This window comes from Pagrus pagrus (assembly GCF_965226575.1).
Source record: "Pagrus pagrus genome assembly, chromosome: 19".
Taxonomy (NCBI): Eukaryota; Metazoa; Chordata; class Actinopteri; order Spariformes; family Sparidae; genus Pagrus; species Pagrus pagrus.
In genome coordinates this window covers 3378066-3441742 of record NC_140203.1, presented here as the reverse complement: position 1 = coordinate 3441742, position 63677 = coordinate 3378066, and the positions used below count along the sequence as shown (strand labels likewise).

The following is a 63677-nucleotide window of genomic DNA, read 5'->3' as shown; positions in this document are numbered from 1 at the left end:
CAACAGTAAAATACATGCTTCCATGCTCACATTGATGTTGCTAATGCTGATGTTTACCATGTTCACCATCTTAGTTTAGCGAGTTAGCCTGCTAAGATTTGCTAATTAGCGCTAAACAAGTACATCAAAGTGATTTTACAGGTTTTGGAGAGCTCTTCTGCATGTGTGAATAAAGTGTGTTGTGGCTCCAGAGGAAGCTGCATGTAATCTGATGTCATCCAGTGATGTAGTAGAAGTCCCCGAGGCCTGTAAACACACTTTAATGTGGAAAATTGGTGGATTCGCCCTTTAAATAAAGGTTTTGAGCACTTCTTCCACCACTGGTGAAAACACACAGTTGTGTGTCTGAACTGTTTAGACACCACAGACATGAACCTCTGAGGCCTGATGGATGTAACACTGCAGTCGACCTCACACTGGTTCCTTCCATCATTCAGCGATGTGTGTGCGTCCGCATCTGTGTGTGTGTGTGTGTCTGGTGTGTGTGTGTGTGTGTGTGCACGTGTGTGTGTCGACCTCAAGCATTCGCAGGCTGGTTTTGGAAAGCATGACCATCGGCCTCCCCCGGCAACAGAGTCACGTCAAGTTGAGTTTGTGACTCTGTGTTCGTGTGGGGTAGAAATAGGGAGACGCGTGTGTGCGTGTGTGTGTGTGTGTGTGTGTGTGTGTGTGTGTGTGTGTGTGTGTGTCCTCGCACCTGTTGGACGGGATTAGTCCCTTGTTTTGACAATGTGTAGCGCAAGGTTCAGTCTGCAGCAGCCAGGTCACAGGCCAGCTAAATATAGAGGGCGGGACGGGGGAAATGGAGACACATATATGAGGGATTGATAAAGCGCAGGAGGGAAGAAGAGGATAGGAAAACATGAGGAGCTTCACCCCCCGTGCATCTCTTTTACTGGCTGAAGACTGGAGGGGGAAGTGGAACGTCACCGGTCGGGAATGATGTCTATTTGAGGCTCGCAGACGACAGCTGCTCACATTCAGTCAAACAAAGTCTGTTTACTGGACCGTTTTACCTGTTTAGACTATTTAACGTCGTGTGAGCGCAGACGGGATGTGTGAGGACCAAATATTGTCATGTCGTGTTGGTACGAGGGCATTTTATTGGTTCAAGAAACAATCCGTCCATCTCATGCAGTAACAAGGAAGTCATCGTACTGTTCTGATATTCATAGTGACGGGATGTGTTTGTGTTTGATTATGTGTTCATAACAACATGATATCAAAACAGAAATGATCTGAGTGGACGTTCAAAACACGTGCGAACAGTGGAGACTCATGACACGTGATTATTATTGTGTAACAAGCTGATTATTCCACGTTATATCATCAATAAAATATTTATTGTGTTACATATGTGGGTGAAAAGTGTGAATTTGTGTCGATAAATCAGATTCCAGACCGACAAAGTAAAAGCCGGCTGGTTTATAGATAGTTTGTGATTTAATAACCTGCACCACGGACGAGTTAAACATCAGAGCTCTCGAAAAACTCGCTATAAAAAGTTACAACTCAAAGTCAGCTAGTCGAGCTCGCTGCAAGTTAGTTGATGCAGAACGGTTTTGCACCGCGGATCGTCTGTTTAATCTGATATCTGCGGTGATTTTCCTCCTTATAACATGAAAAAAACGAGGATGTTTGTTACTGAATTAGATCAATAGAAGTGGCTGTGGTGTACATTACCCACAATGCAACACTGAGTGACATCACTGGAGGCAGTTTATCAGATTACATGCAGCTTCCTCTGGAGCCACAAAAGACTTTATACTACTTTTTTTCCACACATGCAGTCGTACTCCTCAACACCTGTAAACACACTTTAATGTGGGAAACTGGTGGAATCACCCTTTAAAGAGTCAGTTCAACCAAACAAAGACAGAACAAAAAAACAAAACAACAATATCATCTCTAACAAATGAGACTATGAGGTAAACCTGCTGCAGGCTGACTGAGATAAATCTAAACTCCAGCTTAACACAAGGTGGCGCCATCAGAGAGGGAGTCTCCAGACGACCAGGCCGGTGTGGCTCCTGTGTATTCACACACAGCACACACGAGCCTGATCCAGAATCCATCCGGGCAGATAGTTCTGGTTTCTGTCCGTGTAATGCAGGCTCAGATCTCACTCTCAGACAGTCTCAGGTGTTTCTGTTGAAACTGAATATATCTTCTCAATCCTGTGACAACAAATCATCTTGTATTGAGGACAGATGTGTTTCAAACTGGACGCCAACATTTTAAATTATGTGCAAATCACCAAGAGAGGTCAGAAAGAAAACACTGTTGTTTGCTTTAAGTTGGTTTAGTTTGTGATTTGGGTGAACCAGCCCTTTAATAATGTCTTCAATATAAACTCAGCAACATGTTTGAGGAAAGTTTCATTAAATCACATCAAGTATTTGATTCTTTAATGACCATTTATGTACAAGGATGAGGAAAAACTGCCACTGCTGCCACTAAATGAGCCACTATCATTCCCTTTGACAACAAGGAGAAGTCTCCATTCAAATTTAATAGAAATGTTTAATTAAATTCCAGAAAATCAGCAGAAGAAAATGTGAGTTAACACACACTGTCATCATTTTAAAATGTGTAAATATGAGCTGGTGGAGCAAATTCTCAAACCACTGCAGAAGAAGAGACACAACGAGAGGAGATCAATGAAAGAGCTCCGGTCAGAGGTCAAACATTGGGAAACCATGTGGAAAACATGATGCAAAAGATGAGCGACATGTGATTCACGTACTTCATCCTTTATCCACTGGAAACACTTTTCTGTGACATTTATTTTCAATTTTAAAACAAGAGAAGTTAAATCGGGGGTCTATTTATTGTGTTTACAGTCTGGTAGAGCACATTTTGAGATGAGAAATGAGCTGTTCTTAACCTTCATCATTTAGCTGAAAAGGTGCAGAAAAGTTTTTAAAGGTCGTCCAACTTTGTTGATGTTGAGCTGCAGCTGAGCAGAGTATTTGTCTACTCCAGTAATATCCTGCTGAATTAAAATATACATTTATTATGTCAGAGTAGAAAGATCTCTTTTAGAGAAACCACTTTTGATGTGTCAGCGCACCGACACAAACACTTAACAGGGTGAAATCAGCATGAAAAGATCCTAAAAGTGACGCAACACCTCCACTTACCTCCCACACCCAAAGATCATTCATCCAAACAGCTCCAAAGATCAGATCTTTAAAAGGAAACCCCTCAGGGCAACACATTCAGATTAACATACCAAGAATCCTGCACAACAGCTCTTTTGACTTACTGATGTTTGTTGTTTGTTTGTGTTTAAGATCTATCATGACCCTGATTTTTACATTTACATGCATCCCCATCCAAAGAGCGCATCTGAAAAAACTCAATTTAAGACAGGGAAGCGCATCCACGAGTTGCGGTAGATATCTGGAGGGCATGTGTGCTGCTGCAGCTCTGCATTTACATGATAGTTACTTAAAGCTTGCACACTGAGAAGCTGCTGGTTACGGGTCGTCGTAACTTAAAGGGAGGAATGAAGACCCCTGTGGATTTCCATGCAGAGACCTTTTTTTGCTGTCAGAGCAGACATAAATTTGCAAAAGGCCCCAACAGAGAGGCATGAAGGTTAACACAGAGAGGGTGACAAACTAAGATCAGAGCCGTCTTTAAATCTTTCAGCAAACTGCAGATTAAAGTCTTCTATGCCTCTGAAGGATTGCCGTATTGGTTTCAATGACAAACAACAAATAAATAACTTTATTCACAAGGGAATAGAAGGTTACACTTTGAAGACGGCTCACTGTTGCTCAACGGCATGAATTTCCAGGTAAAAGTTCACCAAAACCGAACTCCACACTAAAGATTTGTACGGATTTATCCCGGCCTCCTGGATTTGTCTGGACAAATGTCAGCTATATAACAAGCTTTACATAAACACACCAACAGACAGACTTATACCAGACTTTGACTTACAACCCTGCTGCGTGTCTCTTAGGAGAAGTGGAAGTCATTATCACCGAAGATAAAGGCTGTCTTACAGATAAAGAGGTCAAATTCCTCCATTCAGATCGAAGGATTATCAGCCTGTATTATCACACAACAACTTTCAACACCCGGGGGCAGACAGGTGGAGCGAGAGGGGTGCTGTGTGGATAACATGAGCTCACATGAACAACACAAAGTCTGAATAAAACACTTGGAGAGGGAATAGAAAGAATAAAGAGAGGTTTGATGCCTCGTGTGGAAATAACGCTGATGATATTAAAGTGCTCGTGGTGAGTTCAGGCTCAAAGAGGCTTACAGGCGCTCCCAAAGCTTCCCACAGTATAATGTGATCAGTAAAGTGAGTTGAGAGGGAAAACAAGTTGTGTTCAGACTGCAGATATAAAACTGCTGGAACAGAGTGCACGATGAAATAATGAGTTAATTCGTCATAATTTAGGTCAAGTTGGGTGTAAATGTGAAAAGGAAGGGTGTGTCTGATGTCACAGATTCAAGATTTATGTAATGACACTCCGGTTGGTCCAGAGAATCTTTTGCTTCGAGACTCCACGACAGAAACGGTAAACATCCTTATAAAATTCAAAATATTCTGATGTTTTTTGTTGCTAATTATCTTGTCCTGTCCTCGTCCAAGTCACCACAGCGGAGTGTGACTCGGGCGACACTTGGCGAAGGCTTGACCTGCTCAGTTGTCCTCCTGGATCCACACTCTTCACATATATTATATAATTACAGATATTCTGTCAATGCAATTTGTAAACTACGACATCTAATGCATGTCTGTTCGTCCTGGGAGACAGATCCCTCCTCTGTGGTTTCTTCCATCTTTTTTTCTCCCTAAAACGTTTTTTGGCAAGTTTTTCCTCACTGCAATCACCTCATTTCCCTATTGGTCTTTAGTTTGGTATCTGTAGTATTTGCACACGTCAGACTTGTTTTTGTGTGGATACGATGCTCAGGCCGAGGATGTTTGCGATTATCTCGACAATGAAATACGAAATTTTCAAGTTTTCTGTCGCAGTTTGGTTTAAACAACAAGAATACTTGGTTGGGTTCAGGAAAAACATGGTTTGTGTATAAAATACCCTCTCACAACACACACATTCAAAAAGATGAGTACTCCTGAGTACTTTTTCCCCTCTCCGGTTTGGACAAAACAAGCCAAACTGCTGGAGCAATATGACAAAGCAATTAGAAATGCTTCTTTGACCTCTTCTGCAACACAAACCCAAGGGAAACCCCTGGAGCCGGTCCTGACCGGGCCACTTTCTGCCAGGGGGGAAGGCAAGACCGGAGTTAACTAAAGGTCAAATCTCATAACGAGCGTCTTTAGATGCTTTAACCTGGGCAGGACGACCCGTTTACCCTCCAGGTCTATTTCTTTTTTCCTCTGGTGAGCTGAGTGCAGCTGCTGTGTGAGGCTGTATTTTATTGATCGAATATACGAGAAAAGAATAATTGAAAAGATGGAAATCTTAAGTTAATAAATACATTTGTTATTTTTCTTGAGCTGCATATTATAATCTATCAAACTATCCTTGTTGCTGCTTCTGTCTGGAGTGTTGTAAGCCCATGTGGGCTGGATACCAGTCGACAGGACACTCAATCAATCAATCAATCAGTCAATAGTCCAGTAACTTCCTGAATGTAGCATTTACTGCAGGACTGAGCTCTTTTCCTTCCAGAGTTATGATGTCGAGTTTCACCCGTTTTCTTGCCTTATTCCAACACTGTAATTTTTGGTGTTTTTTGCTACAAAGGTCCTGCATGAAACTCGGTGTGTGGGCAGAGAACAATATTCGTCACAAGGCCTGAAAATGTCAAGTCTCTCGCTCTCTTGGCTCCAGAGTTATGATGTCAGGTTTCATCCTTTTTAGTTGCTTTACCTCAAACTGTCACTTCTTGTGTTTTTTGGGCATATCTTCCGCTAGAAAGGTCTTTTCTGCATGAAGTTTAAGTTTAGCAGGTATTTCTTTGTGTCCACGTCAAGTGTTTGGCCTTGTTTCCTTCCTGAGAAGTGTTTTAGAAACAACTCTCGCCCTCTGAGACACTACAAGACAGCCTTCTTGCAGTCTTTATTTATAAAATTGACGTTGCTTTTCTATCTCTCAGGGAACTAAGCTTGATGTATTGATCTTCTAATGGTCACTTTGGGTCTACAAGTGATCTAGTTTCTGTATGAACTGCCAGTTTAGAGTTTAGATGTGATTTCACCCTGAGAAAGCTCCTCTTCGCTCAGAAATTGACTTCTCACATCTAAACTTAAATCAAACTTTTTGGTAGTCTGTTTGCTGTGAACACCCCGAAGAGGGATTGAAAAAAAGGAGATCACACGTTCATTTGTAGAATTTCAAACAAAAGCACATTTATTATCTCAAAGTTTCTCTTCATTCATTCACTCAATAACAACAACAAGGAGGAAGCGTTTGACACAAAACCGCATCATCCACAACCATTTAAAGATATTCAGTCACGCCTTTACAGAGGACAGTAGTGTACAAAGACGAGGGCGTTCGAGTGTTTGATTCTCCGCTTGAGCCTCGACGACAAATTCAGTTTCATCTCTGTGATCCTTTTAGTGCACATGAAAATACGAGAGGTTAGTCCCACACAGAAATGTTTCCCCTGAATGAAGGCACATTGGTATTTAAAACACTGTACAGACAGAGAAAAGCTCCCTTGTTGTCGATACAGAAACCTTTCTTTAAAAAGCAGCCAGCCAGCGCGGTGACCGTCTCCTGCCGCTCCTGCTGAAGTGATAAAACTATAAAAATGTTTCGGATCAACGCTGATGATCTTCAAACAACCGAGCAGAGCACAGTGAACACGTGTTTCACGCGTAACTGGAGATGAGTGTTTTTTTTTTTTCCTGGTACTTTTACTTTATACAAAAAGTGGTTCGAAGTGACAGAGTGTCTTCAGTCGCTCTGCCTGAAGAGACAACACAGTCTCAACCCTCAGCAGCCGCGACATTAACACATTTAACAAAGTGAACATGAGTCTTTGGCCTCAGAGAGTTTCATAAACTTTTACAGTACAGCAAATTATGACAAAGCTTCGCCTGTGCTTTAAAAAATACACTGAGCAGAGCACCTAGTGACAGTGTTTCAGTTCAAGACACTGGAATGATGCGAGTCCACAAGTCCAGCTGTGTGTGTTTATGTAAATGTGTGTGTGTTTGTTTGTGTGTGTGTGTATCAGTCCGTGTCATCTTGGAGTAGAGGGTCTTTCTCCCCGGGTGAAGTGTTTGATGAGGCACCACCGTCACGTTTATTTCTCTGTGTCAGGACAGAAGAAAGAGGCCGTTACAAAGTGTTCAGAGGAAGAAGACAGGAGCTTTTTAAAATTTAAAATACCATCCAGCAGAAATACTCTGAGTGAGCATGAACGCAGCTGAACACTCCAGACTTTCAACCTTTAAATCCATCAGACAGGAAGCGGTCATATCCTTTGTTCACCTTTCCGACCACTACCATCACTGTCCGCGTTATTCAGAAACCTGGATCTGCTACCTGGAGTACTTCGAGGGACACCAGGGGGGCTTACTGACCGCCACTTTTGGCTGTGACGAGTCAAACCGAGCCACGCAGATTTGCATTTCCGTTCCCAGTTTTACCACGGCGAGTTGGGCTGAGCCACGCCCCGGGGATGGACCCCCTTTCAAGCAGGTAGCCCTGTTGTAATGGAAATGTTAACCCCTGCCGTGCTGAACTGAGTCAAACCGAGTCAAGCACAAGTGTATGGAAAAGCCCCCAGGATGTTTGGCATGTCTGATCAAAGACTCAAAACCACGACACTAACGCTCATGTAAACGCAGTTAACGCTGCTGTAAGTGTTTTATTTTGATCAAAGTAAGCGTTAAACAGCTCTTTATTTCAGCAGTAATCACTGATACAGTGTGTTCGGTCGGTAACCCGTGTCTCTCCTCCAATCAGGACAGGACGGTCCTGTCCGCTCGGGGAACACACCGAGAGCAGGATTTTCCTGTTTGCTGCCGTCTGCTGATTACCGCTGCAAGTTCATGTGGCGACGCGGAGAGGAGGGAGAGGATCGTTAACTGCAAAATGAACAGGAAGTTAGCTAAAACGACAACAACGCTTACAGCAGCTGTAATGTGAACATTTCTTATTATACCGTGGTCACTTGAAAAATTGTAAACTGTACGACACCGATTTCAAAAAAGTTTTGACGCTGTGTAAAACATAAATAAAATAATGTGACTGTTTGTTTCTCCTTCCTTTATATTTAACTCAAAACAGTACAAAGACAATATATTGAATGTTTTACCTAATCAAATTCATTGTTTTTTTGTAAATATCTGCTTATTCTGCATTTAATGCTGGTAACAGGTAAACAGGTTGATTGGTAACAGGCTCAGTCGTTCACAAGCAAGGATGGAGCGACATACACCGCTTTGTGAAACACATGATTGTATAAAAGGTTTTACTACATGGGCTCAGGAACACTTCGTAGATGTGTTGTCGGTAAACACAGTAAGTTTGCGAATGATTGCATGCTGTGTTTATTTACATTTTACACAGCGTCCCAACGTTTTGGAATCAAGGAAACAAGGTATAAGCAGCTGTTCTGCAGTCTGGCGGTACGGCAGCGGATACTTCTGTATCTTTTGTCAGACAGCAGCTGGGTGGACATAACGCATACTCCCGGGGTTTGAATTTGATGCTACAAAAACGTGCGTGTGGTCATCGTTTCCAAACATCCAAACATTACGTTTCTGCCCGTCCAGATGTGAACACTGAAAACAGAGGTTCTGAATATCTTCACTCTCGCAGGAGTTTTCCCAAGAGGTCAGTTTTCAGCTTCCTAAAATGGTGATTACGTGTGTACAAAAGGCCAAAAAGCTTTGTTTTAAGAAACAGAAAATAAAAAACAGACATAGAAATCCACATTTTCATTAAACACAGACACATTGTAACGTGTTCTCACCGTGCTTTGGACCACCACACATACATATTTGTTGTCTGCATGTCAGATACATGTGATTCATGCATGTTAAACAGAAAAATCTAATTTTCCTGCTTCAGCTTAAACACAAACGATCAAAAGTACATTTATGCATGTGTATGCTTTTGTGCGCGCACCCACCTGAATTATTCATGAAACTTTTGTCCTTTGTTTCATGGTCATGTGAATCTTTTATCTGCTCATTATGGGAGGCCTAAAAGATGACCAAATTGTCTTAAACGTCAGCCAATCAGAAAAATACAGAAAGACAAATAGCTGCTGGTTTGATTAATTGTTGTTACGCAGGCGGAAACCAGCAGCGTCAGGTTTTAATTTTGAGATTGTTGGATGTGCAGAGATATTAGAGTTCATGCAAGGAGTCATTTTCTGCCAGTTATTGATTCGACCATGCAGTTAATTTAGAGGACGTGCGACCGGTTAATTCGGCGTCTTTTCAGCGTCATCGTGCACAATTAAATGTGAAGGCTTGTTTGCCTCCACAGCACTTCTGATGGACTGATTATCAGGGAGCAAGACTTAATGAGATAGAAGAGATAAGGAAAGCTGAAATCTGAAATGTGCATGACAGAAAATATGCTTGAAATAAACACAATAAATGCAGTTTTTCTTCTACATCGTGAAAGGAGTTTCTTCTTTCTGTTTCCTTCACTTCACACATTTTTAATGATGTTCAGACTTAAAGCAACATGTCTGCCCTCACATATGACGCTCAGTTAAGTGCAGTTGGACTCCAAGTTTACTTAAATTTTTTTTTTTACATTTTACAGCCCAAAGTCTGAGCTGACATAATCATAATGCTTACTGTCCATAGTTCTTGATTACAGAACTGAGAAAAGGACATAAATATTTACATCCAAGAAGCTTAAACCTGGGAATTTCTTGGCAAAAGCTGGAAATCCGATTAAACATGATCCACAACCAGCTGTCACCGCTGCTGCAGGACAAGAAATGTAAGATCATTGTCGGTCAAAAAAAGAAAGAAAGAATCTGACTCAAAAGTAAGTGGAAAATCAGGAAGATCAACATTTTTTGCGGCTTGATTTGAATTCTGGATTTGGATGATTGAAACCAGATTGTTTAGGATCTAACAGTTTTACACACCGCGGGGTTATCCACCCCTGTCAAATGCGTTCTAGGGCCGGGAACACGCCTCTGCAAACATAAAACATCAATTCAGACCATCATAAACCTGCCAGCGCTCATTTCTCAAACCATTTCACTGAAATATGCACCTTCGGTTCACCTCGGTCAACTCAACAGGCTGCTGACTGTCTTCATCTGATATATTTCGCATCATAAAAACACGACAGCAGCGCTGTGTCAACACAACACTCATTAACTTTAACTGGTCGGTAATATAACATCGAGCGTAACGTGTTTCGTAACGCATCACATTTGGTTTAAAGACAGTTTGTATTTGCTTTCCTGACAATAATTCTCAGCTAATTTTTTGTTGTTGTTTAATCCACAAGGGTTTCCTCTACCATTTAGTCTAAACTAAACTAAACTAAGCTAAGCTAAGCTAAGCTAAGCTAAGCTAAGCTGACTGTCCTTGCTTTAGCTTCATATTTAACTTGCAGACATCAGAAATTTGTCATCACTTGCTGAGAGATAGAGGAGAAAATTAATAAAACTGTAATGTCTGTATGCCAAACATGAAGCTAGAGCAAGAAGGCAGTTAGCTTAGCATAGCGTAAAGACTTGATGCAAGGGGAAAACAGCGAGCTAAGCTAAGCTAACTGTATTTAGCACACAGACATGAGAGTGGGATCGATCTTCTCGGCTAACTCTCGGCAAGATAGTGCAAATTGCGTGTTTACCAAAATGTCAAACTAAACCTTTAAAAAATGTTTTTCTATTTCCCAAAGTGATCTTAAGAAGATGTTGAAGAACATTCACAGTGTTGCTATAAAACTGTGATGTTGTAAATCCATGTCTGCATCTGATAACACAATATAAACACATTTAAAAGGTTCACAGTTACTTCTGTGGTCAAACTTTTGCTGACTTGCTCAAAACAACCACTGTGTGCGAGGACGACACAACACAAGATCCGTCTTTACTAACAGCCCTACTGCTATAATATTTCACATGTTGCCATCAGTGTGAAGACAACCAGCTAATGGAGGAGCGTTATTATTATTAATAAGTTTATGAAGTCGGACAAAGGGGGGTGAGCGTTTCAGTTTGTAGATAAAGTCTGATGTTAGAGTGTTACATAGATACATGTCAGCAGAGAAGCAGGAGTGACTGCGTGGAGACTTTCTCCTTTCTCTGTTTTTCTTAATGGGAGAACATGCGTACACATGCTACATGCAGTTATAAAGACGTAACGACTGACACCAGCCCGCGTGCTGTGTGGCAGCCTTACCTTCTCTCTGCGATACATCATGGCGGCGATTACTATGGTCGCCAGGCCGAGGACGATGAAGCCGTACTGCATGTACTCCATCACAGTGGGAAGAATGACCAGGTTCGTGTGAAACGTCTTGAGGATCGGGCCGTCTATGTAGCCGCTCTGAGGAGGGAGAAACAAGGCAAAAAATAAGAGTGGACGGTGGTGGATTATATTGTCACATCAGCGTTTTATGTAGTAATATGCATCATGCATCATGCATCATGTTTTATGCATCATGCAGTAATTTCCAGCATTACAGTAGATTTATAATCACTGTATTCCAATTTAATGCTGCATTATACTTCTAGTTTTCTCCACATTTTTCAAGGCAAATGTTGCAGATTCAGAATAATACAGAATTAAATCAGCTAATTAAAAGATGCATTATTACAGGTTAACTTATCCTGCAGCATATAAATTAGTTACAATCAGATCCAATGCTGATTATTTTTCACGTTGTACTGAAATGGTCCATTTTGCATACGAGTACATTTCCTTTAAATATCTGTTTGATGCCAATACAAGCAACAGATTATTACTAAACAGTGATATTTCTACATTTACCTTGATTTACTTACTTTAATTGAATAATTCTTCAAATTATTGTTTATGATTGAAACTACAGGTGATACAATTCTCAGTTTTTCTGGAGATTTACTGCAAAGTCAGACTCTGGACTTTATTATCTACATTTTCAAAAATCACAAATGATAACAGCTGCAACGATTAATCAATTAGTTGTCGACTATCAAATAAATTACCAGCTATTTTAATGATCAATTAATCGGTTTGGGTAACTTTACAAGGGGAAAAAAAGTCTCTCTCTGATTCCAACTTCATAAAAACAGTCATGAAAAAATGCTAAATTTATAATTAATTAACCTTTTTAGTTATTTGGTTGTTAACAAACAATATAAAGCTTTATTAACTACTGTAAAGGTCAACAGATGAACTACACAGTATTCATCAGGTGCAACTTTAAAATAAACAATTTGCTTATTAAATGTTTATAAAACATTTCATTGCTTGTCAACAGTGAAATATCTATTAACTGAAGTTTAATTAACTATAAATTTACCGATGATTAATGATGGTTATTGTTATTGTGTGAGTATTGTCTGGTTTCTCTCCTCCTCTGTGACAGTAAACTGAATATCTTCACGTTGTAGACAAACCAAAACATTTAAAGAAGTCATCTTGTGTTTGAACAACTAGTAAATAAAAGTCACTTCAGTCGACATCGTCATCATAATGTTGAGAAAAGGGCCATTTTAGATGTTATTAGTTCTGGTTTCACAGCATAACTCGATGTTGACCTTTTGATTACAGTCAGAAGATGAACATGTGGAACTTTATGATCTGTAATTACATAACACTGAGTAATGTGTGACTTCACTGGATCTGGACAGATGTTTTCATTTGGGGGCATCAAACTAGAAGCAGAACATTTCGTCTCTTGCGGACTCTGTGCCAGGTACAAAATGATCTGAACAATAATTACAGCACAGCGGGGGAAACGATGGTGACACACTGGTAGCGCCGGGAGGGTTTAAAGTGTCAGAGTTCTGTCCAGTGTCAAGAAAACCACAACTGCTTCCATGTGTGTGAGAGGAAAAATACACTTTTATTTTTTAAAAGCAAGACATAAACGACTTACCTCCTCAAACCAGATCATTGGCATCACCACCTCGGAAATCTGGCCAGTTTCTCTGCAAGGACAAGGACACTCGGCGTCAAACTCCAAGGTTGCATCGTGAATGGTGAGGAAAGCAGGAAGTATCCTCGAGACGTTCGTATTGAACAATGAACAGATATAAAACACAATACATGACAAACACTAATGGCGTGACAGCAGTTCAGGGAATAACTTTTCTTACGTAATTCCTGACACTCTCTTCATGTAGAGGTTGAGCTGCAGACGGATGGACACGTTCAGCGGGACACCTGTTTGCTGGGAAAGGAAAAAAAAAAGAAGCTTTAACAAATCTCAGGTGGGGAATAAAAACGCTCTCAATGACCACTTTCTAAATAAGAAGTGGAACAAGTTAAAATCTTTACGTGACTGTAAAAAAAAAAAAGAAAGATGTTCCCATGTAACCAAATACAGTCAACAAAAGAAGGAAATCCTACGACTACATCGACTGCAATACAGATTTGGCATCAGTCCATTCAGCCAAGGACTCCATGACCAAAAAAATTAATAAGTGAGATAAAACTGTCAGAAAATATTCTTGCACGACAACATCTCAGTTTTAACGAGCCAGGCTTTGAAACATTCATTTGCAAAGAGTGAGAATTCCTGTTGATGGTTGCAGCAGTTTACCGATTCCCGAAGATGTTATCGTCCCGTTTCATGCACAGTGGTTAGATTTAACGTTTGATAGAGATTTTGATTTGATTTTCCTGATTTTGAAGGTTTATTCTGTTACAAGAAAACATGTGTGACTGATTGAGTGACATTCATATTATAAACTGCAAACAATATTCTATATTATACTTGTAGACTAATGATCTTAACATTTAACTGAGTTAAATATTAAAGTATTTAGCAACACAAAATCTGCTGGTAAACAGGATGTGAGATTTTCGGGAAGAAATGTTAATTAGAAGAGAAAGATCTTCACTGACTGATTATTTCTATGCTGAAACAAACCAAATAAACAAACTCTTTTTGTTTTCATGACTGAATAAACAGAAGTTCACTTTCATACTGTTTTACTTTGTTTATATGTGGCGGACCCTGCCACCTTCCTAGCTTCAAACAGTGTTCTTGACCTTATTTTCCTCTGAGAACATCTTGTTTATTCACTGATGGAACATTTTAATATTTCTGATTTTGTTTTATTTCCTCGTTAATATTGTGAATATTAAAATTCTGAGTTTGTTTTATTCTCCAAAACAACACGGTGCCCCTTTAAATAGCATCTGTACAGACGTGAAGCAGATATGATGTCTCAATATCTGACAGCTCAATAATTGAAAGCTGTTGTCGTGCTGCTTGAAACTGCAGGAAGTCATTTCATTCCACATCATCACCAAATGTTGAAAATCACAACCAGATTGCTTTAATGGCCTTAGGATTTACAATCTGTACAGCGAGCATCGTCCTCTGTTCTTAGACCCTCGATTCGAGTGAGGAAAAACTTGCCAAATATTCAGTTTATGGACTTGGATCCGACTTGACTGCAGCTTTTGGTCTCTGCTCGCTGCTGCTCTCCGCTTTTCCAGGCGAGGCACAGTTAATCTCATACGAGCCTACTTTTACTTGAGGCGAATCAAGTCAAGTTCAGCTCACTCCTTCGTTAAGTCAAGTTTTTAAACTCAAGATACGGCAGTCTCCCCCGCAGGATCCGGTCTTTATAAAGACAAAAGACAAGGTATTAAATCTAGAGCTAATGAAAAAACTAAACTGGAAAAATAAAACAAACACAGATAGGTCGCAAGTCATCAAAATAGTTGAGTCCACATGTCTGGTCGCAACCCTAACAACTGTAAATTCGACAGATATTCGATACGTTGTCATCACATGAACTCATCTTCCTTAATCTGAACCAGAGAAAACACATTTTTTGAGGAACCAATGGAGAGTTTGAAATCAGCGACTGCTTGACCAGAAATCCACAACAAATTAACGCTGACGAGAACATTTGAGTCCTTTTCTGGCAGAACAAATTCTGCAGCCCGGTCCAGACCTCCAGCTCACATCCAGCAGAGTGGAGTCACTTTCAGAGGAATCCTCAAAATGTGGATTCATTCAGACGGCATTTCTGATAAAGCTCTTACAATAACGTCTTATTCTCAGAAATGGACCTACCATCTGCCTCACTCATGATCAGCATCACAACACCGTCGGACTTTAAGAATCGGCTGCAACCTTGAATTCTCGTAAAACATAAACTCTGTGAACAATGTATGTAAACTCTCATAACTGCTCCTCTGTTGCAGCTCCTTTGTGCATAATGTTTCCTCAGCCGTCTCTGCTGCTCTTTCAGCTACACAAACACTGAACTTTGATGTTCAGGCACGTGAGAGCCGGAAATCAAGCATTCACCACATAAAGCTGCAGGAAATGAAATGTCCTTGAGCCCCAGATGACATTTTCTACAGTAACAACACGGAAGAAAAGAGAAACAGGGAGGATTTTACACTATAGAAACGTGCTCCAATCATTCATTTGGTTAGTGTTTCAAGATAGTTTTTAACTTAATTTAAGAGCATTGCATGTAAGTATATAGATTAGAAGTATATCTGGTCCTGTGCAGAGGTTTTTTCTATGTAGGAATATGGTTATTAGAGAGAGTTCATCTACGTTTTAAAATACTAGCATAAAACAAAAAGATGGATGGGTTTCGTGGTAGGTTTACATATTCATGACATCGAAAAACGCAGGAGGGATAGAGGGATAAAGGACATTAGATCAAATGTTTATGGCGATTAAGACCTCGCAATGTACAATATCAAACTTCTGCTTGCTCTCTATCCAGCCACATGTATCCTGTATTTCATTTCCCCCCTCAAAGCTCCTTTTTCTCCGTCTTACCCGTGTCCAAATAACCACTATAGCCACTCCCTTATGATCACACTGACTCACTGTTTAAAATAATTCCCAGTATGACACTTCTGTATGATTTAAGCCAGATGGAGCGAATAACTCAGCGTTTGGTTTTCTAAATGTGCCCCCATGCTGAGCTGACAAATTCGACATTACGAACCCGCTGTTTTATATTTTATACTACACTGCCAATAGCTGGCCACTGTCAGTCTGACAAGCGCTCACTGGGCGCTGGAGTCAATATTCAAGATGGAAACATTTTAATTGCAAACATACATTAAGATGTTGCTCTCGCTTTTTTCTCTCATGAAGGTTTTAGCACTGTGTGTCCATAAAACACATTTCAGAGCTCTGTTCTCGACATGTTGCTTTGATAAAACAGTTAATATGGGCTGAAGTCAGGAGGATAAAGCCTCTGGACTTTTAGATGTCAACTTGACAAACAGAAACTGTGAGCCGTCATGTCATCAGCTACAGCGTGGAAAGACATCCTTTAATTATTAACTTGATATCAGTCTGGGATTCTAGGATTTGATGTCCGCTGTTCTCTCATTACTTGGAAACGGCGTGCGTGAGCTTTAGAAAATGTCTTCTTATCAAACATGATCTTTTATTGGAGCAATAGAAAGTTTTCTAACTACCCTCAACACACAAACACCTGCAATTACAGAGCAATAGCCCAATTTCCAATTACCTTATCACAACGCGGATTACAGCCAACTACTCTGCTGATGAGGTTTACACAAGCAGAGTTGCATAAGGAACTGGACACAAGGTGAATTATGGGAGTGTTACATCAAACTTATCTCTCCCTGACATTGTCAGTGTACTCAAAGAACGATGTAATTATCATCAGCGCACTTTTACCATTATCGTACGGCAATAAAAATCAGACATCATCGAGTTCACCGTGGTGTTTTTCTGGGACGATTATGTATGACTGCCACAAAAAGTAAACATTAACTTGAAGCCTCCGCCACACGGTTTACCTAGATTATCAGCAGTAGGTCAACACCAACAAATAGGATGATAATGATTATCAGCTCGACTCGCTGATAACTTTTAAATTGAACGATAATAATCACGTTTTGTGCGAGAGAATCTGCCTGTAGAGGAGTGACTTCCTTTAAACCGGGGAGTCTTAACCTCTGCGAGTTCTTATCAGGGAGAGATAAGATAATTACTCATTCATCAATCTGTCTTTGCATTTACTTTTCACTCAAACAAATATGAAAATGATGTTGATGGGAGTTTTGTACCAAATAAGGATCTTTCCTCACGTCTAGAGAATATGATTTGTAGGCTGGGGCATCTCTGTAGCACCACAACGCTTCATTTAATTAACATGATATAAGATAATATAATATATAATATAATATAAGATATAAGTTATCGATATCAGCCCTCTCGAATTTGAGAAATTAGCTGTCAGTTACAATCACTGAATTCAAAGACAGCATCGATACGGCCCTCCAAGGGAAGGAAAAAAAAACATTAGCTTAGCGTTAGTGTGCAGCTGCTTCCAGACACATATCCTGTTTGTACGGAGACAATGAAGATGTTGGGTTTATTGTCTTTTTCAGGGATAGGAAGACGGTTTACACAAGACAGATTTGAGAAACATTTTTGTACGAAACTGAGTTGGTGAATATTATTGGAGCTTGTCTAACACAAACCTGCAAAAAGCCACCAGGGTAAAGTCAAGCTGTTGTTGTAAAATACTCCTATCGTTGTAAAGAAGAATCTAAAAATGTAAATGTAAGTTGTCAGAGCACAAAACAAATGAGCTGATGAGCTTTAGAAATCTGTGTGTGATAGTGTATTAATGGCAAAGTTGTTAGTGCCTGGATTAAAAAAATTTAAAAAGGTTAAATTGAAAATCAAATCCAATCGTGACCTTAAAATCAAAAATCACATCGAATCATGGATCTGGAGACTCGACAGGATGAAACCCTCCGCCCACACTTGACCTGAGATTCTTCTGACCAATAATCCCAAAAAGATAAAAACTCACACCTGACCATGACGCGAGATACAAAGTGTGAAAGTCCTTGACATGTAATCAGTCGAGATCTGCTCAAGATGGTGACACAAGGCCTCAAGGACGCTGACAACAGCCGCACTAAAACAATCTGATGTCACGTGATGACTTTTCTTGTTTCTGATACTGTGACAAAACGACACATCCATTCTTTCAATCAAATCTTTTCATCTTTGGTGCAAATTCAGTATCATGTAAAGCCTTTTGGTAAAAGTTCAGCTAGGTAAATCTTAAAAATAAAAGCACATTTTCTAATCCTGTGTCCCTGTGTTTCCTCTTGTATATGTCATTATTATAAACAAATTTAAGTGATTTTATGACAAAACACCTATTTTGAATGATTCGTCTAAACCTCGGGGCAAATGCATTATCAAATCAGACTCGCAAGAATACACTTCATCGACATTATTACACAATTTAACGAGATAAATCGGATTTATTAGCGCCATAAAAATGTTGGAGAGGATGTGATGATTACCATCCAGTCATATATTGCACCAACTCGCTAAATTAAATTAAATTAAACTTGTCTTTCTGTCGGGACGTCGTGAGGCGTCTGTTCTGGTCAACTATGATTCACTAGACCGGTTAAAACCATCAACTGCCACGCCCGACCCCATACGTGTGTCGTATTTGGTTATTATCAGGTTTAACCACAAAGACTGTGGTCACTGCGACTTAAACCAGCTGTTGTTGTAATCTGTTTAAAAGCTTGACTCATGTGTCTGTGTGCACTCACTGGGTGAATGTCGATGAAGAGGCCGTGCTCATCCTCGTTGGGATGTAGGCCCTGCACGTAGTCCAGCAGCACGGGATCAGCATTGTAGAAGTGAGGATGGGAGATGAAGCACGGAGAGTCTGTGAAAGGGACGAGAAATGGTGAAAAAGCACATGCAAGAGCCACTACAGTATGTTCTTAAAATGATTTAAGTTTATACAATAGTCAGTATATTGCTTGTATGGTAGACCATGCTAATTTTATCTTTATATTTCTGCCATTCTGTTGAAATTTCACAGAGAGAGATTTGGACAACATGTTGCTAATAATATGCTGAAAAGTCAAGAAATAAAGTACTTAATGTTTAACATGTGCTGATTTTACAAGAAGGCATGAACAAGAAATAATGAAGAATCTTTCACAGACAGCCTTTCACAAAGCTTATAAAGTATCTCCCAACTCAGCCACTCACAAAATTGAGCAATTTTATAAGGGAAATACTCAGCTCAGCACCCCGAGCTGTGACCGACCTCCCGCGTCCCTGCTGTGATATTATTTCATAAGCTCAAGTACGAATAGTTTAACAAGTCGGTAATCGACCTGAGCTGAGATTTAAGTTGGAAGTTCATCTTTTTTTGTACGTAAAATAGATTAAATCATCAAACAGTAAATAAAAATGTTCAACAAAAGCTTCGTGAGATAAATCTGAGGGGTCACAAGGTTGCAGGACGTCAATTTTTAAACCTTCAATCAATCGGGTATAAAAAAAAGAGGTAATACGGATGAATATGTGAAAGTGTTTACTCACTTTGTCGGCAGGTGCTGACGTTCAGCAGACCGGACTGTCTGCAGGGGCAGAAGCCTTCATTGGGGGCGTAGTCTGTCCCGTTGGCGAACAGCGTCTTGGGCGCAACGTATCGATACAGAGGGATGCCCTTCATTACACCGTCACGCTGGTAAACCAGCTCCATAGATCTGAGAGACAAACACGACGAGAGGGTTTTATACTTTACATATACAAAAAGAAGTCAGAGAAAACCGAAGAAGAGTGAAAAGACTTTTACCTGCAGGCGTCGGGACTGTAGAAAGGTAAAGTGCTCTCTCTGGTCATGAAGGGAGGCCACATCTGTCCAGCTGTCCCGTTGATCATGTTACACTCAGGGGTGCGCCAGTAGCTCAGCTGGTAACAGAGAGGACAGTCGGATGGTTTTTACAAAATATACACATGATCATTAAACGAACCCGTAGGTGTCTTGTTGGCGTCTCACCTCCGTCAGGCCGTTCCAGGAGTCGACTTTGTGGACGTTCCTGATGTTGTCTCCACCGGTGTTGATGGTGAACAGGCCGGTGTTGGAGTTGTTGAACTAAATAAAGATGTAGTTCAACGTTACACTTCATGTGCATGAGATTATTAACTGACTGAACAAGTTTTAATTGCTCCAAAACAATCAAACTCCAAAGTTGCTTTCTATTCTCTAAGTTGTTGTTAACTGTCACAAGAGGTCAATAAACTCCTCAGACTATCATCATTGTAGTGCTTGAACTATTTCTAATTTTAAATTTAAGGACATCACAAATAACCACTCAAAATTGGGTAATTTTGACAAGTATGATTGCATTTTAAGAACATTTCGTTCTGTTTTTGTATTCAGTGTGCATATACTACATCCTACTAACACTTTTCACATATGTCTCTCGTCTGCATGGTGTCCTCTGTGGCATGCAGGACATAAAATTGTACTCCTGCGAGGATCATAAATCCTTTTAACTACTCACTTCAGAAAAGAGGCCAAACTTTCCCGAAGCGGGCAGCATGCCGGGCAGGTATTTATTGAGGAAATCAACCAGTCCGCTGTCATAACCCCACATCAGCTCCCCTACTGTCTTGTTCAGGAAGGGCCCCTCTTTGAAAGTCTTGAAGGTGGCACTGATCAATAAACGTACAGGGTAGGGTAGCTTTTCCAACATCACTGCCGCGCCCTGAAAACACAGATGGGATGGGAGAAAGCAGAGAACTGAAGGACTGTGAGCGAATTAAGCGGAGAACGTGTGTTCGGCCGGGGAGAATAATGTCTTACCAGCACCAACATGTTGGGAATCATGACAACGTCAGACTCGCTTCCTGCAGACATGGTCGGCTCAAAGAAATACTGCCTGTATTCCCTGTAGGACACGGTGAAGTTGGGATGAAACGTGATGTTGTCTTTCTGGATGCGCTTCCTGAAAAAACAAAGAAAAATGTGTTCAAATGGTTCAGGTTCATAAGAAAATAAAAAAAATCCTTCACTTTACAAAGAGTCATTTTTGTTTCCCCTCAGTTGTACAGTTTCAGATGGATGTTCTTACCAAGGCACGGTGGCCCTGAGCCCTTCGCACACCGATCAAACATTCACCAAGAAACACAGATGTTTGTTTGGTTGTGCCACGGGCTGTGTTTGTTGGAGGATGTTTGGTCAGATTCAACATGTTCAGTCTTTGTCTTTGTCTTTGCAATGCTGTCAAACTCAAGACAGCAGGCATTTAGTATGTGTGTAGATAACAACACATGACCAGTATTAGTGGTAGACTCCAAAGTGTTAAGGATTTCAATGCTGATCGAGCTAACCTTTGAAGAAAGTTATAACCGCACTGCAAATGTGAAGAAAAAACACCACCGACCTATCTCAAGAGATTAGATAAGACCTAACAGAAAAGCTGTCTTAACAAAAAATGTGTGGACATTATTTGACCTCTGAACCCTCAAAACATCAATAACCCTCATGAAAAGAGACACACTGTAGTTTATCTTGTCTCTCACACACGCACACACACAGACACACACAGTCCTGTTGCACCAGATGTAAATTAACCTTCAGCTGAAAAAAGTCTCCAACAAACGGCTAATTTCCTCTTGTTTGTTCTCTTTGATTAAAAACAATAATGAGCAGCTGTTGCAGGAAATAACTGAACCTTTTTAATGAAACCAAACATCTTGGAGGTGTTTTTAAAAGATTGACTTCTTCAGTAGGAACCAATGGGCTTGAGGCTGGGAGGCCACAGACAGGAAGTCCGAAAATAACGAGAGGCGGATTAACACTTTGTTAGTTTTGGTCTTTCCATGGGATTCGTTCATAATTAGGAAAATATAAAACAGCGGCGGCCTTGTCTTGTAAATGTGAGCTATTACATGTACTGATTCTGACTGACTCATTTGATTTGTAAAATAAAAGCTTTTAAAAAAAACATGCACACACAAGTTTTACCTTGTGAGGAACCTGCACCTTTCCTCAAAGGTGCAATCACTTATCAAAGTCTGAAATTCGTAACGACGAGGCAGTTGTTGAGGAGAATGCTGCTGCGCTGTTTTGCTGTGAAGCTCCAGAAACTTCACCCGACTTTCCATCAGCATGGAGGTGAGATGATGATTGAATTTACATTTTTGAGTGAACTTTTCCTTTAAGTGTCTGGCATTGTTACGGCTTTCAGACTTTGATAAGCCATTGCACGTGAAAGGTAAAGGTTCCTTACAAGATAACACTTGTGTGTGCATGTTTTTCGAAAGCTTTTATTTTACTGTGTGTGTTCCTTTTGTTTGCACGTGTACATGAAACTGAAATTAGCTGATATGTTTATATTACTTTTCGAGAAGACTTCAGCTGTCTCAGTTGTATCGGAGATGGTTTTTTTAAGAGGTTATTTTCAAGCTTTTTTTAGTCAAAATCTTCAATGTAGCTGCTAATCTAAAAGCATAAACATATCCGACTATTCGGATATTTGTTCAATGGGTTGGTATTCGGTTTTCAACTTTGGGATTCAGATAGTCCTTTTTTTTGCTTTTTTCGCTAAATGTAGACCAAATCAATAAAGGCAAACTGCAAAATTTGCAGAAATGTCTGGCCAAGTCCTTCAAAAGTCGCGCTCAGCACCCCCTCGTTCCCCAACCGACACTTCGAATATTTCGCCTTTTATTACTACCGAAGCTCCAGAGCCCAAAAAATAGTAAACGGGACAGCCCTAGCGTGCAGCCCGTCTGAAGAGGGTGGGCTCATTTTATTGGTTTATTTCTCTTTTTCATCCCTTTTTAAAACAAGTCCCAGCTACCTCAGTTGTTTAGGAGAATGCTGCAACACTGAAGCTCAGCGAATGTTTTGTGGACTACAAAACTTCACCCGACTTTCCATCAGCATCAAGGTTGGAAGGTAATGACTAAACTTTCACTTTAAGGTGAACTTTTCTTTAAGAAGTCTTTTCTTAAACTTCAGTCAAAGTTAACTTTCTGCAGGAAGGTGAGTGCGGCCGAAAAGTGATACATAAGCAAGAACCAGAGTTATGTAATCTTTGTGCTCCTGCCAGGACTTTGTCTCCATCCACATCACTCTGCAAAAAAAAAATCTAGGTCAACATATGGGGAGGGATGTTTTTTTTTTTTTTTAGAGGGAAGAAACAAAATGTACAGCTGCAGTCCACCGCAACTACCCCTCGTCCAACATATACAGTCGTTATGTAACATTGTCTAGGATTCTGCCGAGTAGGTCGCAGTGTGTAAGTTGACCCACATATTGTATATGGGGGACACAGTGTTCCCAAAACTGAGCCAATCAGACGCACAGCAACAGCTCTACTTAACTTAATAAGGAGCTTATGGCCAGAGTGCATCAGGTTTAAAGGGGTGCGATAAAAGAAATGTAGACAGAAAGTTTGGAGAGAAACATCTTACACTTTTCAGAAGAATTGTGCTATTTGACTAACAAAGTAATCAACGCAGAGACGATGAGCTGGGAATGCATCTTGCAACATCTTTACAGGTCGCAGGACAAAGTGCAAATGCGATACAGCAAAAACTGCACGTGTGAGATACGACACATTCGGCGTATCAGAGCTTCATTTTGTTTAAATCGAGTACCTGTACACGTAAGGTCCCTTCTGCTCCAACATGGGCTTCTCGCCCTTCAGGATCTCCTTCGGGTTGAGGATGTTGAAGAAGTAGACGGACATGTAGAAGGGCACGGGGACGTCCTTCCACATGGTGTAGGACATCTCGTTCTTGGGGTCGATCACTGTGTTCTGACGAGAGAGACGTCATTTTCAATGTTGATTTTCTAAATGAAAATACTGAATAATGCCCTACATAATATCCCAGACGTCCTCAAAAACCCAAAGGATTTAACATGTATTGGAAATATTTTGCAATTCTGCTTAAAAAATAATCATCTCGGCTCCATCATGATTAAATCTGTAGGAACACACAGTTGTACTCCCAATGAGAGATTGGTGCATAACGTGTATATTACATGTTACTGTGCTGTAGCCAACATATACACATATTACATAATATCATACAGTACGAGTCCACAAGATTACGTACAGACTGTGTCCAAGACATGTTTTTTTTAATTCCAAGTGGATTTCTTCTTCCTCAGCATCATATCTGTTCAAATCTACATCTTTTAGTATCTTATAACTACAGTTTTTATTTTATTTTAACTCAATTAAATGATTACTTTGATTGAATGATTGCTCACAGATTCCCAGAGTCGGGGGTTACATCTCCAAACCGCTTCTTTTGAGCCCAAAAAAGTTACATAATGCAGAAAAGCTTCACGATTTAGCAGATTTTCTGTTGTTTGACAAGTTAATTCATGTTGCAGCTCTGAATTTGACTTAGTTACTCAAGTGCTCGAGTCAAAAAGCAGCTCTTTTGAATCAGATTTTCACAAATCGTCTCAAAGGCAGTGATGAAATGTAACTAAATACATTTACTCAAGTATTGTTCTTTGAGGTTCTTGTACTTTACTTGAGTATTTATATTTTCTGCTACTTTATACTTCCACTTCACTTCATTTCAGAGGCAAATATTGTAATTTTCTGCTGCATCAGAGCCACAGTTAACTTTATTTATATCATCAGCAAAAAAAACCTGTAAATATATGTACAATTTACCTATACTTTTGATACTTAAGTACATTTAAGATCAGATTCTTTAAGACTTTTACTCAAGCACTAATCGTATGGGTGACTTTTACCTTTACCAAAGTAATATATTAACACGATATCGTTACTTTTACTCAAGTATGACTCTTGGGTACTTTTTAAAACACTGGTCAAAGGTATAAAATGTGACATGACATTAAACAATACGCAGACACACCATTAAATAAGTGATGCCAGCAACAATTTAAGAGAAAGCTGTCTCACAGATGTTCCTCCAAGTTGTAATTATTTTCTTGCATAACAGCAGAGCTGAAGGAGACTGCACAACTATAACTCATCTAAAATAAAACTTTAAGCTGAATGACTTACAGGTGCATTAACAGTACACATACACACAATATACACATATCATTTTCTTGGGTTTTTAAACCTCGACATGTCACATCTGAGAACTTTGACTTACTTTGACTTTCTGCCAAGTCGGCTCGTCTCATAAGGAAGCGAACATCACAGAAAACGACACTTACCTGACCACAGAAAGATTAGATAACACTTAAAATAAAGGCTTTCTTAACACTGGGCATGAATCTGACCCCGACACTCACAATGACTGAATCCTACTATAAAGCATCCAAGGAGAGCTCAGTTGTATTAAATAGGAACCACCTTAGGCCTTCTTTATTTTAATATTATTTTAATATACACTGACAGCCTTAGGGACATGCCACATTGTATGTCTAATCCCTCGAATCATCTGGCTGTACAGAAGCCGGTTTAAAAAATACACATTTTATCAATTATTAGGTTTTTTTTTTGCCTGTATGCGTTTTTTTTTATCTTTTATTGTTCAACACTTGTTCGTCTGAAGCCCTTTGACACTTCGGCTGTGATTAGAGGCTACACACACTTGACCCGGCTCGTTAAAAACGGGTTCAAACATGCTAAATATCGGTGTTCGCCGGTCGCTTACCTTCACTATCTGGTCGTCGATGATTATCGGTCCCACAAATGTAAGAACCGTCCCGAAAAAGACGGTCAGGACACCTACAACTATGAACCCGATGGCGACTTTGGCTTTATTGATTGCCATAGCTGGTTTTATTGACACCTGACAGTCACTGTTAGCTTGTTTACGTGTGCGAAGCTGAGCGGCTAATCGGGGTTAGCTGACGGTGGACGAGTGCGGTTCTGACTCGGCTCTAAACACGGTCCGTTTCAGTGACAGTCCGCGGTCCGGCCGGCTTTTTGATGGTCCCTGATCGATGTTGTTGATATGCTGCTATTGTCGCTGTATTTATAGTCCGCTGGTCACGCCTCCGCTGCGCCGAGGATTCTGGGAAATGTAGTGTCCGCTCGTTCTGCTGACTACGGCCTGTGTTGTGTAGGTAGATAGGTGAGAACGGCTCAGATTTACTTAAAGGAGCATTATGCAGTTTTATATGGAATAAATTGATCTAATGTGACTTAGAAAAGTATTTGAAGGCATTCAAGCTCATTTTTCTTATTTAAAATCAGAATTTCTTGCTAGACGGCGCATAAAACAGCTTTTTAATATCACTTTTAAAGGTGCACTACGTAGTTTTGGGGAAGAAATTTTAATTTAGTGACTTTTTTATGTCTGTTGTTTTTTTGTTTTTTTTGCTTTCATGACTGAATAGACTGAAGTTTCAGCAGTTTTACTTTGTTTATATGTGGCGGACCCTGCCACCTTTCTAGCTTCAAACAGAGTTCAAACAGTTTCCTCTCAACAGCTTGTTTATTCACTTATGAAAAAATAAATATTTCTGAGTTCGTATTACGACCTCATTAATATTATAAATATTAAAATGCTGAGTTTGAATTTCTTCTCCAAAACTACACAAAACTGTGAAAATACTCCATTACAATTCAAAAGAATGTAGAGTAGAATACATTCAGAGTATCAAAAGTAAAAGTACTCACTCTGCAGTGAAATGTTAATTACTAGATTGTTAATACTGATTAACAGCATTTTACTGTCGGAGCATCTTGGGGATGAGCTTGATCTCCTGCTTCTGTTTGATCTAAGTGGTGTCCCACCTGGAGGTCGGGCCCCTCCGAAGGGTCACCAGATAAATCTGAGGGGTCGTCAGATGATTAATGAGAGGAGAGAAGAAAAAACAAAGCTCTGATACAGAAAGTCTGTTTTCATGTGCTTGATCTAATCTTCTTTCTTTCTTTCTTTCTGTCTTTCTTTTTCTTTTTGGTGTCTTTCTTTGTAACATTGTGATAGATTAAATTACCCCACGAGTCCTTTTACTTCAGATACTTACTTATTTTTTTGCTTATACTCACTTTTACTGCAGTCACAGTACTTATAGTGGAATACTTTCATGTCTTTGCCACTTTTATTAAACAGAAATGTATTTTTGGCCTAAAATAGCCTGTGAATGGGAGCAAACACTTGATAATTATAAAAGTTATTATTGGAAAATTACTATATTATTGATATTAGCTACTGTGGGCTGAGTGGTATAATGTTACCACCTCACATCAAGTCAGGTGACCTTGAAACATATATGTTCAGGTTGACCATTAATCATTAATAAATGATCTCTATCATGATGTAAACCTGCCACCATATAGAAAATAGTGTTATTACATAACTTCCAAAGTGCCACAACATAAAGAAAAACAGAATTTACTAAAGACAAGTAAAATTAAAAAATACCTCTACGTTACCATGAGCTTAATTAAGCTGTGGAAACTATTTATTAATTAAAAAGGCCCATTTATTTATATTATTTTGGCCTCACCAAGCATTTACATTATGCAGAAAAACGGTGAGGACAGAAAACAGGGACACAGTGTCAACAAACAAATGCATAAACAAGAAATAAAGTCAAAGAAAAGAGAAAAAATCAGCCACATTTGGCTTTACTCGGGCTATAAGTGAATCAGATTTTATGCTATAGGGTAAAACATTAACAACAGTAAAGATAGAGCAGACTGTGTCCGCAAACGAGAGTTATAGTCCGACACAACAAGCCTTAATGTGTCTGTGAGGGTGCAGCAGTCTGCAGGAGACGCTGAGCTGCGTGTGAACTGCTGCACACGTTATATTTCTATTTTGACTTACAGATAAACATGCAAAAACATTTTAAATCTGACTAATTTTGCAAAGAAAAATGTTCAATATATGTTTTTTTTTATTTTGTCAAAAGAGAAATAAACAAAAAAAAATTATTTTATTAACCAAAAAGTGAAATTAAGCAGGATTTAATGATTTTAAAAGTATTGAAACGTACCTTTATTATCTGCTCCTTCATGATCGCCGGTCCCACAAACAGAAAAATTGCCCCACAAAGCACCGACAGAACTCCTGCCACTATAAACACGACGGCTACTATGGCTTTATTGATAGCCATGGCTGCAAAATAACTCGGACTAACTATGATTTTCCAGCTGCCTCTGAAGTCTGCAGGACAAAACTATGCTGAAATACGAGTGATGATAGTTTAAAGTCCAGTCATGACCAGTGATGGACCAGAGGAGGCTGCAGCCGGGCTGTTTATACCGAGCAGACCCCGCCCGTCCGCACCGAGGGGCGGGTGCAGGACACATCCTCTCTGCTCCAACATCCCCAAATTCATATTAATTCATCACACAGTCACGTTGCAGTCAGATGATCAACGCAGATCGCTCCGCTGCTCTTCAGTGACGAAGATTAAAGAGCCATGAAGTGTGGCGAATGAAGAGTTTAGATATTAAATAATAAATTCAAATAAAATTCAAGTTGGTACCAAATTAATATCATGTTCATCATATTTTCATTATGGAACCAGCATATTGACATATACTATATAATTCTATATATTAATTTATAGAAGGAGTCCACATATATCTGACTATACATTCTTCAAGAATATATTAAAAATATAATTTTAAATAATACACTGGTGATAAACACTGATAAGTATTTCAAAGTCTGCTTAAACTATAATCAGCATATATTTATTTTTGGGGAAAATATATGGTTATATATATATCTTTATATAAAACATGAAAAATATCAATAATTTGTATATTTGTCATTATATACAGTAGATTAAATATATTTTATTCAATGTATTTATGGATGTTTTTGGTTTATTTTGCTCATTTCAGTGTATGACTTGCAAAACAACTGAACAAGACAAATAATACACTTACCCAAAATACCCAAAATACTTTAAATACACTTTCCATGAACTAAACAGAGTCATGAGGAAGATTAACTTATATTACCTGCCCCTGTCTTGATAAGAACAAAAGACACTGTAGACAAAGGCGACCACCCCACTAAATATTTCAATATATGTGAAGGTGACACTAATTTCAAACATAAAATATGAAAATATAGTAGCAACACTGTTTAATTGACAAATAAAAGAAAAAACAAGGATCTTCATGTATCATATATACATATATGGTAAATATAGTACCTTTGCATAAAAGATGGTTTGTCTTTTATTTATTTATTTTGCATATTTGGGCAGGGAAATGTACCAACAGCTGCCTCAGTCACTGTCCAGCAGGGGAGAGGAGGAAGTATTCAGATCCGTAACTTTAATAGAAAGCTTTAACTTCTCATTCTGAAGTGAATACTGATGTCACAGTGTAACGTCGGTAGAAAAATGCCTCCATCGATCAATAGATTGGTTCCCTATAAACCTCGCTTTCACTGTGCTCTTCAGTCGGCCACCAGGCTGGATTTTTTCCCAGAAAAGCGAGGGACAAATTAGGGCATAGAGGAAGCACGTCCGCCATTGCACAACCGAGACAGTAGGAGGTATTGTCTTCCCAGTCGCTATCCCCAGGTAACGGTGGAACGACTGGAACAACTGGTCACCCTGCAAAAGACAAAGTTGGCAAAGAAGGTGAAGAGGGAGAGTGATAGAAACTGAGGTAATGCAAGAGTGAGGTATTCACTCAATGGAGAGCGTCGGGTGTTGTGTCAAATTCTGTTTCCTCGTTGATATGTGTTAACGATGTGCAACCAGGTGTTACCTCTGCCTTGTCATAGCACAGTTCAAGGTTTCTAGGTTAAATTGGGTCTCTTACAGTTGTTTTGGACAGTAGCCATGTTGTTAATGCTGTCTTTGTGGCAGTGCCACCAACAGTACTACCATGCTAATGCTAAGGGGAGAGGTAACTGTGAAAATACTCCATTGCAATCAAAAACCTTTTAACTGGAATTACTGTCAGTCCCAGTGCTGCAATATACAGTAGGTCTAGCAAAAAGGACCCAAATGTAAGACTCCATGCAGGCAGGTGGAAGCAGCAACAAGCCAGCTAACATCTTCTGGCAAACTGATCGGCGGGGGTTCCCCACACGTCACACACACGGACCACGGAGTGACACTCCCACACTCCTACGTACCCTTAAGCTTCAGTCTCACTGCCTTCATCAATCCGTTTTGAAGAAGAAGCAGGCAGCACACTACCTGTACACTACCTGCCCAAAACGTCAAGGTGTTTACGGCCAAGTTGTCAGTAGGAGTGGGAATAACAGAGCAATTCATGATACGATACATTTCACGATATGTTACCTATGATAACGACAAAATCACGATACAGTGTCAGTGTATTCTGCGATCTTCGATACACTGCAAGACAATCATCTAACAATACATCATGATATCTGTGTAACTGAGGAATACAAAACAGCCCTTAAAAGACAAAGTGCAGGAATTATATAATTATGTATTTATTCACTGCATTGTGGTGTCAGTTTCACAGAGTTTTACATAAACTGAGATGCACGTTTTAATACAAATCACCAGTGTAACAATAATCGTATCACAAGAGGAAGCAATATGATATTTTGGCCAACCCCTAGTTGTCAAATATATCTGATATCTGATATTGCAGGTTTAAGTAACGATATGAATACTTCCTCCACCACTCACTTGCTCGTATTTTGCAATCAATCAAAGACACAGAGCGTGAAAATGGCACGAAAGTGATGAGGAGAACTGAGGTGCCCTTTTTCTTTTGCAGCCTTGTTTGACCCTTCAGTGCCGGAACGATCTTGAAGTCGGATGTTTTTGCAGTTTACATAATGTGAGATCCAACACATTTCCACCTATTGTTTTCATCAACGTCATGATAACCCTGTGTAACACAGGCTATAGGCTAATAACAATTACTTATGTCACCTCATGAAGGCCATGGTGTCCATCAAGTGTTTTTTCCGGGTTTTTTTTCCAAGCTTTTGAAGTGCATCCTTGCCAGCAGGTGAAATTGTGCCAGAATGTTACAATTACAAAACACTGATGTAACAGGAGTTCATTAAGATACAAATTACTTTAAACAGAATGCAGACAATGATGACCTTTAACAACTGTACGGTCAATAAAATATTGCGCCAGTTATTTATTTACATTTTACACATACTCTGCAATCACATAATAAAAATGAAAAAAATGGTGATGACCTTATTTCTGCGAAGATGCAGCCATCAGCACTACAAACAGAAACAGAATGACATAACATGTTTGATAACAATAACCCAAAGACATTAAGAACATAAAGGAAACACTTAAAGCGGTTTACAACCGAAATGTTGCAGGAACTAATAAACCAGAGGAACTAATCACAGGAACTGAACTCGGAACTAAAAGTCCCCGTCTGCTCGTTCCTGTTTGCATCGGAAGAACCTCCAGTCTCGTCTACAAGGTTCTTCCAATGCAAAGGAAATTTAATATTGGACCCACGACAATTTAAAAAACGGTGGCACCATTTTAGGAGAGGTTATTATGAGGCAAAGCTAATTCTTGACTCTGAGCTGTTACCCAACAACCGGAGGAGACTCCTGGAAGCGAGCGTGCACGTCTGTCTGGCTGGTGCTTGTTTTGTAAGCGAGTGAGAGAAAGAGGCAATATATTTTTTTATATTTATACATTTTTTATTATATTATGTTATAAATATTTATTTTACTTGTCAACAGTCCTGTTAGAAGTGTTAGAGTCACAGTACTGACTGGAACACAAGAAGTCAAATCTTACAGGTGCCTCCACCTGCAGGGGCGATTGTATCAACACGCATTAACACCTAAACTCCTGAAAATATAGACATAGTTAAAACAATTTAACATCAATTAAACTAGCAATTCCAGTTTAAGACTAGAGTTTATAGTCTTGGTAGAAAAACTCTGTTTGTTGGCAGGTAGAGACGGATCATCACTGAACATGTCTTGACTGATTTTCCAGCGTTTTCTATTTTCTGATCGGTGCAATTTAATATAATACAAATACAAACATCTCAAATGTTGCAAATGTTTAAAAAAATTAAATAGCTCCAACCAAGTTCTGAATCTGAGTTTCAGCACTACTGTGTTTAAATCCTAGGCTATAGAAACCAAAAATCATAGTTGAAAAACTTGTTGGTATTCAGCCGATATGGAAGTATTAAAGGTTGAGACAACTTCTGATTTGAATTTGATCTTTTGAATAGATTGTGGATGGATCTGTGGATGGATCTGTGGATGGATCTGCAGACATCAGCCAAGCTGACGTCTACACGGTGCTTAGTGATAACTGACCAACAGGGTGCAGGCTAAATCTGTTTCTTTGGAGGAACCAGACTGTTACGTGTCGTCTAATTTCCTGTACAGTGACGTCAAGGTTTCAAAGAAGAAATTATGAAAGTATTTTATAATAGATACTGCAGAAAAAAACTTTTCTTTTAAAACGATATCGGTCACGTATGATCCCTAAGCACACATATCGTAGGGAAAGTAGGGGAAGCAGACGCAGTTAAAGACAAAGAGGATGGAGCAGAGGAAACTGAGACTTTCCAATTTAAAAGGGTATGAGGGTGTGGATGAGATGTTCAAGGTCAGCTCGGAACAGACGTTTTTAATTTTGGCGTTTAATGGAGGAAACAGGATTTGGCAGTGTGTGTGGTTTTATTTCCAAAAAGACAGATTCAGGTCAATAATGATTCCCTGGTTGTCAACAGTTGACATCATGATTGTGTACTGAAAGGAAGACAAGGTCGCTTAATAGCACGAGTCAGGCATCCAGGGCAGAATAAAGAAGCTATTAGTTGTTTCTTTGTTGTTTGTCATTGAATTGGCACTGCAGGAAGACACAAGCCTGTGAAAACAGCTGAGCAATGAAGAAGATCGTGTGACTGGATCCTACGTAAGCTCCTGAACAGCTACTCATGGACCTTGAGGTCGAGACAGTCTTTTGTTTTTTTTAGGTCAGGGACGGATCTTTATATAAGACTAAAAGACTTCCTAGCTTGCTAGCTTTGTTAGGTTGTAGCATATAAAGGCACAGTTAAGCTTTAAGCTTAATGTAGCATAGCATTTCCTTGTGGCACTGGCTACCTGCATAGCCTACTTAGACCTTTTTTTAGTCTCAAAGTCGTGGACAAACCGACCAACTGACAGCGAAACATCATTGATTCACGTGGAGTGATAAGATAAACACACATATGGATATATGCATATACTGTAGGATAAGATAAGATAATCCTTTAATGATCGTATTGTGGGGAAATTCATTACAGCTGCACAAGGACAGACTGACGACAGATAGTGCAGAAGCTTAAAGGCTATTTTGCCTCCGTAATATTTCTTCTTCCAGGCTAATGGACAGAAAAGATCCAAAATGCACACTGAGGTGTTTATTTTAGGTCACATTTCTGTTCTGGACATTTATGTAAATGATGCATTTTTATTCAGATAGCCTCAACTGCACATATAAACATGAAATATCAGAAAACCAGAAGTTTGTTGATGATAACTATTAGTTAAATTGTTTGCCCTGTTCACCATTTATGTCTTAAAATGCCTTTTTCTCAAACCCAATCAAAACCAAAGTCCCAGTTTTACTCCTCTCTGTATTCTGAAGGTCTTTACAGAGGTGTTTGTTAATTTTATTCATAAAATCATGGTGAAAATGGATTTTTATGGCTGTTGACGGTGTAGGTTTCACATTAACGAAGCCTTAGCCTGACGCCCAATCCCTTTGTCTTCCTCCTCATCACAACCACTCCAAACAGATTACTTCAAAACAGGAAAAGGTGGTGCAGAATAACTGTCCATTACAAAAGTTATAAATGACCGAAGCCAGAACCGTTCGACAGCTACAGGTCAAAATGCTGCCTGGCTCCACTCCCGCTGGCCTGACTGCCCCGGGGGCAACAAAGCTATTCTCACAAGACTTTCAAAATAAAATAAAACAGTGACTGGGAAATAAAAATCATAGATACCTACTCCCAAATATTACATATGTAATATAAATGAGATTTTACACATTTTAAACTCAATTACTCAAAGATTTTAAGACATTTTAACAATGAACTTATTTGCATTAATGGAAATATATACTGTGAATACATCAACCTGTAAATAACATAAATATTCTTTCCACTTCCTGCTTACTACGTCAGCGAAATGAAACAAGAACCGCCAGGGGAAGTTTCACAGTGATATCTAATACAGTGGGTAAAAATGTGACCCTGTTCACCTGCAGTGTCTCCCCCGAAAAATATTAAATATTTAAATGTTAAAGAAATAATAAAGTAAAAACTATTCAATTCATATATTTTACATAAAACGCAGAATTAGCAGTACAACTGGCGTCACAGGCGCAGGAAGGCGGGTGCTGAGAGTGCTGCAGCACCCCCTACTGGCGAGGGGTGCGCCACACAGGATATGTATAGTTGTAAGTTGCCCGACAGAAAATATACCAAAAAAAAGGTGTTTTAAAAATGTGCAAATTGAATTAACGTTAATAGGTTCTGTAGTTGCTGTACGAGTTTGCCTGCTGCACCAGCTGAATCTTCACCCACCGAGCTCTGTTGCTGCTGGAGCTCCCGCCTTTGCCACCGCACGAGGTAGCAACTCAGGCCGCATCGATATCACTGGATTTAAAAAAACTGTGTCAGCCAAACTCGAGCTTTCCAGGAAGGAGATTTGGGACAGAAACTTTTGAATGATTATTTCAGCCTGGCGAGGTCTCGGAGTGGCAGCGGCTGAGCTACGTGTCGGAGAGGGGTCACGTTGAAGGAAGGCTTAGCGACTGGCGTGAGGCGACCACCAGGTTTACCCACCGTGAATCTGACGTCTATCTGGCATCAGTGTATTAACGTCGCATTGCCGTGCAGCACCCCTCAGTGAACATGTGTTCCCGCGGGCGTGACTCGTGTTGAACTTGAAGTAGGAGTGAATCGATCTGAGCGCCCTCAGTGATCACGTTGCACTGTAGCATGCTGAGTGCTTCTAATAGGAGGGTACATGTTTTGTAATCCAAAGGTCATCTTGAGTCATGCCACACATTTTTCGGTTGGTAACAGAATAAAAAAAATGTCTCTCTGTGAAAGATGGGATGTGACTAGTCCTGGCTCCGGGAAATAAAACATAACATCCTTAACCGCTGATGATGTCCAAATGCCTCGCCCATCTTTTTTCATGGATTTGGTGAATTTAGGCGATGAAGAGCTTCTCTCTTCCTGAACGTACACATGATCACATCATACGCACTAGAGGGACATAGGCCCACAGAGGAGCAGCCCACCACAGCCCCTCATCTGACTGCTCTGTGAAATCTGTCGCCCTCAGATCGTTTCAGGCTTCAAAAGCGAGACTTGTCCTCTCTGCGTTCGAACAGACTTAGCAGAGACTTTTAGCCTCACATGCCTTTCCTTCCTAAATGCTGAGGGTGGCATCAAATAAAAAAGGAAGTCTTAAGAAAAAAGGCCCTGAGCTTCCCATTGTACTGGATGTCTTTAACATATGAGCTGTCATGTGTTTCCGATCTGATGTATAGTCACTCTGAGTCACTCGTTAATCAGGTGACTTTCTCATAAAATATCAAACGCAGATTTTGTCATAATCTGTCAGATTGCTGAGCCGTGCACCGATGACAACTGAGACCTTTGTTTTCAGTGTTTTCCCCTAAAACGCCCGGAGCTATTCTCTATAGACACATGCTCATCGAGGCACATGAAGGATGTTTAACTTCTATTAGGAAGAAAAAAAATGTCAAGAGTCTGATAAGTTTCATAGTTTCAGTGGTTCATAACCTTTATTAACCCCTAAAAATGAAGCAGCATCTACTTGTGACTCCTCAACACAGGTTCAGGATGTGGATGTAACTTATGAGCAGTTCAACCAAAACATGTTTCTTCTTCTCAGATTGTTTCGTTTTAAGGATTTTTAGAAGTCTGAAGAGATGAACACATTTATTACGGGGCAGAAAAAAGAGAAAACGGATTTTCTGTCTTGTCCACGTGTTGGGAACTTCTCACTGGTTGTCTTTAAGGGGGATTTCTAAAATGTGCTCTTTTATGAGATTCTTATTGGCATTTTTAAACCTTTTTTTGTGTGTGTGTTATCTGTTTTATGTTTTTTATGTAACTTATTGTTGTTCCTGTTAATTTTGGCCAGGCCTCTCTTAAAGCTTTGTTAAGACATTGTACGCAGACAAAGTATCCTAAGAATTTTAGGGATTTTTGGGACCTCTAGTGCCTCTGTAAAATTATTGTTTGTGGTTTTTAGTGAAATATCTTAACAACTACTGAATGGATTGATGGAGGAATATGTTCTCAGATCTTTTACTTCATCTACTTTGCCTTTCACTAGTGTAAAATGGCTCTGTTATAGTCCTGTAATTAAAAATGTTAAGATAAAATTAGGTAATCAGGAAAATTAAGTAAAAGTAACCAAAAATAAGCAACAAAATATACTTTAAAAAGTAAAAGTACTCATTATTATGGCTACAATGAGCAGATTATTTTCAGGATTATTTGTTTAGTCTAAATAATGTAAAAACATAAAAATGATAAATAGAAATGCTGTTCACAAATCCCCAGAGCTCAAAGTGACGTCTTCAAACTGTTTCCAAAGGACTCTTTCAATAGTTGAATTATCATAAATGCAAAGAAAAACAGCTTTTCCTTAATTTAAGAAGCTTAAATCAACAATTAATCAATAATCAAAATAGTTTAACGTAATTTTCGTCTCATCAATTAATTGTTGCAGTTTTACTCGTTAAGTAAAATGTCCCATTTCACAATATTGTAAATTGAGTTATTGTATATTTTAGATATTGATGCATTAATGTGTTCATCACTTTAAAAGGTGGAGCAAATTTAGATTTCTTTGCCGGGTAGCTTGTCAATAAACTTAACCTCTAATAACACATCTTTATTGATTTGTGATTATAATTTATCAATCTGATTCAGCTGAAGTCAGATGAATGAGGTGGAGCAACATCACTGTCTGGTTTGAAGTGGAGCAGAAGAAGAAAGTAGCAGAAAGTGTAAATACTCAGTGTAATTAACCTCAAAATTGTACTTGAGTACAGTGCTTGAGTAAATGTACTTAGTTACTTTCCGCCACCATCCTCTGGCTTTTCATCTGGCGCCATCGTCGGGTCAGAATTTCAGTTTTGGTTTTCAGCTGTGTTTTGGTGCTAGTTGACAAATGTTAGCATGTTAACACACAAAGCTAATGAAGATGGTCAACATTATACCTGCTTAACATGTTAGCATTTAGCTCGAAGCAGCTGCTAGCACGACTTAATACAACTTCTTGTGGCTTCTTCAGAAGAAAGGAGATTCAGTCTTACAAATTATGATCTTTACTTCTGTTTATTTTTAGGTTATGTTGTTCAAATTAGAGCTAATTAAAGTTTTCATTCCTTAAATGATTAGTTGTGTATGAGGCAGCTCTGGACAGACAGGAAGCACATTGTGTCCAAACGCTGGGAGAAAACTACAGAGGATAATGTGGCAAGTCATCAGTTTGACACGCGCCCAAAAATGATGCAGAACTCGTTTTGGGTGTAAAACATCCGTAAAATAAAAAAGAACAGCAGGTTTGTTTAGTGACATTTGTAAGAGGCAGAAATAACCGGCTGATCTGTTCGTGGTTACTCTGCTGTTGGTTTTTACACATTTAGTTCGGCTAAATACTTCACATATTCTTACAGACATCATACGTCATATCTGCTGTTTTTAAGCAGATTATTTTGCCTCCTTATAAAACATTTATTCTCCAGTAAAATGTCCATTCATACCAAATGTTTATCCCTTTCAAATTTGGTGGAGATACATTGTGGTTTGGTGAAAACTTGTGAATGTGCATGATGACACAGACGTGAGGATGCAAAACTTTGGCAGATAACATTTGGCTTTTATTGTTAATGAGGAGGAAATTCCAGCCATTCGTCCATTTTTTAAATCTGTCTTTTCGAAGGCCGACATCCAAACTCCTCTGACTCTGTGATCTCAGCCTTGACATCTGCTAGGTACATTAGCAGTTCCCAATCTGCAGGACAAGACCCCACATGGAGCCATGAGACGATAAACCAAGAGGGAAACACATCAAAACAAGCCCTGCTGCAGAAATGTGTGCCTTCCTAAGGAAGGAAGACAAAACAGTGTTTGGATACGCAAATCAATTTCTTTGGGAGGGTTTTTATAATTTGGATTTTGGCCAGAAGTTTTGTTTTGTTTCATTTGCTCTGAAATGTTTTATGGGAAAATGTCTCTTTGATGTGCGACTACCAACTCAGGCAGGAAGCCACAAGTACACACTGATTTTTTTTAAAGATGGCGGAAGCCGAAATGGTTTGAAGCCGCTCTCATGTAAAATGTGATATTTTTCATGTGAAAACTATATTTTAAAAGGAGCTAGTAGCTTTAGCTGTCAAATACATGTAATAAGTAAATGTAAAGTATTGTATTTTGCTCAAAATTAGTCGAGTTTAAAGCAGCATAAAATGTAAAATACAAGTATCTCAAAATAGTAGTAATGTAAATAAAATAAATCTTCACATTCACAAGATAATGAGGCCGTACAAATGCTTGACAACGTGCCTATGGGTAAGTGACAGGACACCTGAGTTTGTCAGGTGTTTACACAGACCTGTTGATTCAGCTACATCAGTTGAGTCTAAACTCAGTTATATAAACACGTTATAAAATAGGTCACATGCCAGTTAGCAGTGTTTTCTTGCCGTGTGCGTGTCGACTAGTTTCACCATGTGCCTGCTGTTCCCTTTTCTTTTCTTCAGTTTCCTGTGTTTGTCCAATCATGTGACAGTTTTCAAACCTCGACATGTTTTAATAGAATATTTTTAATGTTTCTGTAGACGGTGACGACACTCAACATTGTGCTTCCTTCTTTTCCAACATATTTATTTGATTAATGTCCACAGTGCAGAGGAGAGGGGGGCAGCTGAGGGGAGGGGACTCCAGCTGCTCCGTCATTGGCCGACACCTGCCTGTGACGTCCTCTGATTGGCTGGAATCTGTCTGTATTTGAGTCTGTGTAGCAGAGGAGGTCTGTGTGTGTGTGTGTCTGTCTGTCTGTGTGTAAGAAACCTACATCACACCAGTCTGTGTATAACAAGCCTCCATCACACCTGTGTCTCATGAGCCTCTATCACACCTGTATGTGTCTGACGAGTCTCCATCACACCTGTATGTGTGTGATGAGCCTCCGTCACACCTGTATGTGTCTGATGAGCCTCCATCACACCTGTCTGTATCTCATGAGCCTCCATCACACCTGTCTGTATCTCATGAGCCTCCGTCACACCTGTATGTGTCTGATGAGTCTCCATCACACCTGTATGTGTCTCATGAGCCTCCATCACACCTGTATGTGTCTCATGAGCCTCCATCACACCTGTATGTGTGTGATGAGTCTCCATCACACCTGTATGTGTCTCATGAGCCTCCATCACACCTGTCTGTGTCTGATGAGCCTCCATCACACCTGTCTGTGTCTCATAAGCCTCCATCACACCTGTCTGTGTCTCATAAGCCTCCATCACACCTGTATGTGTCTCATGAACCTCCATCACACCTGTCTGTGTCTGATGAGCCTCCATCACACCTGTCTGTGTGTGACGAGCCTCTGTCACACCTGCCTGCCCTTGTGTCACACACAGCTTCTTCTTCATCATCTGTTGAGTCTCTTCTTCAGGGTTTAGACGCAGACGCAGCCACACAAACAAACAAAAACAAAACAAACAAACAAAGAAAAACACTGTTCTGTCTTTCCAAAACTTAAAAAAACAAAAACAAGATGCTGCCTGAATCAAACATTTAATTTGAGGGAGTCGCAACTTCTATTGTGATTCTTGTTTGTAAAAAAAAAGAATGAAAACTAAATTAATTCAACAATCTGTGACGGATTTCAGTCAAATATGATCCAGTTTGCTCAAATGTTGTTAAGTTTTAATCACATTTCACATTAAACACGCTGTGATTAACAGACTCTTCAGAGGGAGCGCTGCCTCTTCCTTCTCTTGAACCCGACACGGAAACAAACACTTTAGACTTTCTATCTGCTGTCAGCTGATAACATCTCCCTGCAGTGACTGTGTTACATTAGCTCTATTGTCTAGATGTAAATATAGTCCATCGCTGGATGTGGAGCAGTATTTATTACACCATCGAGGAGCACACACACAAACCGGTTCTGCAAACACCAGCATAAAAACAACAGACACACACATGCACTCAGATCTACTTTATTATTATTATATTTCCTACAGTAAAATGCTACAAAATCCTTTAAAGTTTGGTTTGTTCTCTGGTCACAAGACAATAAATAAAAAAGCAAAAATCACTGTAAAGATGTGAAGATTGACTGTAGAGCTGTTCTGATCATCTTTGTAACAGACATGCAGAGGAAACATGTCTGACCCGGGTCTGTACTTAAAGCCTCTCTCCCTCTGATGTCCAATTAGGCCTCAACAGTTTTCCTCTGATTCTTCATGAACAGCACGAAGGCATCTGGTTGGCTTCCTCACATGCGGCCGGACTTCCTCCTGCCAGCTTTCACACACAAACAGAGTCGGCGCTCAAGTTACGGTCATGTAAAACTATGAGGAAATAAATATTTTTAGAAAGAAACGTGAAGATAAAGAGATTAAATCCTATTAAAAGAGGCATTATCGGTGGACAAATAACAGAAACCTAGAGCTGCTAGAACATTTTAAAAGATGATTGTGATTCAGTCATGAGTCTGGCTTAGGATACTTACAAAAAAGTGAGATTACATGTGAAGATACAAACACAACAAGTTTAATAACTGTGTTCACACGTGTTTGTTTGCTTTTGTGAGCTGCAGACCTGCAGATTCTGGCCGATGCCTTCAGGGAACCTCACCGCTGGTGCATCTGGAGACAGAGAATTAGACAAGCTGCAATGGTGTCATCTGTCCACCAGGTGGGAGGATTACTCCTCCTCGTTTGAATGAGCTGGGGAGTAAAAACACATCTGGAGCATCAGCTCAGGTATACAGTCAGGTGACCACAGTCAACAGAGATATACAAAAGGCTAAATAATGCAATAACTCAACTTGATTGAAGCTGAATTTTAGATACAGCTCTGACTTGCTTTGAAAAAATGTCTATTTCTGCTCGTTAAAATGTGTTTTGGGGCTTCAAATAATTACAGCTGAGCTACAAGTGTGTACGTCTTAACCTTCTAGTTAAATAGCTCTAAAATGTGCCATTTTTCTTATGGAGTTTTGAACCGGGACTGCAGGACCAAAGCAGAATATGTACACGACTGATGTTTCAGCGTTGATATCCTTCTGCTATGACAATGCCACAGTAATGAACCTGCTGCCTGCTGCAACACAACAGTGTCAAGTGTGTGCAGTCTGGACGTCATCTACAGGATACGTCAGGTAACTGTGGACGGAGAGAGGAAAGGTTATCCAGCCATAATACACAAACTTAATGTAACATGTTATACACCTCACTGAGACAGAGCTTATTAAAACCTCTCTACTTCATCAGATATATCATATTCTTTTAGGGTTATATCACATGTTTAAGTTCACTGTATTTATGTGAAAACTAGAGTTACTTTGTCAATATGGATTTTATATAAAAAATGTACTTTTAAGCTCTTCTTCAATATATAAACATGTTAAAGTGGCTTCACTCGGACCAACTACATTTAAAATTGCTGTTTATATATTAAAGGTGCAATATGTAAGACTTGGCTTCCTGTCGAATTCATACTCCGAACAGATAGGGGGCAGCATATCACCACAAGAACCGTCAACTGCTGTTAGCTGTAGCTACCATTAGCTAGTCAGCACAGTTAGCCATGCAGCTAGCAGTCCAGAGTGATAATCTTAGTTGTTTTTTTTAACATTTTCAACTAAATTCTAACATATTGCACCTTTAATGCATCATTAATAATATTAATTAATGTAATTTTAAAGAGCCGATCTGCTTAATGATGACTGTTACTTCTAACACTGCTTTTATATTTCTGTACTTTAAGCTAAGTAGTATTAAAAGGCAGTCAGGACATGCACCTTTTCACAAATATTTGGACATTATGGTGTTGATATTTTCACTTAAGTAAAAGGCATAAATACCAATGGTGTATATTTTCTGTATTTAAGTACAATTTTGAGGCTCTTAATTTGAGTATTTGGACTATACTGCAGTTTAGAGGCACATTATGTTACTTTTTACTCGAAAATATACGAAAAAATACGAAATATGATTCAACAAATGAATTGTGAATGAATTACTGCATTATGAGGACTTTGATTTTGAAGCTAGTAATTGTACTCTTATTTTATGAGGTATTTCTACACGGAGGTATTTCTGCTTTTACTTAAGTAAGAAATTAGAACTTTTTCCACCACTTTTCCAAACATTTGTTCTTTTTAAAAATCTGACACCAGCTCGACTCCTCCTGTTTAATAACAGTGATGACACGGCGTACATGTGAACGCATCACTCCAGCACAGGTTGTTTAAAGTGAATCATGATGCAACAACATGATGCAACTCGTCACAGAGTTCGTCCCTCCTCTGTGACGAGGGAGTGTCGAGCTGTCATGCAGAAACACCTGCATCTCCATTCATCAGTGCGTCACTGCGGGGACTGCAGGTTAGACACTCCTCTCTGTCTCAACCCGACCAACTGGACTGTTGTTGTTCACTGTGGCTGGTGATGAGTTCTTACTGTACTACAGTCAGTGCATGAACGCTTTGGACAAATAGACAAAGACAACTTGTAGGACAAACACACAATCCTCCATGGAGATTGACAGCATGGTAGCAAATAGTGCTCTGATCAGAGCCAGAGAAGGTAAGAGGCCTCTTTCATGTTTTTCTGCAGACTGTTTGTCCAAAAATGTTTGTAAAAACTTATTTTCTCAGCTGCTGAAAGTAGTTACAGTGACAAAAACTCATGTAATAGGATGTCAGAGGACGACAGGTGCTTATTATTTATGGTTTAAATGTTTACTGGCACTTTTGGAGCAAAGAAAAGGCTCATTTTAATGTGGTGCACATGGTTTTAGATCAGTGACATGCAGAGTTTTTAGACTTTAATTTGAAGATTTCCCTTTGACAGTTCATGACGTAATCTCCTGGATTACAGATGTGGAAGATGTTTCTTGGTGGGGTTATCTGGGGGCACTGACAACACAGTGTTTTGAGGATGATGAATGATTAAAGTGCACTGATTGCTCATCGTTATCGTTCATCCTCAGTGAATCTTCCGACAAAAACTGAGCAGAAACATATCATTTTCTTATTAAAGTGAAATGTTAAATATATTACATGTACATGCTCTGTTTTGTAAAACAAATATGCTCTGGGGGTAATTGCAAAGTGACAGCATGGCCATTGAAGTTTGAAAGTAAGTTGCAGAGTAATGCGGTCCCACAGGCTTTGCTTACCTGTTCTCAGAGCTATTAATAGTCCATTCACTGTCGTGGAGCATACTATTGTCTGAAACCTGACGGGCTAGGCATGCGTGTACGCGTGCACGCTTATGACACGTTGCTGACATAAGCGCCATTCTGAGTTCTTCGTCATCACCATGGTGAACATGTTTTCATAACACGAGAGCCTAAAATACCTTCACTTCCTCCGTCCTGTGCCTGCAGGTGGAGGCAGTAAAGGGAGGAGCTGGAAATGGAAGGAGATGCTTCGCTTTCCTCACATCAGTCAGTGTGTGGACCTGGCCATGAACATAGGTGTGTGTGTGTGTGTGTGTGTGTGTGTGTGTGTGTGTGCACAAGTCAGTACATCATCATCAGTAGCCGCGTGTGATTTCACATCATGTTTATTTTCTCCATCAGAGCGAGATTACTACAAAATGTGTGTGAAGCAGCCGATTGGAAAGAAGCTGTTTCAGCTCTTCTGCCGGAGTCGTCCTGAGCTGCAGAACTACATCTCCCTCCTGGACGCTCTGGTACACTTCAAACTCAAAAACATGATTTATAGCATTTCTACTGTAAGAAATACAGAACAACTTAAAGCTCAGGAGGCAAATAAGTGGTTCGACAGTATGAAGTTAAAACACACACTAGACAAACTATAAGGACACACAACAGGTGAGTAGGGTAAACGTTTTAACTGATAGATATCACCTCGAAATATCAGCTTCAAAATTGTTTTAATGGTACAGTAATCTAAATATGTCTTTAAAGGAACAGTTCACCCAAAAATGAAAATTCAGTCATTCTCTTCTCGTTCCCATGGTGAAGAAAACATTTCTGGAGCTTCGCAGTAAAACAGAGCTGCAGCGTTCTGCTAAACAACTGAAGCAGCTGGAGACTTGTTTTAAAGTAAGTTAGTAAAAGTAACAAAACAATTGAAAGAAAACATTAAATGGCTCCTTTCAGCTCATCAAGTGGAATAAATCATATCTTTTCAAATCAATTTGGGATCTTGGAGGAAATCTAGAGACTTGGATAACACGGGACGAGCTGTATGAAGCCATTTTATAGTTTTTTCAGTTGTTTTTTACATCTTAAAACAAGTCTCCAGCTACTTCAGTTGTTTAGCAGAAAGGTGCAACGCTGTTTTGCTGTGGAGCTCCAGAAATGTTTTGTGGACGACGAAACTTCACCTGACTTCCATCAGGATGATGGTAAAGATTAAATACTATTCACCACATGAAAGGAACCTTTTAAAACTAGACAACCTTATAACTTTTAACTTTAATGCAATTAATGTTACCTGTATTGCTTTAAAAGTATTGTAACATTGTTTTATTGTTTTTAAGATCCAATTTGTAAGTATCATTCCCGACTCAACAACAAATTGGATCCTTAAATCTGTTGCAATTTTGATATTTCTTGTCTTTATATGTGTTATCAGGGTGTCTGCGAGCCTGCTCTGAATGTCTCTCCCTGTTTAAATAAAGGTAATGATGATGATTTTCTTCTTTGTGTTCTGTAGGAAGCCTTTGAGACAAAATCAGACGAGGAGAGGAAGGAATTTGGCGTCAGCATCATTCAGAGATTCCTCTTGAGTCAGGTCTGACAACGACACAGAAAACATGAAGTGCTCCCATGAATTTACAACAAATATTCTTAAAGGAGACGGTTTACTCTCATTTTCAGGTTTATAGTTTTATCTGTCTCTTTAAGGCCCCTCCTCCTTAATATCCAGTCTCCTCTGATTGGTCAGTTCACACACGCCTGAGCCAGCATCGCTAACAACAACAGAGCAGCTGTGCTGAATCAATTCTTACGTGCCAATTAGCCACTAGGCATAAATTATGCAAATGTGTGACATGGTGACGTAGCGTGATGTCACAAAGTCACAGAATTAAAGGCAGGACTACTGACGAGGCGTTTATGGAGCAGTGTTTTCCGTGGGAGAAAGGACTTTCAAGACCTTTTACATGCGCATGAACCTATAACACACCGAAGAAAAGTGAAACACAAAACAAAAAGTCTCCTTTAAACTAGATCTACATCCAATCAGATATATCTGACTCCTGCATGCTGTTTTCTCCTCAGTCCATCCAGTGTGTGCCCGTCGTGCAGAAACACGAGCAGAGCTGCGTCGAGAGTCTGGAGCTCAATCCCTTCGGGGACGTCTTTCACGACTGCAGAGAGTAAGTCCACTCGTTTCCCTCTTTCCTTTCACGTGTATATACGTCTTAATAATGACTAACCTCTCTGACTGTTTCGTGGATCAGAGACCTACATAAGTACCTCAGTGGCGAGACCTTCACCCAGTACCAGGAGAGCATGTTTTTTGACCGTTCCCTACAGTGGAAGACGATAGAGAGGTCAGTTCGTGTGAAGACACGTAAAAACAGACAGATAAGCCGGGCAGCTGGTTTATCTGCTCGTACTCGATCCACTCCGCTGCCATCACTGTTGGCTCCGTGCCACATTCAGCTCACAGGGTTTTACCTTCAAAACTTGAAAAACTGATCCTGGTGTTTTCTTCTCAAGGCAGCCCATCACCAAGCACACGTTCAGACAGTACAGACTGCTGGGGAAAGGAGGGTTTGGAGAGGTAAGACTGCAGTCACATCACATAATAAATGCATAATAACATATTTATTCATCTTGATACAGCAACTACAAACCTTAGTGAAGGTTTACCAGTGCTCATCAGGCATTTATTAACATTCTTAAAGGAACAGTTCACCCAAAAAGTTCTTATTCATCTCCTCACACCCATGCTGATGAACATTTCTGGAGCTTCACAGCAAAACAAGGTTGTAACATGTAAAAAACAACCACAAAATGGCTCCACACGGCATAATCCCAGTCTCCAGAAGCCCCAAGATCCCAAATTGATTTGTTATTTACACCTTTCTGTCTCCACTGGCTGCTAAGCTAAAAAGTGTCATCTGAAGTTGGTGCACGAGGTCGACTATGCGTCAAGGGTGTAAATAACAACTTTTCAAATCAATTTAGGATCTCTGGGCTTCGGGAGACTCAGATTATGCTGGACGAGCTGTATGAAGCCACTTTATGTTTGTTAAAACAGTTAAAATCACTATCACATTGCCTCAGTGGGCAAACAGATAACGACATCGTCCTTATGACCTCGATTCGAGTAAGAAAACAAGTCTCCATCTACTTCAGTTTTTTTCGGAGAATGCTGCAAAACTGTTTTGCTGTGACGCTCCAGAAATATTTTGTGGACGACGAGACTTCACCTGACTTTCCATCAGCATGAGGGTGAGGTGATGACTGAATTTTCCTGTTTGGGTGATCTCATCCTTCAAGAAGTCTAGGAACTGTTTACAAATGTCTTATAGTCTAACAGTTAAAGTGTTTTTTATGCTATTGTTACACCAATATAGTATAATAATATATCTATTAAATCACATTTAATAGAGGGAACTTAATATCAGATTTCTTTCAGTCAGTTTCTATTAGGAAGATTTTTGTCAAGTCGAGGCCGTAAAGATAAAACTACTCGCGTGACATCACGATGGTATCTCGGTTTGAAGCTGAAGGCGTTCGACCAAAACATGTTGTTTTGCTTTGTTGTTGTTGTTGATGTGTTTACATCAACCCGTTTTGACTAATGTCTGTCCCTCTGAAGTCCTCCAAGAGCGCTGTCACTTAACACATATTGCGTTTTGTCTCCAGGTGTGGGCTTGTCAGGTGCGAGCTACAGGAATGATGTACGCCTGTAAAAAGCTGGAGAAGACTCACGTAAAGAAGAGGAAGGGAGAGGGCATGGCTCTCAATGAGAAACAGATACTGGAGGGGCTGGACAGTCGGTTTGTGGTGAGACGACTACAACTTACACTCTTCTCTGTTTCATCCTGCAGCTTTCTGGTTGCAGCAATTCACAAAAAAAGTGTATTTATTCACCAAAAAGAAGACTGCAAGCAAACATGGCCATTAACAGCGCGCATTTAAAAAACATTTCCATCAGTGAATAAACAAGCTGTTCTCAGAGGAAAATAAGGTCCTCACAACACTGTTTGAAGCTAGTAAGGTGGCAGGGTCCACCACATATAAATAAAGTAAAACAGTATGAGACTGTTGTCCTTTAAGGTCAGTTTGTTTAGTTTGTTAGGCATAAAAAATCAGTCAATGAATCTTCTGATTAATATTTGTTCCCCAAAACTCCACAGGGCGCCTCTAAGAAGAGGAGTAAGAAATAATAAGGAATAAGGAGCGCTACTCGTGATCAGTGCAGTGAAAAAAGGAAAATATAAAATCTCACAACAGTAAACAAACATCTGGGTAGTAAACAGAATGATAGAATAAAAACTACCGAGCTAGAATAAGAAATATATTTTTAAAAAAACACAATGCATTATCCATTAAACACCAGAACAGTTGCAACACGCAGGGAGCCATGAGCCACTACGTCCATGCACGCCGCCATCTTGGCACGATACCATAAAAACCACTGATAGAATCGATATCGAATCAGAAATAAAATCGAATCAAGACTTTTGTGAAATCAGTGGTGATGCACGGCTCAACTTCAGCAGGAAGTCTTTCTAGTTTTGTATTTTGTACTTTGTAATCTGATCTAAACTTCACAGCACTTCCTCCTCTGCTCAGGTGAACCTGGCGTACGCTTACGAGACCAAACACGCCCTCTGCATGGTCTTGACCATGATGAGCGGCGGGGACTTGAGGTATCACATTCACAACATCGGCTCGCCCGGCCTGGACAAAGAACGAGTGCGGTTCTACGCCGCAGAGGTCTGCTGCGGTTTAATTCACCTCCACCAGAAGTCCATATTATATAGGTCAGTGTGTTTCCACGTCAGCATCAAGTCATACGTCTTCTGTCCTGGACACTCTGAATGACACACTGTCGTTTATCTTCCAGAGATCTGAAACCAGAAAACATTCTGCTGGATGACAACGGTATGTACCGAGACGGTCTTTACAAAAAGCTCCTCAGATCACATTCCAACCTCTGCAGACAGATCACGAGGACGTTCTTGACTGACACCTCGCTGCTCGGCTATTTATAGCTCTGAAATTAGTATGTCTGGTTTCATTGATAACGATCGGTCAATTGCTGCGCCAATCAGACTCACTCTTCAGATGCACCCACTTGTTTTTTGAGAAGGAAATAGTGTCGAAGGTGTTTTTACAGGGTAGTATGAGGAAGTGAAGCGCTTGGAGGAGTCGGGTGTGGTGTCTATTTAAAGCACACCTCTGCACCTGTGGCTGCATTCTCGGCCGAACGTTTGAAGACCCGGAACCACCTTAGTTTTGAATGCCATCGTAATTACAAAAGGCTAGTTAGAGTATTTACGGCTGTCACGTGGTGTCTGCAACAGTCCCATTAACCAGGGCCAACTCCTGGAGGGGAGGGAAATTAGGAACTGATTAAGTAGAGTAGAAGATACGTCACAACAGCAAACATCTCAAACCAGTTCTGTGGATTTCTTTAATTGTTTTTGTTCCCCGAAGGACACATCCGCATCTCTGACCTGGGCCTGGCTGTGAGGCTGACTGATGGGAAACTGGTGCGAGGCAGGGTGGGAACGCTGGGTTATATGGGTACGTATCTACGTCACATTACCGATGTCCAGCCAGTGTCAGTGTCTCATGGAGCCAAAAGAGGCACTAATCTGTAAACTGTGCTAAAATAGCATGTAAAAAAATGTGTGAAAATCTGGAATTCACATGTGAAGATGCAAATTTACACGTTTTACACAACTGGAAATTCTGATCCACGTGTGAAAACAGTCACATATGATCATATGTAATGCACATGCACAAAATTGGTAAAATCACAAGCAGATTTTTGGATTTGCGTCACATATTTTCAGCTCCTGAGGTGATCGGCCACAAACATTACGGGATGAGCGCTGACTGGTGGGGCCTCGGCTGTCTGATTTATGAGATGACCGCCGGTCAGCCTCCTCTCAGGGAGCACGGCGAACATCCCAAACCCCCAGAGATGGAGAGGAGGATTCTGACAGAACAGGAGGAATATGGTGACAAGTTCAGCAAGTGGGTGAAGGACCTGTGCTCTTCGGTAAGTTCAGAAACTTCTCAACAGGTTCACGAATCAAACGTCAGGAAGTAACAGGTTTTCTGTCCTGGACTGCAGCTGCTGACCAAGGATCCAGCTCAGAGGTTGGGTTGCCAGAGCTCAGGGGGGGCAGAGGTACAGTCGCATCCTTTCTTCAAAAAAATCAACTTCAGGATGCTGGAGGCCGGACTTGTTGAGCCTCCATTTAAACCTGACGTGAGTACACAAATGATTTATACGACTTATAATAAACAAAATAACACAAATACCGTCTCTGCACGTGTGTGGATTTACCTGTCAATGACGTTGAACTGACAGAAGTATTCAGATCCTTTTCTTGAGGTAGAAATACCACAGTGTCAACATACTCTATTACAAATAAAAGTATTAAAAAAGTTTTATCAGGAAAATCTACTTTTGCATTTGGTATCACTTTCTAATAACCCAGTTTATGAGGGGTTTATACAACCTATGAAAAGTCTGTACTTGGTATTAATTATACACAAAATAGAGTCAAAGTTCTGTTAATTTAGCTTCAGTTTAGCAGCAGCTGATGTCCACAGGACTCTTCATGTTTGAATGTAAATGTCTGTAGATTGACGTCACGTTTGCACGTTCAGTTGACCGGCTGTGCACTCACCAGAAGGTAAATAACACCAGAAATATGAGGAAACGATGCACTGATAACGTGGGAAATGGTAATTCGAGAGAATTCCACTTTCCTAATTAAAAATCTGCTTCTTCTTAACTTGCTTTGTCTTCGTGTAATTCTACCTCCGAGGAAATCACCTCCAGTGGATAGTTTGAGCACTTTGTACCTTCTGCATCCAGAACTTTAAAAAAAAAACATATTTTAAAAAGTAATGGGTTATGAACTCATGAAAAAGTAATGCTTGTGGTTTCTGAATGCAACATCATCGTCGTAAACACACATCCCAGGTCTGTAACTATTTATCAGATGTAATGTAGGTTAAAACAATGTTGTGTTTTAAAGTCTGTGGGTGGTTCGTTTCTGAGTTCACTGTTTTCACTCCTCCAGCCCAGACAGGTGTACTGCAGCGACGTGCAGGACATCGAAGAGTTTTCTTCAGTGAAGGGAGTCACTCTGGACCGGATGGACAGCAACTTCTACTCCGAGTTCATCACAGGCAGTGTCCCCATCACCTGGCAAAATGAGGTACGCTCATGTCAGGGTTACATTATATCATCAATCCAGAAGGAATCTACAAACTTCACTAACCGTCTTCTTCCTCCTTTAAAGATGATAGAGACGGGATGTTTCAGGGAGCTGAATACTTTCGGACCTGAGGGATCTCGGTCTCCAGACCTCGACTGGTCCCAGGCCCCCGGGAGCCCCAAACGCAGCCTGCTGGACCGGATCTTCCGCAGACGTGTAAGAACACTTTCTTCTGTGACTTGTCAGAAGTGCACACATTCATTACTCAAGTAACGAGTAATTACTCGAGTGAAAGTAATAAAGTACAGGCACTGAAATGTACTCAGTGTATCAAAATGTGTGCTCAAAGCTAACTGGAGCTCACGTCATATTAATATAATTCAAAGACTATTAAAGTTAAAGGTAGAATCAGTAGGATTTGTCCCAGCTGTTCCTGAACGCACCACAAAGATAGTTGATTGTTGAGTCTCATTCCCAGGACGTCAAATAGCCACATGTTGGGTTGGTAAAGCGTCCCGAGCAGCAACAAAGTGAGAAAATAAGAAACTCTCTGCAGATACGAGACACTAACACGCCTTTTCTCCCCATTCCAGCCTCCCTCTCTGTCTGTTTATGTCTTCTTACGTCTCTGAAATCAATCTTGTGATGTTGGGAAGGCGGCCTGCGATGACGCAAAATAAAAATAATCCATAATTCCCCTCAAATGCATCAAACTAAAGTAACAAGCCTGTTTTGAAAATGTGAGGAGGAGACTTCAGTGAAGTTAGTTTTAAGTTGGATATTCAACAGACATTCACGAGCCACTCACACATTTCAAGTGCACCCGTATTGCAGACTTTACAGTAAACACACGGAGAAGACGGCTACAGCGTGTACCGACTTCCTGTTTTCAAAATAAAAATGTGGGATATTTAAAGCAGAGATACTGTGTTTAAAGCTATTGCGAAGCTATTGAGATGAGATGCTAATATTTGCATATAAAAATTAATTAAAAATATTTACAGATGTAAAATGTAAAAACAACAGGTGTTTTTTGTATATATGTGTGGGATCATGTAACTACACTGGCTGCATGAGATACGCCTCTTGTTTTTACATTTTACATCACTGAATATTTTTTATTAATTTTTATATGTAAATATTTGCATTTTAGCTCAATAGCTTCCAGGTATTAGCATTTTAGCTCAATAGCTTCCAGGTCATGTGATCAATGGACTCAAAATCATGTTGGGATCATGTAACTACACTGGCTGCATGAGATACGCCTCTTGTTTTTACATTTTACATCTGTTCATAATTTTTATGAATTTTTAGGCTATATGTAAATATAAGCATTTTAGCTCAATAGCTTCAAACACAGTACTTCTGTTTTAAATATCCCACATTTTTATTTAGAAAACAGGAAGTCGGTACACGCTGTAGCCGTCTTCTCCGTGTGTTTACTGTAAAGGGGGCGCACTTGAAATGTGCGAGTGGCTCATGAATGTCTGTTGAATATCCAACTTAAAACTAACTTCACTGAAGTAGGAGGAGAAAGTTCAGTTTTCAGTTCAATAAATACTCAAGTAAAGTACAGATACCTGGAAAAAATTAATTAAGTACAACACCAAAGTATTTGTACTTGGTTACTTCCCACCGCTGGTAGTGTTTGAGACGGCTGAACATTTCTCTCCTCTAACAGCACCCTTCAGATGCGTCGGAGGAAAGCAAACAGATTTTGGTGCCCAGTGAAACCTACATGAAGTCAGGACTGCTCAGCACGGCCCTCTGAGGACGCCCACAGCTCACTGCTGCTCTGAAGACACTAAGACACAACAATCATCACAGCATAGCATGTTTCACTGTATTAGCACTTGCTTCTTCTTGTAAATTTGAACTGTTCTGTCAGTCACACACACTCTCCAACATTTATTATTTCCATCCATTTTTAAAAACACATTGTGAACGGCCATTTGTTTTTTGTACTTGTATTGTGAATACTTGAATTTTGATACAAACAGCAGGACACATGAAGCTACTTCATAACAATAATTCCACCAGTTACGCTGTTTTAAGTGAAATGCCTTAAATAAAGCTGATTTTTTTTTTTTTTTTTTTACGCAGCGCTTCCAGGAGTTTTATCCAGATTAGATGGCTGAGTAGGAAAATATGTGTCGATTTTGGTGGTTAAAGGTCACTATAGTCACACTTAACGAGATGTAGACTGTTATTCCTTCTTATTCCTTCCTTTCTTTTTTTCGGTCAAGTTACTTTGAAACTCTGTTCGCTAATGGCACGAAGGTTAACAAGCTAGCAGCTGTTATTTCCTTTAGCAGGGATTTACCAGAACTCGCCTCCCCACATGCAAACCAAGTTTTCCCCGACAGTATTTTGCAGAGGCGGCGTCACGGCTTCCTGGGTTAAACACAGCACAAGATGGTCGAGTGGTTTAAAGACATGCAAACAAACCAGGGAGTCGTGCAACGCAAGAGTAGTTGCAGCCCTACTTAAAAGTCCAGTGAGTAGGATTTAGTGGCCTCTGGTGGTAATGTTGTAGATTACAACTAACTCTATACCCCTCGCCTCTCCATCCTCTACAGTGGCCGCTTAAAACGCCAATCACACCCTTTGTCCATTCTGAGCTACCGTAGAAACATGGCGGTGAAGAGGAGCTGTTTCAGTTGATAATGTACTGATGAAAACACAATTATTATTATATTCCTCCTAAGGCTCACAAGCCAAAAAAGGCAGGAACCACCAGTTTAATGTCAAATGTATGAATCTTTGTTCGAAATCCAGGTTTTATGAATGACTCCAACTTTGTCCATGTAGCATTTTTTTTTATTTAACTCAAGAGTATAAAACAGTAAATAACTGACACACATTGTAAAACAAATAAAAATAGCAAAAAGACTGAACACACTAAAGACTGCAGAATCGACTCCTGTCTACAGAATGAAGTGGGTCTGTTTGGGCTTCACCAGAGGTTCGACATGATACCCGGCGACGTCTCTCGACAGCAACAGCAACTTCAAAATATAAATATTTTAAAGCAGAGCACCAAAAATAAGTGGATTCATTTGTCAGATGTTCAGAGTGGAATGTCAGCAGATGACACGCTAACAGATGTTGACAAGCAGCCATCGTGAACGTCATCGTTTTCACAACAAATTTACATTTTTTTTAAAATCAGGCACATGTTTGCTGCAGCGTGTGGTGGTTTAACTTCACTGTCTGAAAGTGGAACCATGTTTTGACTGGCGGTGTGTGTGTGTGTGTGTGTGTGTGTGTGTTCATCCTTCCCACGGAGGGCTGCGTCGTCCGTCCACGTCCGTCTCCACGTGGTACAGCATGTCAGCCAGTGTGTGCTCGATCACAGCTCCCCAGCCCATGTCGCTCATCTGAGTTGGGAGGGAAAAACAGAGGATCAAACGACAGCTGACGTGAGCGTGAGGTTTGTAAGGATGTGAAACTTTACAGAAGCTCTCACCGGCTGGTACTTCAGGTCCTTTGGAGGGTGTTTGAAATGTGGCCCAAAATTGACAGACACCTGAAAAGAGACGGGGTGAAGTTCAGTTAACTGAAGGAAAAACAAACAGGGAGCAGGAAAATCACCTACAGGACATGTGCGACTAACCGTGCAGCTCTTGTAGAGTGAGATGGCGGGGAAGTAGAGGCCTTCAAACAGGTTTTCATAAGCAACACCTTGGCTCACTCCGTTTTTAAAGAATATCATCTGAAAAACAGTAAACCGCAGGTTAACAGCAGCAAACAGCGGCAGGTTTTCTGACTGGATTTTATTTTGGAGGCGTCCTCACCCTGCTGGGGCTCGTCGGCTTGAGGCTTTTCTCTGCTTTGTCTACGTAGTCCTTCTCCTCAAAGTACAGGTAACTCTTGAACTTGATTAGCGCCTGGAAACAGAACAGATTTGAGTTGTCAGAATGCAGAATTTTTAAAATCAGATTCAATGATTTTAAGACCTTCTAAGACCTCAACACACACTGTATGATGTCAGACCAGAAAAATGTTGAAACAATTTCTTTGAAATACGACAGAGTCCCAACTTATGTCATGAAATGATCTGCAGCTCAGCTTTTTGTGTTTCTGGTGGTGATGACACAAAATTGCTCAATGAAGTTTCAGTTGTGCTACATGCAAACAATGCAGGCCCACTAGATGTCGCTGTGTACTGCGGCTGCTTCTCAGGTTTCATGTGAAATTCAAAGGCTTTCTCCCTCATCGTCTCTAATGCATAAGTTTTTTAGCATAAATCACACCTAGCTTCGTTTCCTGTTGGCGCCAACCACCTGTGAGTCATTAAACTTGTATTTATGAACTTCAGTTTATTATTGGATTAAGGCGAGAACCCTGCAGAATGAAGATGTGTCGACTCAGTGTGGTTCTCTGTGTGTCTCAGCTGTTACCTTGTCCTTGTACGTATCAGGCAGAGCCTTGGCGGTCTCTGTGGTGTCGGGCAGCTCTATGAAGAAGCCGAGCGTGTCTCCCTGACCGTAGCTGGAGGAATAATGCTTTCCTAGCGACTGGTGAAACTTTGTGCCCTTCTTGCTGCGCCACGAGTAGCTGAACTTGTCGTAGCCCAGAGGTGCCTGCAGGTTGCCTGCAAAATAAAAGAGAGCCAAGAGTTACTCTAACAACATATAATGGTTCTTTTAATCCATCTGTTTTTTATTCCTGATTCCTGAAATAAAATCAGGAATTAAAGTAACAAAATAAGAATATGTTGGGTATGACAACAACACTTTCCAGAGAAAACCATCTTACTGTGATGATTTTTAATTTTTCCAATAAACTGAAGGTTTGAGCAATTTAACTACTAAGGTCCATTGTGTAGGTTTTAGTGGCATCTAGTGGTGATGTTGCACATTGCAACATGAAAGTCCCTGTCTAAAGCCAGTTTTTGGTTTGTCCGTTCTGGGCTACTGTAGAAACACAGCGGACTGTGGGAGAGTCTCTGCTCCTTCTGTAGATATAAAAGGCTCGTAAGGTAACAAAAACTCAACAATTCTTAGTTAGAGGTGATCAAACACTAATGAAAACATAATTATGAATATATTCCCTCTAAATCCTGCACACTGGACCTCTGAGTTGAATAAACTGTTTATAAACCTTCTTGGATTAGCTGGAAAATGCATCGTCACAAAGCTTCCTCGGGATGAAGCAGTACTGACCGAGCGGTTGCGACCAGCCGAGCCTGGCTGCAGTCTCTGACGGCATCTCTTCAATAGAAACCTCAAAGTACCAGGAGCCTTTCCGTACACCATGAGAGGCTCGCACCATGGAGTAGCCCTTCTCCCCGGTCACTGTCAGACGGTCGTCAGAGATCTTCAGCTGAGGTGCTGCAACATGAACATATATTAGTCAGTTACATATAACCTCCTTTGTAAAGGTTAAACCACTTTTCCAAAAATTGTGTCTTGACTGGTTAGTACCTCGGTCATGTAAAGCCAACAGCACTCTCTCATACAGACAGGCTCTGTATAGATCACCGGGGATGGGTTTACCGGCCCAGCAGTCCAGTTCGAGCTTCTCCGGGTCCGGAGCATGAGGATCTGGTTCTGCTAGGATGTAACGGTAACCGTCTTTATTAAAGGGATGCTCCAGTGGGTAACCGTGAGGAGGCAGGCGCTGGGCCGAGAACAGAGGGTCGCTGTGATGAGGGAGGAAGAGAAGTTTGTTTAGCATCTTCCCTGATTTACAGGACGACTCCAGTGATATTCTATATGATCCTTAATTTCATTTCATGGTGATACTACAGGGATGAATAAGGTGCCTCTTTTCTTCCTCTCTCTCTCTTCCTATGTCTCTGAAGATCTGCAGGCACAGGCTGCACACTTACAATTTCTTTTCCCTCATTAATGTCATCAGGTTCCCTTTTAGCATCGGGTCTAATTCCGAAATATTTTCCCAAAAAGGTGCTTTTGCTTTTCGCTTCGACAGCAAGTTAAGTAGTAGACACCTGCAGCAGTTTGTAATCGCAGCGTCCATCGTCTGACTAATAAAGCAATGTAATCAGTGTAAGCCTGAGGTTATGGTGGGAACTGAAAATATGGTGTCTCATCTCAGTTTGCATCATGAACACATGAATAGTTTCTGTGCGTGCGTGCGTGCGTGCGTGTGTGTCTGTGTTCGCTGATAGCTCTTCTACCTTCTGGTTCTCTTCGTGGCTCCTGCAGCTGTGCCCTCCTGCTGCTGCTGTTGTTTACGTTTTGCCCCTCTTCCTTTTCCGGGGCCCGGGGCCAAAGCACCTTCAAAAACATCAGACGGATTATACACCTGAACACAAAGAAATTCTCACACACACAAACACACACAGGCAGTCAGTGGCACAGGGAATATCCACTCAGTTGCCAGCTTATTCGGTACACCTGCGTAGCTACAGTCATTGCAGTCTAACACAACAGACCTGCATTAAATCCAACCTCTCCTTCACGGTGACTTTGGTGCTGTTCAATTGTGTTGTATTACACTAAGAGGTGTTTCTAATATTTTGTCCAGCACATTTATATGAATGAGGGTAGACTAAATATTTAAAACACGTCTGACTCCTGCCATCATTAAGGTGAGCTTCACTGAAGGACTGTTGTATTAGACTGCAGTAGTTTTAGATAAGTGTACTTATTAATATGGTATTAGGCCCAGCAGTACTGCAGACACTGGTCGCCAGAGTTCAGCTTTAGATACGCTAATTTTGGGGAGAGAACAGACATCCACAAAATGCCATTACTCCCCACAAAAGCTACTCAATACTACAGTCCAGTCTAACTATTGTGGACTGTGTAAACTTACTACCAAATCCATCTCTTCATAATCTTTAAACACTGACAACAATGCCACGACTGCCACTGAGCACACACACACACACAGACTTATACAAAAGGTGAAAGCAGGTTATTAGGTGTTTGGTGTACACGGGGAAACAGCAGGCACAAAAAGGCAGGAATTAGTCCGCATGGCGTTTTCCAAACACTATATCAGCCTCTTAATACACCTCCTCAATGTGACACAGATCGAGAAACAAGAACTTTCGAGACATGTAATCTGCTACAAACGGTTGCACAGAGCCCCTTTAAAGCATTTGAAAAAGTGGTTTACAGAGACCATAGGTTTGAGGTGTATTCATTGCGTTGTGTGAAAAGAAAACCGCACATTACAAAAAAAGTTTGGCTGTTCTTGCTTGTCACGCTTTTTAAAAGCTCGGACCAGACAGAACCGGAGAGAACAGCTGCTTAGAGCTGCGTGAAGTTGACGCCAGCTTGACGCTTGTGGTCGAGACACAGGATGAGAAGTAGTTCTGCACTTTAAACTTATAACTTTAAACTCACATTTTACATAATTTAATTTCAGCAGAATCAATGTGGCTAAGGGTCTGACACCAAAAAACTGCAAATGGAGAAGAAGGAAGAGAGAGGATGAGGCTAATCAGCATTGGATGAAGCCCATTGCAAATCAAAAATGGCTCTCTGCTCCCACATGTGTTGCCATGTAGAGGGCAGAGAGTCATTTCAGTGAGGAGATTTTGGAGCCCATTAGCAGCAAGCCAGAGACGAGGAAGATATGTTCACCAATCAAAGGGGGCAAAGCTTTTGGGAGGGGAGGGGAGGGGAGGGAAGGGGACGGGGGGCACCAAACAGATGCGGAAAGCAGACAGGGAGTTTACAACTGGACATGGATGAAGTTGCCCACAAGATGCTAATTTAGGATCAGTTTGGTTTGAGCTGAGGGGCAAACTGAAGTCTGATTGGAAACCTCAGGGCCAACTTCTATCCAGAGGGTTACAAGACACAAAAACACACTGATCAGCTGCCAGATGCCAAGATACCACATATTCACCTGAGAAAGCAGATCCACCTGGAACACAATGCACAAAATCACCACCGTCATCACATTTAACAGGCTCTCACTCTCAGCTTTGGGGAGTGATTACAGGCCAGGGATGTGAAACATTTCCCCTCTGGGCCATGGTGTAATTAATCTTTATCTGTGTTACAAGACTTTTTTTTTTCCAGTTTCAATTTTTTTCTTACATTTTACATCCTTACCATTCAGCCCGCCAGCAGTGGGGGCAGCAGTGGTCTGTTTCTGATTGTCATAGGAGGGTCCGATGTTTCCCAGGTCCTTCAGAAGAATAACAGGGGAAAACATTTACTTTATGTGTGAATAAACATTCTTCAGTTTCTGCAGTCCAAATCCTTTTTACGTGCAACAGCAGCAAGTGGTCAATACCTGATCTAACAGGCCAAATTTGGGGTACTCCTCCTCTGGGTCTTTACTGCCGGGATCAGGGTGTTCCTTCACCAGGAAAACATCTCGCTCTTTACTCTAGAAAATGAGAAAAAGTACAAAATCATTACTGTAAAGAAACAATGGATGGCTGCAACAAAGCAGCTGCTGGCGGAGATTCAATGCAAGGGGCAACTTGCTAGAATGATGAGACACAACAGCCCTCCCCATTGGCTGCCTCAGACTGTTTCCCCACTATCCACCACAACATTACCATTGACTTCACTATGTTGTTGGGCCAGGTGAGCTTCCCCGGTCTCTGACGAGTTGTCATGCACTCCCAGTACTTGTCAATAAATGGTATGATATCCTGCAGAGCGAAATGAAAAACAGACAAATATTTTGATAAGCGATAAAGCATTCACAACCACATCAGGAGACGTTCATCACACTTCACATTGATCATTTATTAGTTGTTTAATTTCCACCTGTAAGAATTCCTTCTTTCTTTCCCATGTGCTTGAATTCAAGAGTACTAGAGGCTTTAGAGGCCCACATGAGCACCTACAAAAGTTGAGACACATCTTAGGCTCACCTTGTCTTTGGAGAACATCGTCTTTGGGTGCTCCTCTTGTGTTCTGGACCGCCATGTCAGGTTTGCCAGGGCTGTGAGACACATCTCCTTCAGGTCTACAACACAGAAATTAACAGTGGTTAGTGGAAGAAACACTTATGTTGAGTGCAAGAAGCTTAAATCAACTGTTATGGTAATTTTAGGTAGTTTATAAGACACAGAACACCTACTTGCTTGTTTTCTGAGGAAGTATGTGTTGCCACTGTGATGGCACACGTTACAGTGAAACACATAATTAGTCATGAAGGGCAGACAGGTCCTGTAGAAGAGGAGAGGGGTCAGTACTGTACAGTCACATAACTGCTGATATTTCAATGACCACTGAGGAAATAGCTATACATACGCAGTGTCGATGCCAAATGTGTCCGCGGTGAACCACTTCATACACAAGGCACACTGCAGCTCCACCTCTCCCAGCTGCCTCCCACTCTCCTCATCTCCGGATCCAGTCATGGCATCAGCAGCCTCTGAGCCTTCACCGGCTGTTTCCTGTCAAACAGAAAGTCTTATTAGAAAAAACATCATAATTTAAAGCAAAGCCAATGAAAGTCATAAATAATTATATCTAACAGTGTTACCATTCCCTCTTTGCCGTTTGATGATTCAGTATCCATGCTGGTGGGTAGTTCCCCAAATGCAGCATCCCTGAAGGTCAACAGACAGATTAATCAGAAGACTCGATATTTACACATCTATATACTGTAAAGACGGTGAGTTCAAATCAGCTGGTGTCAATCATTTTTTTTGAGAGGACACGACACATGAAACTACACCGGTTTTACTTCTCAAGAGGAACTTCCTTGACTTATTAGCCAGCCATAACCTGTAGGAAGTCTTCCTAATTTTCCCCACACAGCTGTTAACATCCTCTCTTAACCGTTCTCCATTTATAGAAATCGCATTTTTCTTTTGAGTTGCTTATGTACAGCTGTATAATCACTGCATATGAGTTACACGAGTTCAGATATTTCACATCAACTCGGATGTGCTCATCGGCCCCTCCGTTACTATTCCTACCTATCATACACTGTGTTTGCTGAAGTTGACATTTTTCAAACGGAGTCTGGCGCAAGGTGTTTACATATATGATTATTGGAGGGAGATATCAATACATACAAAGTGTTCAACTACGCCTCGTAGACTTTATAAGTTCACAGGCAGACAGGGTAACATTAAACGATCAGATATGTTTGGATGTCGGGATGTTTTCTCTTTATAAAGAGCATCTTAGCTGTAACGTTACACGGTTCACTCGGTGAGTCTGTGGTCCGCTAATGTTAGCTAGCCGGCTTGCTAACAGCGTTTACAGCTAAGAAAGAGCGTATCTGTGGTTTGTATTTTCACAGATCATCGGAATTATATCATACAAGCTTGTAATAATAAAAAATGTGTTGCATGACGCAGCCTTACCCCTCTCCAGCCTCCGGTTCGGTTGTTGCAGCACTGCCCGCCTCCCCTTCAGACGCCATCTTTCAAATCAATGAAAACAAAAAACATCGCGAGACACAGTTGGAGGATCAACTTCCGGGTTGCTGCCGCGGGTTCGCTCGGCAGCGACACCGCAGGTCGACAGGTGAACTGCATCTCATGTTACATGGTGGGTGGATGGTATAAAAATGAATTGAAAACTAACAGTAATCAATTAAATATATTTACTTTTTAATTAAAATACATTTTAATTGGATTTAAGTAACATTTAACTTGTAATATAAAAATGGTTAATTATGAATTATATATATTTAATTTTAAAATAAAGTTTCAATGCACGGAAATTAAATTCTATACAACTTGCATTATATTATATTAAGCAATGATACTTTATTTAAAATCTAAATACATTTAATTAATGAGTAATTATTTTATATTTGAAGTTACATTGCACTAAATTCCTACGCATTGAAACACTAATTAAAAATGGAATAGCCTATATTTAATTAACGAGTAATGGTTTTATATTAAAAGTTACATTTTTATAACGTCCATCTCTCATACACCCTAGCCTAATCCTAAAATCTGTGGTGGAATTTAACAAAGTACATTTACTTAAGTAGTGTACTAAGGTACCGTTATGTACGGTGGCCGGGAGGTGCAAACCAAAATTACAAATGTGAAACACTTTTACGAAGCGTGAGACAAATTTACATTTTGGAAAACATTTTTGCATATCATAAAACAAATTTACATTTCAGAAAACAAATTTACATTTCAGAAAACAAATCTACATTTCAGAAAACAAATTTACAAACACCGAGACAAATTTACAAGCGCTGAAACACTTTTACAAGTCCCAAAACAAACCTACAAATAACATCAACCGGAAAGGGAATGTACCAACTCCGGGGTTGAACCGGAAGTGATAAAAATCGAGTTGTTGTTGTTGATGGAGTTCATGGTGACCCTAGATGGACAGCCAAGGAGTGATGTTTTGCCCGTTTTGTGGCAAACACATGAGCCGCTTAACGCGGTTTTGTTTTTCGTGTGGTCGGTCTTTAGACTTTTTAACTGGCGAAGACCAGGCGGAAGGACAAATCGCACAGGGGACATCTCAACAGCCGGACAATGCTAATCAAAGTAAGTGTAGCATAGCGCTCGCTTTCTGAAGTAACGTATGTGAATGAACGTGAATTACCCTATTGGTTAACTATCTATTTTGAAATGGAGCTTTGTTTATTTCAGCAGAAAAACCTTGTACATCATACAAGCAGTTCCTGGAGTACAGAAGCTCCAAGTCAAAAGAGCGTCAGTCTTTTAACTACGGGCCGAGAGGAAGACGTCCGGCTAAAGATCGAAAACACGTCCAGGTAGGTTGTACTGTAGCTTATCAATACTCGACTGTCTGACTCGAGATGAATCCGAAGTGGATCGGTGTCATGTTAGATGTATGGTACAGATTAAAGCATATAGCACTCAAAGCAGGAAAACAGCAGCTCTCGTACAAGACGAGATGCTTTGCTAAAGCAACTGTGCACAACAATGTAACGATTTGGAGTGTAACTTATAGTATGTATGGGAAACGCTGTATAATCTTTTATATTAGCTATGCTTAATACATAGAATTGATCTTGTCTTTGTCATTTTCTAGATAAACATTGGATTGATGGTGCCAAATGGAACTGACTTAAGACCTCTTAGAGGGAAAACGCTCCCATTATTTGTAGATCCAGAGGTAGCAGCACCTGATGTACTGAGACAAGCTGTCCAGAAAATGAGAACGTTTAACAAAGACATGCAAGAGGGACAATATGTCCTTTTGTATCCAGACTGCTCAGAGGTGGTCCATGTGCCTGGGTCAGAAAGGCCATTCAGATTGGCTGAATATAAGAAGGAACTAGGGAAGCCATACTCCAGGATCACCTTTTTCATTTGCCTAGAATCACATTTCAAAGGAGGTTAGTGGATGTCATGATTCAATATTTTTACATATTTTAAACTCCTAATGAAGGTTACACCTACAGTATCTACATTATCTTGAATGAATTTTTTTGTTTTTACAGCAGCAGATGATACCTCAGACTCTGATTCTGAAATTGTCATCGCATCAACGAGTGCAGCTGAATTCAATCGAGCTGACACTGTGGTACATCAATTATTTATTTATTTTTTCTAATACCAATTTATGTATGAATATATTTATTGATTTATCTATGACAAAACTGACAGCCTTTCACCACTGATAAAACTGTATATGGTAAGGAAACAGTTATGGAAGCAATTACAAATTGTTGATACATTTATGTGTTTCCTCACAGGTTTTTGAACCACAAAACCAAAGTACTCCCAAACACAAACCTGAAGATGAAAGGTGTGTACATTTTGGCATCTTGCCTTTGTCAGGGCGTCAAACAGATTTTACGAGAGGTCCTTCTTAGATGACTATTGTAGGCCTAAAGGACAGTATTAAATAATGTAATATCATTTTTATCATGTTTCAGAGATGCACCAGGACATTCAGCAACAATTCAGCCTGGACAGGTAATAGGGCAGACTGTGGCAGCCCAACATTTCTTACTTTCAGTGTTGTTGTTTTTTCAGACATTTTAATTTGTTTTTCAGATAGTGATATCTGATGCTGAGGATTCACCTGAAACAAATCCAGCCAAGACCTCTTGCTACAGGTAAGTAAAAAATCATAGTGAATCACAAAATTTCAATTTAATTCATTGGGAAGAAATGTGTGTTTGTAAGATGTTTTAAGAAATTGTAATTTCCCAACAGTAAATACACAGACCTGTATGCACCTGGTGTTGAGGAAGACGACGGGGAGCTGGTTGCAATCAATGTGGAGACTTTCCAACACACGGCAGTGTAAAGTGACCTTCTGACC

At 40.2% G+C, this 63677-nt stretch overlaps 5 protein-coding genes across 11 annotated transcripts in view; 3 read left to right on the top strand and 2 right to left on the bottom strand.

Annotated features, from left to right (window-relative positions):
- Positions 1–1326, top strand: part of tacr1b (tachykinin receptor 1b) — a gene marked incomplete at its 3' end in the record, with an annotated part of 11339 nt that extends 10013 nt beyond the window's left edge. The window contains exon 7 of the mRNA XM_084382665.1: positions 1–1326. This exon is cut by the window's left edge and continues 1051 nt beyond it.
- A 4990-nt stretch (positions 1327–6316) lies between these two features.
- Positions 6317–28066, bottom strand: scarb1 (scavenger receptor class B, member 1). 5 transcript variants are annotated; one of them, XM_084339725.1, is made up of 14 exons: positions 27853–28066; positions 23559–23719; positions 20755–20896; positions 20453–20656; positions 19945–20040; positions 19741–19856; positions 19485–19651; positions 18698–18816; positions 13243–13316; positions 13023–13074; positions 11339–11485; positions 10069–10119; positions 9088–9160; positions 6317–7259 (listed from the first exon to the last, which is right to left on the bottom strand). In XM_084339725.1, exons 1-14 carry the CDS (start codon positions 27970–27972, stop codon positions 7252–7254), a joined length of 1530 nt encoding a protein of 509 aa, XP_084195851.1. In that variant the 5' UTR covers positions 27973–28066; the 3' UTR covers positions 6317–7251. The 5 variants fall into 5 exon arrangements, with proteins under 5 accessions (XP_084195851.1, XP_084195850.1, XP_084195853.1 ...); XM_084339724.1 differs by lacking the exon at positions 27853–28066 and adding an exon at positions 25557–25876; XM_084339727.1 differs by lacking the exons at positions 10069–10119; positions 27853–28066 and adding an exon at positions 25557–25874.
- Positions 28067–42623: 14557 nt separating this feature from the next.
- grk5 (G protein-coupled receptor kinase 5) lies at positions 42624–52673 on the top strand. Its single transcript, XM_084383468.1, has 16 exons — positions 42624–42684; positions 43490–43579; positions 43685–43797; positions 44790–44867; positions 45356–45453; positions 45538–45630; positions 45800–45863; positions 46955–47095; positions 47888–48078; positions 48162–48199; positions 48755–48844; positions 49117–49325; positions 49401–49538; positions 50362–50499; positions 50584–50715; positions 52181–52673. The coding sequence occupies exons 1-16, from the start codon at positions 42633–42635 to the stop codon at positions 52268–52270; spliced, it is 1755 nt and encodes a 584-aa protein (XP_084239594.1). The 5' UTR covers positions 42624–42632; the 3' UTR covers positions 52271–52673.
- Positions 52674–53301: 628 nt separating this feature from the next.
- ash2l (ash2 like, histone lysine methyltransferase complex subunit) overlaps positions 53302–63677 on the bottom strand; it is a gene marked incomplete at its 5' end in the record, with an annotated part of 15651 nt that continues 5275 nt past the window's right edge. The window contains 17 exons of one of the 2 annotated variants that reach the window (XM_084382494.1): positions 53302–53879; positions 53969–54028; positions 54116–54214; positions 54297–54389; positions 54903–55096; positions 55668–55835; positions 55929–56146; positions 56645–56744; positions 58330–58347; positions 58539–58614; positions 58723–58818; positions 58994–59089; positions 59315–59409; positions 59524–59612; positions 59697–59842; positions 59932–59998; positions 60764–60822. In XM_084382494.1, coding sequence (XP_084238620.1) covers positions 53772–53879; positions 53969–54028; positions 54116–54214; positions 54297–54389; positions 54903–55096; positions 55668–55835; positions 55929–56146; positions 56645–56744; positions 58330–58347; positions 58539–58614; positions 58723–58818; positions 58994–59089; positions 59315–59409; positions 59524–59612; positions 59697–59842; positions 59932–59998; positions 60764–60822 — 1782 coding nt within the window. In that variant the 3' untranslated portion in view covers positions 53302–53771. Of the gene's footprint in view, positions 53880–53968; positions 54029–54115; positions 54215–54296; positions 54390–54902; positions 55097–55667; positions 55836–55928; positions 56147–56644; positions 56745–58329; positions 58348–58538; positions 58615–58722; positions 58819–58993; positions 59090–59314; positions 59410–59523; positions 59613–59696; positions 59843–59931; positions 59999–60763; positions 60823–63677 lie in introns of those variants that run through there. The other variant, XM_084382495.1, reaches the window with a different exon arrangement.
- Positions 61745–63677, top strand: part of LOC311274671 (G2/M phase-specific E3 ubiquitin-protein ligase-like) — a 4397-nt gene continuing 2464 nt past the window's right edge. The window contains exons 1-8 of one of the 2 annotated variants that reach the window (XM_084382543.1): positions 61745–61924; positions 62033–62154; positions 62436–62742; positions 62848–62930; positions 63103–63155; positions 63286–63325; positions 63407–63468; positions 63569–63658. In XM_084382543.1, coding sequence (XP_084238669.1) covers positions 61756–61924; positions 62033–62154; positions 62436–62742; positions 62848–62930; positions 63103–63155; positions 63286–63325; positions 63407–63468; positions 63569–63658 — 926 coding nt within the window. In that variant the 5' untranslated portion in view covers positions 61745–61755. Of the gene's footprint in view, positions 61925–62029; positions 62155–62435; positions 62743–62847; positions 62931–63102; positions 63156–63285; positions 63326–63406; positions 63469–63568; positions 63659–63677 lie in introns of both variants that reach the window. The other variant, XM_084382542.1, reaches the window with a different exon arrangement.

Coding starts and splice junctions, on each gene's coding strand:
- scarb1 (XM_084339725.1), bottom strand. CDS start 27,972: ATGGCTATCAATAAAGCCATAGTAGCCGTCGTGTTTATAGTGGCAGGA. Junction 23,720..27,852: donor TGAAGGAGCAGATAATAAAG/GTACGTTTCAAT, acceptor CTCTCTCGTCAG/AACACAGTGATCGACCCCAA. Junction 9,161..10,068: donor CAGGGGTGGATAACCCCGCG/GTGTGTAAAACT, acceptor GTCATCTTTTAG/GCCTCCCATAATGAGCAGAT.
- grk5 (XM_084383468.1), top strand. CDS start 42,633: ATGGAGATTGACAGCATGGTAGCAAATAGTGCTCTGATCAGAGCCAGA. Junction 42,685..43,489: donor TCTGATCAGAGCCAGAGAAG/GTAAGAGGCCTC, acceptor CTGTGCCTGCAG/GTGGAGGCAGTAAAGGGAGG. Junction 45,864..46,954: donor GGAAAGGAGGGTTTGGAGAG/GTAAGACTGCAG, acceptor TTTTGTCTCCAG/GTGTGGGCTTGTCAGGTGCG.